The sequence below is a fragment of the Coffea eugenioides genome, unplaced genomic scaffold (assembly GCF_003713205.1).
Source record: "Coffea eugenioides isolate CCC68of unplaced genomic scaffold, Ceug_1.0 ScVebR1_1170;HRSCAF=1979, whole genome shotgun sequence".
NCBI lineage: Eukaryota > Viridiplantae > Streptophyta > Magnoliopsida > Gentianales > Rubiaceae > Coffea > Coffea eugenioides.
Window position 1 is genome coordinate 12,405 of NW_020861553.1, and position 72,089 is coordinate 84,493.

The following is a 72,089-nucleotide window of genomic DNA, read 5'->3' on the forward strand; positions in this document are numbered from 1 at the left end:
TTAATAAATTAAAATTAAGTTTCGGGTCATTTCGGGTCGACCCGTCAACCTGAAATTTTCGGGTTCGGGTCAGCATACCTGACTTGTCACGGGTTGGCGGGTCAGGTTCGGGTCAACAGATTTTCTGGCGGGTCGGGTCTGATTTGAACCCGAATTGCCACCCCTAGTTACAATGGGTTGGGTCGGGATCAAACTGTTAATAAAACAGGTAATAACATGACACGACATGACATGACAGCTTGTAATGGATTGAGTTGGGGTCGAGATCAGTGGCGGATTTAAGGTTGCCCTCAGTGTCTCCCTTAAATTTCTATACTACTCATAAAATTTTGGTATAATTTTAAGTGTGCTTCCGAAGTTTTCTTATGAAAGAAGTGAAAAAATTAATGTAATTCTATAAGTTGGTTCATAAACTAATATTATAAAAGAATATGTAAGTCACAAAATTTCATTTGAAATAAGCTAAAAAAAGTCTTTTTATTTCAACTTATTGGTGAATATTTTTTTGCTTAAAAAACTAGAAAAAAAAGTAGGTAAAAAATTTTAGTGTTGCTTTTGCCTCGCAATGGATCTTCTGTCCCATTTCTTGTACCACTCTCTGTCCCTTTTTTATTATATTGATATTTTTCCTTCATAAACATCATATTTTAGTTCTTTTTTGTTTTCTTAAGATCCAATAACTATTAAGTGAGTAAAAAAATAAATATAAAAAATAGAAAATTCATAAAAAAAATCTCATTTTTTTAATACATTTGAGTTTTTAAGTTCGTTAAATTTTGTATATTATTCAGTTAATAGTTATTGAATCTTAAAAAAACAAAAAAGAACTAAAATATAATGTTTATAAAGAAGAAATAGCAATATAATAAAAAGTGAGACAGAAAGTGACACAAGAAATGAAACACAAGATCTGTTGTGCTTTTACCTTCACTGAAAATTTTTCCTGACTCCGCCACTGGTTAACATTTTTTGATGCGAACACGATAACAACACAATATCAACATGATAAGTACATGATACAACCCACTACTACCCTCAATTTTAGAGGGTAATTGTGGTAGCAAGGTAGGAAATGAGCGAATTTAGGAGACAATAGTGAATGAATAGAGGAGAAGAAAGGACGTATAATTATTCTTGTTATTGTTTGTTAAGATAGTAAAAATTAATCTTTTCCCAACTGGACCCATTAGTTGTGGAGTTGGCAAGTCTTAATTGGTTATGAAAGGAGAGAATTTAGGAGATAATAATGAATGAATAGAGGAGAAGAAGGGACGTATGATTGTTCTTGTTATTGTTTGATAAGATAATAAAAATTAATCTTTTCCAACTAGACCCATGGTGGTCTAGTTGGCAAGTTTTAATTGGTTATGAGTGACTGATAGGACGATTCATAGGTTGCTCAATGACCATAGTAAAACTTACTTCCACGCTATCCCAACTCGCCATCATTCCCACCAAAACATAGCATAGCTCATTACCTTCCCTTACATACCATTTGTGGATCTTTTCTCCATTATCCACAATGCACTTCTACATGCATAAATGATATTGTCAAACTTAAAAATGATCTTGTATTTTTTTAATAAATAAAACACGAGTCATTGATCGAGATGTGGATTGTCGAAAATGGATAGGGAATCCATTAGAGAGAATCCAAATCCATGGTGTTGTCTAATCAAACTTTTGTCCTTTTTTTTTTTGTTTTTGAAATGTTTGGTACTATGAACCAAAACACTTAAGTCCTAAAATATAAAAAGCATTTTATTATTTTATCTTTAAAAGATTAAGAGCTTTTTTTTCTCCTAACCCAAAAATAGGAGTAAAGAAATGTGAATTACAAAAAGAAATGAGATTTTACATTTTCAGTAAAGTTAAAAATGAGGATAAAAGACAAAAAAAAATGAAAACGAATCTGTTGGGTGTGAAAATGAGCGAATGATTTGTGCAGGACGTATGGAGCGGTCCCAGTAATGAGGAGCCCCTTGTCCCAGTAATGAAGTGCATTGTAACAAATTCGACGCTGGCCGTTCGATTGGCTACGTGGAGTCGTACACAATCACAGTGCAATGACGACTTCACTCTTCAAGTTAATGAATACTACAAAGAAGATGAAGGAAGAATTGCAAAACTCAGCTCAGGTAAATAATGGGTTCATTTCATGTTATGGGTCTTGATTACCACCATGTTTGCTTGTTTGTGATCTTTACAGTTTTGTTTGAACATTCTTGTAAGATCTGTCATTCTACCTATGTCCAGAATTGATTGAGCAATAATATGCGCATTCTGAGCATGCATAGAAGACTTCTCTTCAGGTTTTTTTAGATCTGAGTTCTGACACACTCAGTCACACACATAAACACAAGCACTTAGTGTATATGCATGCTCTAGCTTCCAAGAAGTTAGATTATGGAAGAAAGGTTCTTAGGAGGTAGTAGTATTATTCTTGCAAAGCTTGTGGGTTTTTCTTTCTTTTCTTCTCTTTTTTTGGTAGGAGATAGTCTTGAACTCTGGTGTTTAAACTTGCAAAAAGGGCTTAGCTTTAGTATTGAAAAGTTTACCAGTTGGTAGTACCTCTTGAAAAGCTAGCTAGGGAATTGGCAGATTAATCGCGGTGACAAATAGTTTTTTAAGTTTTATTACCTGCTCCTTTGATGATAGTAATTGCACTCTGATACTCAAACAATGATGTTCTAACAATGAAAAACATAATAAAACATTTAAATAGAAGTGTTCAATTTGCAGCATCCTCAAAAGTCATAGGGCTTGTGATGTTGCCCGGCCTTATAAACAGAAACTATTGGCGTGAGATTTAACCAATGAAATTAACCTGTTGTAGTGCCATTTTAGTTGAACAAGAAATCTAAATGATTTTCACTAGCACCTGATCCTTACAAATGGATGACGGAGTGCCCGAGAGGTTGTGGTTATGATGGTGTGTAACAAGATGGAAATTCAGCAAGGTACAGATTGCTAAATTGTTTGACTAATATAAATTAATATTTTCTGCAAATATCCTCTAGAAATAAGCGATAGTTATTTGGAAGTCGTCAAGGTGTCTTAAACACTTTCATTTGCCAGACATACTGAGGACAGACTTCATGCTAGACTAAGTGCTTGCAGAAACTGGTAATAGAGTTCTTACTGGTATTCAAAAACTTTTACTTGTAATAGTAACATCTAACAACCGAATTTCCTGTTTGTTTGCTCTTCGAGCTCTACAAGATACAATTAATTTAGAGAAATGCATGCATTTTTTTTTTTCAGAAATCTCAAATTGGCATTTAATTTCATGTTGAAATTTGTCTTGACTTCCCTCCAGTTTCTCTGGGCTAGCTGGATTGATTTTATTAGAGAAGAAAGAAGGGAAAGAAGCAAAAAGAATACATGGCCTCCCTCATCCCTGACAGGGTAAAGAGGCTATGGGATGATTGGAATCTTCGTGCTGCAGTCCTTATTAGTCTTTTCTTCCAAATGGTGTTAATATCCTTAGCAACATCGCGGAAACGAACAGGAAACAGAATAGTGAATGCCATAATATGGTCTTTTTATCTGCTTGCCGATTGGCTTGCTGCTTTTGCTGTTGGACTTATCTCTAATGGCCAAAGTAATGGCAATCCTGATAAATTCAGAGTCAATGAAGATCTTGCGGCATTTTGGGCTCCATTTTTATTGTTACATCTTGGTGGCCCTGATAACATCACTGCTTTCTCCCTTGAAGATAATGAGTTGTGGATCCGGCATCTGCTTGGGCTTGTCATTCAGCTTGTTGCTGTTGCTTACGTCTTTGCCCAGTCCATCGATAATGTACTCTCAGTTCCAATAATACTCTTGTTTTTGGCTGGAGCTATTAAATATGCTGAGCGAACTCGTGCTCTATATTTAGGTTGCTTGGGTAATTTCAAGGCTTCTATGCTTCCAATGCCAGATGCTGGACCAAATTATGTTCAGCTTATGGAGGAGTACTCATCTAGGAAAGCTGCTGATGTTCCGGTTAGGATAAAAATAGAGAACGAACCTGAGAGAGGCTCTCAGACTTCTGGAATTCCAGATTGGACTACTGAAGAAGAAATAACTCACCTAGAAGTTGTGCAGAAGGGGTATGAATTTTTCACCACTTTTAGGGGGCTGATTGTTGACCATATGTTTAGCTTCCATGAACGTAATCAAAGCAGAAGCTTCTTCTCCCGAAGATCTACCCATGATGCTTTCAGAGTGATGGAGGTGGAGCTCAATTTCATGTATGATTCTCTCTACACTAAGATGGCTGTGGTACACGGTTACATAGGTTTTGTTTTCCGTTTCATCTGCTCTGTACTTATAGTGCTTTCTTTTGTGGAATTTGAATCACATCGTAGTCCTGAGATCAACCATTTTGATGTTACTGTTACCTACATTTTGCTTTATGGTGCTGTTGGCTTGGATCTTGTGGCTTTGATTAAGGTCATTTTCTCTGACTGGACTGTAGTTGTGCTTAAGAATGGCAGAGTTAAACGAATTGTATCTGCGGTCCGTGACAAGCTGTCATCTGATCGAAGGTGGTCTAATACAATCTCGCAGCATAACTTGATCAATTTTTGCCTGAATCAGCGGTGGAGATGGTTAGATATTGCAGCTGAAACCGTTGGACTCAAGGCATTTCTTGATGAAATGAAATACAAAAAGGACTTTGTCATTCAGGATAATTTGAAAGTATTTATCTTTGAAGAGCTCAAGGATAAAGCTCGTAAGGCAGAAACCAATAAAGATGCTAAAGAAATATACTCGGCAAGAGGTCAACGGGCTCTGTCAGGTTACATTCGCAGCAGATCTGACACCATCTCATCAAGTGTAGGTGAGGAAGTTGATTATGACGAAAGCCTGTTGCTGTGGCATATTGCCACTGAGCTTTGCTATTCCAAAAGTGATGATGCTGAAAATCCCAATCGTGAATTTTGCAAGCTTATATCTGATTATATGTTGTATCTCTTGGTTATGCGGCCTACAATGATGTCTGCAGTTGCTGGCATTGGACAGATTCGATTTCAGGACACGTGTGAAGAAGCTAAGAAGTTTTTCAGCAGGTGGAAGACAGAATCAAGGCCATCAATTTCAACAGCCTTGGATATCTGCTCGAAATTGAACATCTACGTCGCAGCCAAGAATACACCCCCTGCAACAGAGTCAAGTTCAGCAACTACCCGACAAAGAGATGCATGTCAAAAGCTACTTAATGTAGATACAGAGGTTAAACCCATTTATGTGAAGGGTGACAGAAGCAAATCAGTGTTGTTTGATGCCTGTATGCTCGCAAAGGAATTGAGAAACTTGGAGTATGATCAAAGGTGGGAGATAATGAGCAAAGTGTGGGTGGAACTGTTGTCCTATGCTGCCAGTCACTGCCGACCAAATGCTCATGCCCAGGAGCTCAGTAAAGGAGGTGAGCTGATTACTTTCGTTTGGATACTGATGGCTCATTTCGGATTAGGAGAACAATTTCGGATTGAGGCTGGGCATGCAAGAGCAAAATTGATCGTGGAAAAGTAGGGATTATAATCAAGTAAAGGCCAAATAAGAATTTTCTTCTTGACTGTGGAATCAGATAGAGTTCTTCAGCCAGGATTGCTTCCCTGGCTTGGTGAGTGATTGTTCTTGTGGCAGAAAATTTTCATTTCAGCATGATAAGTCAAGCTAATATTTCCTTATTCATCGAAAGCTGTTTTGTAGATTCATCTTGTTTGACATTATGGCACTAGTGAAACTCAGCAAGTATGAACATTTATGAAGCATGTATGCAGATGCGTTCCATTGCCTGTCACGGTCTACCATTCCCTTCCCTTTTGAAGGTATCAAAGAGTTTCATTGGGAGAAGACAAAAGTTGCAAGACCACTAAAAGTTAGAGGTCCATCTACACGGTAGGGACATTTTCAAAACACGACATGTGCAAAATATTTAAGAGTACGTAGTTTCTAAAAATGCATATACTTGGATTAGAGTTTTTAATGAACTGAGTTGTTGGTGAAAATCTTCATGTTCTACTCGTTTGAATTCAGAAAAAAGTTTGATACGTAATAAACAAATTGAATTTCAACACAGAATTAGGCTCATTTAATAATCCAGCTAAATATATTTCTGAACCTTTCGAATAGATTCCTAAACACATATAATTAAGTAACTACAAATATTTGCATCGTTTATATATATATATATATATATATATATATTACCAAATATGGGTGTATACACTTGTATTTCCCCTTAACAAAGTAATTATCCATAAATTAGTATTATTTATTTTCTAAACAAAACCAATATAATTATAATTATTCTAGATTATGCATCCATTTTAAAAAATTAGAATTAAATCATTTTCAACCTTGAATTTGAGCTCAATTCGACTCGTTAAAAGCTTTATAAGACAACTATAGCAGTTGTGCATGATTAATTACCAACTCAGCCCTCCTTGTCTGAGTCAACTATGAGAAACTAGCTCAGCGTGTTACAAGTCATATACCACTACCTACTTGGTGGGATGTGAGGTTAGGGGATCACACCCTGCCTCCCATCATGGGCCACAAAAAATGTGGCAAGCCACTTCAAGTGGCTTCTACACACTCGTCTGAGCTGGTAGGTGATTTAGTTCCCTCCGATTTTTGTTTGACCTCTTTAGGTCTTCCTCCTCCCCATAGCATAGAATAGATGTAGATTTATTGTAGCGGAAAAAAAAGAGTGTTACAAGTAATATATCTGTAAACATGTGGATGTGTTCTTGTCAAGTTTGTTGGGAAAAGAAAAATATAACAACAATGATTGTGTCACCTCATCAAATAAACATTTTGAATTTACGGTCTATTAATTGGATGGCATATCTTTATCCTCTTTTATAAAAATAAAATTTATTTAAAACACTATCTACAGTCACAGTCTAAAATACCCATAAGCTAAAGAATAGGATTTATCGTAGCATGATGTTTTAGATAAGGTGACGGGTATTGAATTTACCGAAAATAAAAGGGAAAATGGCCAGTGTCATGCTTCACATTCCACAAAAATATTCTTTTCATCCTTCACTTTTAAAATGAAGCAAATTTATTCTTGACATTTAAAATTTGAAACTATTACATCTCTGAATTTAACTTTTAATCTGAATCCAAACCGGATTACAAATTTTGAGGGTATAATTGCTAGATCACTTGGTGAACTCAACTTGATATTCACATGAATTTAATGAACCCAAAAAAGAAAAATAAAAAATTATAACATAAAAAATAAGGCTTAATTTTTCTTTCATTGCCATTGTGTACATTGATAGGTCTAGTTGTTAGCTATATCATTTCAATTTAAATTTAAACACTAAACTTTGTACGTATGATATACATCTAGATTTGAAAGGGCATATACTAATAGTGCATGAAAAGATTTACCCAAAAAAAAAACCTACTATTCCAAGACAAACAACGGCCTTTTTATGTTGTAATTTTTATTTTTTTTCTTTTTGGTTCAATAAATGTCATGTGATGTGATAGAGTTTACCAAGTGATCTATCAATTTTTATGTTGTAATTTTTATTTTTTTCTTTTTGGTTCAATAAATGTCATGTGAATGTGAAAGAGTTAACTGAATGATCTATCAATTCTACCTCCCGAAATTTATTACTGGGTTATTGGATGATTTGATTCAGATTAAAAATTGAGTTCAGGGTATAATAGTTTCAATTTTTAAATGTCAAGGATGAATTTGCTTCGTTTTAAAAGTAAGGAATGAAAAAAATATTTTTGCAAGATGTGAGGGATGAAACTGATCATCTTGCCAAAATAAAAAACTTGCATGAAGAAAATTTTGCTTTTGTGTGCAGTGATGAGTAGACTCATTTTCATAGGAATCAATTGATTTATTTCTTTGCAGTAACTATCAATAAGAGGAAAAGAGGGGGGAGGGGGGTTTGAGAACTTAAACTAAAGTACCTTAAATAAAATAAAGTAATAACAAAAATACAAAATCAAATAAAATTGGATTAATAATATACAAACCTCTAGTCAAAGGGAAAATGGCTAGTTTCATACTTCACATTTCATAAAAATATTCCTTTCGTCTCTCACTTTTAAAATTAAGTAAATTCATTCTTGACATTTAAAATTTGAAACTATTACATCCCCGAAATTAACTTTTAATTCAAATCCAAACCTGATTATAAATTTCGAGGCTATAATTGCTAAATCACTTGGTTAATTCAACTTGATATTCATATGAATTTAATGAACCCAAAAAAGAAAAATAAAAAATTATAACATAAAAAAGAATGCTTAATTTTTCTTACATTGCCATTGTATACATTGATAGGTCTAGTTGTTAGCTATATCATTTCAATTTAAATTTAAATACTAAACTTTGTACATATGATATACGTCTAGATTCACAAAGGGTATATACTAACGGTGCATAAAAAGATTTACCCAAAAAAAAAGCCCTACTATTCCAAGAGAAACAATGGCCTTTTTATGTTATAATTTTTTTTTCTTTTTGATTCAATAAATGTCATGTGAATGTGATAGAGTTAACCGAGTGATCTATTAATTCTATCTCCTGAAATTTATTATTGGGTTACGGGATGATTTGATTCAGATTGAAAGTTGAGTTCAGGAATTTAATAGTTTCATTTTTTAAATGTCAAAGATGAATTTGCTTTGTTTTAAAAGTAAGGAATGAAAAAAATATTTTTGCAAAATATGAGGGATGAAACCGATCATTTTGCCAAAACAAAAATACCTGTATGAATGCTTTTGTGTGCAGTGATGAGTAGACTCATTCTCATAGGAATTAATTGATTTATTTCTTTGTAGTAACTATCAATAAGAGGAAGGGTTGGGGGAGGTGTTTGAGAACTTAAACTAAAGTACCTTAAATAAAATAAAGTAATAACAAAATAAAAAAATCAAATAAAATTGGATTAATAATATACAAACCTCTAGTCAAAGGAAAAATCTTGGTTTTGGTTCATTCCACTGATTATCGATGTAAGGATACATTCATATATTTATCAATAAATTGGTTATGATAATCAATAAATTCTAACAATCTGCCTCTCCTTAGTTTTTCAATAACCAAAACAAATTTTTTGAATATTTTTCTTGTTAATAGACAAGCCTAAACAAGCTCTCAAGATTGAATGTATCGACAGCATTAATAACTTGAAAGTCCACCAATTCTAATCAATAAAGTCACAAGTTCAGCTCATTTAAATTAGATCATATATTTCCCTGACATATAAACAAATATCCCACTTGTCACAAATATCAAAACAATCAAGCAATTATAGATTCTACATTTTTATTGACAATAGACTATTTGAATAATTTAATATTGACCACCTATCTAATCACACAAAATGCTCCTCACGCAGGGTGTAGGAAGTTAATAAGTTATCTTCCAATCACTAAAAGCCTAACAAGACCCTACATCTAATCTGTTGGAAGGTTGTAAGAGATTAACAAGTTATTGAAAACCTTAGTCTTTTTAATCATGTAATTTTGATAATTAGAAAAAATAATAAAAATGAACTGATATGTTAATTGACTAGAAACGCGTGAGAAATGAAGGATGTTATTTATGCCTTGCACCAAAGAAATCAAACAAAGTAGGTGGCGGATGAAGAACGAAGTAGGTAGTATTTAATAGTCAAATGTCGTATGCACTACCTCAATTGTGTTTGGTATAAACTTGCAAATCGAGACAAGTTGAACATCGTTACAAAAATTTTTTTTTCAAAATTGTGATTGCAATCTTTGAAAAGGAAAGGCTTTTTGAAAGAAAAACTCAAGTGGAATTGAGATGAACTCAAGGTGGGCTCAAAGAGAACACTTGAAACTATAACACCGCAAGCGAGGAGGGGTGGAGGAGAATCGAAACTAACACTTCTATTCTCTAGCATTTCAACCACTAGACTAATTCTTCTAGGCAAATTTGGTTCGTTCAGTTCTATAACACTTCCCTTATTAGTCAAGACATTATAGTTGGTTGCATTTTTTTCTTTTTTTTTGGTTTGTGGCGATTAGTCAACCAATTCCATTACATTCAAATCAAGCTTAATTAATACTCCTCTGTCCCATTGAAAGTATCCTATTTTCCATTTTGAGATTTCTCAATATATTTATCCTATTGAAAAATTTTAAATACATTTTAGTCTCTTTTTCTAATATAATCCACCCCTCTAATTATATGCATGTTATCATTCAAATTCAAAATTTGAATTTATAGGGATAAAATTAAAATGAGAAGTACAAATATTACAATCAAATCACTATTTTTAAAAAATTAAATTTTTGAAACAAGACCAAATAATTTGGACGGAGGGAGTAATAATTACCAGATTGCTTCGGTTCACTTTGGCTTTTGGGTTACATCTTTCTCGCAGTTACCACCTTGGTTGTCAAAAATATATTGACTAAAGATGTCTTTTTTTTTTTTGTCAAATGGTAATATTTTATAAATATTAACACTTAATAATATAAGAGCTAATTACAAGAAGAAGCAACCGCCTCACTTCTTTCCGTGTCGTGTCAGTTAACCACACTGGAAAATTTTTAGCTTCCCGTTCAATGTTCTTGAGAGTGGCACACCGTGTCCTTGTCCTACTTCTGATACTACTGCACTATTTGACACTGATTCCTAAAAGTCATGGAGAGGTAATTGTTTGCAAACTTTTCAATATCAAGTGAGTTTTTCTTTAACAAGCAAGCTTACCCAGAAATGCAAGAGTTTTTGATGCAATTAGTATCTGTAAATGCAACCTGGGTATTCTTTTGACGCGTAATGGAGGTTGGGCAGAGTGGGATGACAGGTGCCGAACCTGTGCAATAATAATAAATAAAACCTAACTACCACCTAAAGCAGTCAATAATCAATTCGAGTACTGGAGCAGGGACTCTAGGTGTGCAATGGGTTACTTGATTCACCATGTTCCCGAAGAGTTTGCTTAATCCGATATACCTGAATTAAGTATTTAACTGAATTCACTAACTAGCAGATAGTGGTAAGCAGGGTCGTCTCCTCAGGGACTGGAGAGAAATTCGTTCCTTTTTGAATCGAGACAAATGGGGGTTTTCACGATTAAATGCTAAAAATAAAGTAACTGCAGAAAATAATTAATTTAAAGAAATGATTAAGAGAAACTCTAGCCAAGGGTACACTTCAGAAATGGTTCATGCACTGATCATCGAATCACAGATAATTCCAACATTTATTAATAGATTGGTTCTAGTTGTCTCGTACGCGCTAAACAACCAACCCTTCCTTAATTTATCGATAGCTAAGGTACGACCGTTAACTATTTCTCTAACCCAAAAACAACTCTAGGTACGACCGTAGGATTTAATTTCCAGATTGCGTTAATAATTAGAAAGGCCCAATCCGAACCAATAAACACGCTACGAGGGTTTATTTAAGCTAGATCATACATTCCCCTGACATAAACCCAATTATACCAGTTGCTACTGGGATAGAGGTAACGAACAATTACGGATTCAATTACCCCTATTTAGCAAAATAGTCTCTATGAATAATTAATTATTGCGCACTAATCAATCATACATAAGAACTATAACAATTAAGAGCAGGGAGTATATAAATACCAATAAACGGAGAAAATAATTAACAACGGCTTAGATCTCACAATAATCGATGAACCAATTCGTCAGTTGCCCCCTTGACTAGAATTGGAGAATTAGCCCTCCATTAATGAAGGGCAAGCGGCGCGTGGAGTTTGGGGAGGTTTGCAGAGCACTTTTCCTTCGCTTCGGTCAGCCCCAGAGGAAAACGCAAGGAAGCTTTTTTATTGCTGCCAATTTTCCTCTAAAGCATACGTCGGATGGTCCCCTAATTTTTGGTCAAAATCGAGTAAAGAGAGAGCCCACCAAGTCCACAATGGCGGCTGCACTTTGCTTTCTTTCTTTTTATCACCAAAGAGACATACGAGAGGTTTTGTTTTCAATTGCTTCTCTTGTCTTCCAATTTCGGTCAACCCAATTCAATTGATAGATTAGAAAATAACAACTGCTCAAGTCAACATAATATGAAAAGCAATCCTAGCAAATGTCAACAATGGGGGTTTTCTTTCTCTCTACAGAGCTGCGCTCTCCCCTCCTTCCAGAGTCAAGAAAAACAAAACAAAGGAAAGAACAACCCCCTAACCTAAGCCGCGCGAGAGATAAATAATATCCCCAATAGCCGAAATTTATTCCTTGTCCAAAATTGCAGCCAGACTCCCTAGAAATATATTAAAATAAAATCTATTACAATTAGGTTTCTTCAGCGTCTCAAGCGGGCCCCACGTCCGATGAATCTTCTAAGAGTTGAATTTAAGCACTTTTCAGCAACCATTCCTGCAATTAGCGCCAAAACAAAATATCAGTAGAATCCACCCAATTAACGAAAATATTTAGTCAATTAATTATGCAATAATGCCCAAAATACCCACTAAAATGCAACCTATCAATCTCCCCCACACCTGAACTATGCTTGCCCTCAAGCATAATTAACTCAGAAGTACAATCAAGATGCTAAGCAAATCACAGCAGTTCACACCAAGAATGGCATTCCGAGTTCCCCAATAACCTTATCGAAATCAGAATATACCAAATCAACAATTCTCGCAGTTTAAAGTGCACTCATTCACTCCAAAGTGTATATGAAATGTATATAAGATGGCTCTCAAGACAACACAATAGAATGACACTACCATAAGCTTGCTCATATATCATATCTCCACCACTTACTCATGAATTTAAATGCAGCAATCAAGGGACTTGCAAGGTTGTAATGGGGTTAGGGTGAGAAGGTAGGATAAAAAGGAGTCAAGAGGGTGTAAAAGTATAAAGGAAATGCTCAGAAATTCATTACACGGATTCTTGTACATTTGAAGGCATTCTTGACCACCACACGAATGCAGTGAATTAGCACTTGCCACAACCTTTGCCTTTTCTCCTCTTTCATTCATCTACTCCCCCTCTCGTTTTTTTTCTTTTTTTCTTTTTTTTCTCTTTTTTTTTTATATACTCCCAACCAGCACCCTAAAAGTAAACTTTACTTGCTGGTTTCCTGCACTTTGTCTCCTTTTCACATCCCTTTTTTTTTTCTTTTCTCTTTCTCTCTCTTTTTTTTTATAAATGGGTGTAATGCCCTTCGAATAATACTCCAAAAGTCTGTATAATGAAATCAAAGCACTTCTTCACACGAGATTCAAAAAGAAAGTCTAAAAAGATTTCACGACTAAGAGCTGGGATCTCAAGCAAAGAATACGGGTTAAGGCTCAACTTGGCTCCCTAATGGTAGTAAATAATCCAAGGGCTGGTTTTGAGAAAGTCCAAAAAATGGCTCATTCCTAAGTGCCCTATCATTTCAATGCATTAAACTCATTTAAATGTGGTCTTGACATGCATAACCGAGCAAGTTCTAGAATGACAAACCATGTGCACTAACCACTCACAAACGAAAAATTAGGCTCAAAAATCGCACGAGTGGTCAAATTTATGTCAAGTTCAGCATATTTATCAAGCAATTCAGTATCACGGAAAATAGAACACCCCATGGCATGAACTTACTATGTACGCTCATATCCCAATTTGCATTCATCATCGTTTAAAGAAAGGAACTACTAAGGTTAGGAAGAGCATAATCAGACAACTAAAAACACAACCAAAGCATAGTTAACCCTCCCCCACACCTAAACATTACATTGCTCTCAATGTAAGCAAAGTAAGACCAAATCAGAGTTATTGGGGCAACGACACTTCCCTTAAAACGGAGGAGGGTAGAAATGAATCACGGTTGTGGAGGAAAAGGCGGGCGGAAGCCCACGTGATGGAGATACTGCGCTATATTCTGGGCCACCCCGCCCATTTGACGCTCCATCCGATCCATACGAGTGTCCATGTGCTGCATCTGGAACCGGAGGGCTGCAAGCTGGCTATCGACGGAGGAAGATGGTGGAGGTGCCGAAGAGGATGGTCCGGGGGCATCCGTGGACGGACCACCAGCCTCCGGAGCAGTGGATTTGGAAGCTTTGCGCTTCGGAGGAACGGAGATTGGTCCCGGAGGGGCAAACTGGAAAGCGCCATTCACCTGTCGCACAAGACCCATCTTCTCCAAACAAACCAAATCAAGGGGCTCCATAATACAAGCACGATGTAAGTTATGATTATTCAAGTCCAAAACCCCAAGATTTACAGCCAACTGAGTGATAAATGAGCCTAAGATTAATGGCTTATTCTTCTTACTTAGCACAGTTCGGAGGTGGAGGGCAAACCAACTACCCAAATTGACCCTAGTCCGAGTGACCATGCACCATACGAAAAAGAACTCGGGTTTGGTTAGAGTACCCGAGCTATCCTTCCTACCTGAAAAACTATAAGCAATGAATCTATGTAAATACCGGTAGGCGGCGCTCTTAAGATAAGAAGCCTTAGACTGGCTGGGGTCATAGACTTGGCGATCAACCGACAAACCGTTCCAATAATCAAGGTAATGAGAGAAAAATGGCTCTATATATTCGCACGCACTGTGCATATACTCCTCACTCTGGGAGTAAGGAATATCAATAAACCCAAGAGCCAAATTAAATTCAGTGATAGATTGGTTGAACTCTCTACCCATTAATCGAAACCTCACTACCCCAGGAGTGGTAACGGAGAATTCATCAGGAATATTAAATTCAAAAGTAGTATAGAATTCCCATGTGAGTTCAGTAAAAGCCGGTAGATTGATAGAAGCATAGCGGGCCCAACCTACATTAGTCAAGTGCTGCGTGACCTCATCCCTCAGGTTTAGCAAATCAAGTGTAGGGCCATGGATGTATTTACAAGGAATTATCTTCCTTGTGCAAGCCGAAACATACCGCTCCTTGTCGGCAGCCCGGGTGAAGGTCAAATTACCGCCAAAATGGGCCGGAAAGGAGATATGAACCTCCCTATTCCGTCCAAGGCGGGTACGGGGCCCTCCAGGCCCAGTCGATGGGGCAGGTCCCTCTAAGGGGACCGTAGGCTGAGGGGTGGAGGTGGATGGCTTGTTCTTGCCTTTAGTTTTTGGTTTGGTCATTTGGGCTAACGGGTAGGACAGAAGCAAGGCAAATGTGCACAAAAGAGGTCAATAGGCAGCCGAATCAGCAAAGAGTCCCAATCACAGCTTCCAATCGCAGACAAATGCACAATCAATAATAAAACTACCCCAAAAGCCAATGAATCCTGTGAACAGCCAAAATTTTCCCAAACACTACCAAATAACCCCAAAATCACTTAACTAGACAAACGTAGCAAATTTCCCCCAAATATTTCTGGTTGAGCACAAAATTTCACAAATAAACCATAATCAACCCAGATATATCACAGCACCTAAAATCAAACAAGAAATTAAAAATCAGGCCTCAGCTAAGAAAGTAAAAATCTGTCCTCTGCTAAACAAAAATTAAGAATCTGGCCTCAGCTAATTAGGGACAGTAAATCAAAGAGAGATATCACCGGAGAAAAAAATTTTCAGCTCATTTGACAGGTTGAGGAGGGACGCGCGTGGCCTGCGATGGTGGTCTTCGAGATCGCGCGCAATGACTGCTGGAGCCCGCGCGCTTGGCTGCTGGAGCTGCTGGGTCTGCCTAGCTGGGTTAGTGCGCGATGGCCGTGGCGGCGGACTGCTGGGCTGAGTCGCGCGCTGGAGGGGCTGAAGGCCGTTGGTCTGCGCGCGCGGGCTGTGGTCTGCGACTGCGGCTGCTGCTGGATGGATCTGGACCAGCGCAGGAGGGAAAGGCAGCGGCGGACTGGGCGGCGAGCTGGCGGAGTGCGGCTGGTCAGTGGAGGCAGGCAGCGAGGAGGGGCGGCGTGCGGTGCGACGGCGGACCAAGCAAAAGAAGGAAAAGAAGAAAAGAAAGAAAAGGAAGAAGAAAGAAGAAAGAAAGAAAAGGGAAGAAAAGAAGAAGTAGGGCTACGGAAGTTTTTTTTTTTTTTAAACGTGACCACCTGGCGTGGGCACGCTTAATTGCTATGAAGCCCGCAGATCCTGAACGAAAATTCCCTCCGTCAGGCGTGACCACCTGGCGTGGGCACGTCTAACTACTATGGAGGTCGCAGAACCTGAGCAAAAATTCATTTTCTTCAGGCGTGACCATCTGGCGTGGGCACGCCTAACCGCTAATTCCCTGCCACCAAACATCAAACCATTAATTGACACTAACACTTAACTAAAACTTCAAAAATGCATGAAAACTAAAACAAATAGTCTTGGGTTGCCTCCCAAGTAGCGCCTTTCTTTAATGTCTTTGGCTAGACATGGCCAGAACCCTCAAGCATGATAAAGTGGATCTTGGAGGTGTTCAACTTCTACTTCTTCAACATAGAAACCCTCGTAATAAGGTTTGAGACGATGGCCATTCACCACGAACTTTTTCTCCGTTTTTAAATTTTGGATCTCCACTGCACCATAATGGAACACATTAGAAACGACAAATGGACCAATCCAACGAGAACGCAACTTACCGGAAAAAAGTTTAAGCCTTGAGTGATACAAGAGGACTTTTTGCCCCACTACAAAAGTTTTCCTAGAAACCTGCTGATCATGAAAGATTTTACTCTTTTCCTTATAGATCGTGGCATTCTCATACGCTTCATTCCTTATTTCCTCTAACTCTTGTAGCTGCAATTTCCTTTGGACCCCTGCTTCATCTAATCCCATGTTACACTGCTTCACTGCCCAAAACGCCTTGTGTTCGAACTCCACGGGGAGATGGCAAGCCTTACCGAAAACAAGTCTATAAGGAGACATCCCAATTGGCGTCTTATACGCTGTTCTATACGCCCATAGTGCGTCTTCTAGCTTTAAACTCCAATCCTTCCTATCCGGACGCACCATCTTCTCCAAGATCGACTTGATTTCCCTGTTTGACACCTCGGCCTGACCGTTTGCCTGTGGGTGATACGGTGTGGATACCTTATGGAGTACACCGTATCTTCGAAACAAGGTAGTGATAGTCTTGTTGCAGAAATGTGTCCCTCTATCACTAACTACAGCTCTTGGCATTCCGAAACGGACGAAGATATTAGATTTTAAAAACTCTGCAACCACTCTAAAATCATTAGTACGGGTGGCTTTGGCTTCCACCCATTTAGAGACATAATCCACAGCAAGTAAAATGTATAGGAAACCAAAAGATGAGGGGAAAGGACCCATAAAATCTATCCCCCAAACATCAAAAATTTCAACAAGGAATATGGGGGTTTGAAGCATTTGGTCCCTACGAAAAATATTCCCCACCCTTTGACACCTATCACAGGATTTACAGAATAAATAAGCGTCTTTAAACAGGGTAGGCCAGTAAAAGCCACTCTCTAACACTTTCCGAGCTGTTCGCTTGGGCCCAAAATGCCCTCCACATGCAAACGAATGACAGAAATTTAAAATGGAGTGAAATTCACCTGCGCTTACACACCTCCTGAGCACTTGATCCGAACATTGTCTCCAAAGGTACGGGTCATCCCAAATGTAATATTTAGCATCACTTTTCAACTTGTCCCTCTTAGCCTTTGGCCACCCTGCAGGCAATTGATTAGTCACTAAGAAATTTACTAAATCGGCATACCAGGGTACAGACGCGTTCACAGCAAGTAGTTGTTCCTCTGGAAATGCCTCCTTCAATGGTGGCTCCTCCTTATGAGCAAGCAAGCGGCTCAAGTGATCAGCAACTAAATTTTCTGCCCCACTTTTATCTTTAATCTCCAAGTTGAACTCCTGAAGGAGCAGGATCCATCTGATGAGCCTTGGTTTAGCATCCTTCTACGTCATCAAGTATCTCAAGGCTGCATGATCAGAGAAAACTGTTATTTTTGCACCTAACAAATAAGGTCTAAATTTTTCTAATGCAAAAACCACAGCTAGCAATTCTTTTTCTGTTGTAGAGTAGTTGAGTTGAGCTCCATTTAACGCCTTCGATGCATAATAGATTGCATGTGCAGCTCTGCCAATCCGTTGCCCCAGCACCGCTCCTACTGCATAATCACTCGCGTCACACATTATCTCAAATGGGAGGCTCCAGTCTGGAGGTTGGATAACAGGTGGTGATGTCAATGACTCCCTCAACCTGTTAAATGCCACCTTGCACTCCTCAGTGAAGTCATATGCTACATCTTTTTGCAACAGTTTGAACAGGGGCGCTCCAATTTTGGAGAAATCTTTGATGAATCTCCTGTAGAACCCTGCATGACCCAAAAAGGAGCGCACCTCCCGCACACTTGCGGGGTACGGTAAAGCAGAAATAATATCGACTTTTGCCTTGTCTACCTCTATACCCCTGGACGACACTACATGCCCTAAAACAATACCATGATCCACCATGAAATGACATTTTTTCCAATTCAGAACCAAATTTGTCTCAATGCATCTTTTCAAAATTAAAGCCAAATTATCAAGGCATTCATCAAAGCTATCTCCATACACACTAAAATCATCCATAAACACCTCAATAATTTTTTCTACATACTAAGAGAATATACTTACCATACACCTCTGAAAAGTTGTTGGGGCGTTGCAGAGGCCGAAAGGCATCCTCCGATAGGCAAATGTACCAAAGGGGCAGGTGAAGGTAGTTTTCTCCTGATCCTCTGGTGCTATTGCGATCTGAAAATAACCAGAGAAACCATCAAGAAAACAATAATAGACACGGCCAGCTAACCTTTCTATCATCTGATCAATAAAAGGTAGAGGGAAGTGGTCCTTCTTTGTCACAGCATTCAGACGCCGGTAATCTATGCACTGGCGCCATCCCGTGGGTTTTCTCACCGGGACCATCTCCCCCTCTTGGTTCTCCTCAACAGTTACTCCCGCTTTTTCGGGACTACTTGCACTGGGCTCACCCAAGGACTATCTGAGATGGCGAAAATGATCCCCACTTCTAGGAGTTTAAGTATCTCCTTCTTGACCACTTCCATCATTAGTGGGTTCAATCTCCGTTGCGCCTGCCTCACTGGTTTTGCATCCTCCTCAAACCGGATCCGATGCATGCATAAAGAGGGGCTAATTCCCTTGATATCTGCTACGCTCCACCCAATTGCCTCCTTATGATCCCGAAGAAGACGAATTAGTCTGTCTTCTTGCCCTGGTGACAGGTGTGCAGATATGATGACTGGCAGTGTCTCATTGTCCCCGAGAAAAGCATACTTCAAATGCTTTGGGAGAGGCTTGAGCTCCAACTCAGGCGCCTGCACAATAGAAGGCAACAATTTTGCCTGAGTTTCTGGTACAAAAACAGAAGTAAGCTCATAAACCCCTAAATCCAACATTGCCTTCCTAATTGAGGCACCTCTTATCTTGCAGGGAATGGTGAACATACCTGGGTCTCCACATTTTGGTGGGAGTTTCCTTTGGAGCATGGCTGACACGTTTTCTCCTACCGCCACTCGTTCATCTCCCCTTAGCTTCCTCTTGTGGGTGCACAAGTCCTTCAAAAATTTGACATATTTTGGTATCTGCTTGATTGCATCCAGTAGGGGGATGTTAATCTCTACTTTCCTGAATACATCCAAAAGTTCCTTTTCCTTTTCTACTTTTCTTGTCTTCGCCAACCTGGAAGGGAAAGGAGGTAAGTTAGATGTAGTAGTGGGTGGAGAAGTGAATGTTACCTTAGGATCTTCTCGGATACGTCCTTCCTCTTCAATTTCCTTTTCTATCTCCTCCTCACTTTTGCTTTTTGAATTTTTCACTGTAGGCCCTTCCAGTTCCTTGCCACTCCTCAGCGTCATGGCACTTACATTCCTGAGATTTACCTCGGGTTGCGATGGCAGTTTCCCATAAACGTGAGACTCCAAGCGGTTGATGGCAGTTACCAGTTGACTTATTCGAACATCTTGGTCCTTCTTGTCAGCTTTGGTGTCCTGCTGGAGCTGCGCGGTATTCGCGGCCAAGGATCTGATCTCTTGTTGAACCTGTGTAGTAGTCGTGGCCAGGTTGGTAGTAGTCGTGGCCAGATTCTTGACAAGGTCCTCCAAGGAGATTCCTGTATTGGAGGATGAGGGTTGAGATTTTGGTTGCCAAGGCTGGTGGAATCCTGGTGGACGATTCGGGAATGAACCTTGTTGCCTGTTCCCATAACTGAGATTGGGATGGTCTCTCCAACCAGGGTTGTATGTGTTGGAATACGGGTCATACTGCCTGCGGGGCGCGGGCACGCCTCCGGCCATATTTACCTGTTCCGCCCCGTCCTCTTGCAGAATGGGGCACGATTCCGTGCAGTGGTCCATGCTAGTACAGATTCCACACACCTTTGCTCGCGGTGTGTCTCTCATGGCCAATTGCCTGACAGCAGATGTCAACTCTGACAGTTGCTGCTGGATGGATGACGTCTCTGACTCATTGACCCTACGGGTAGGATTGCTCTCACGGAAGCCGAACTGCTGAGAGTTTTCTGCCATGGCTTCAATAAGGTCCCACGCTTCCCTCGGTGTCTTGTTCGCCAGGGCTCCTCCACTCGCAGCGTCAATAATACTCCTGTCAGTTGACTGGAGTCCCTCATAGAAGTACTGGATCAACAGTTGTTCACTAATCTGATGCTGTGGGCATCTAGCGCACAACTTGTTGAACCTTTTCCAAAAATCGTACAATGACTCCCCGGAGTACTGCTTGATGCTGCAAATCTCCTTCCTCAAACTTGCAGCCCGGGATGCGGGGAAAAATTTCTCCAGGAATTTCTTCTTCAATTGTGCCCACGTGGTGATACTACCTGCAGGTAGGTAGTATAGCCAATCCTTCGCTGCATCCTTGAGAGAGAAAGGGAAGGCTCTCAGTCTTATTTGCTCCTCAGTGACCCCAGGAGGTTTCATGCTAGAGCAAACTATTTCGAATTTCTTGACATGTTTGTGGGGTTCCTCGCCAGAGAGACCATGGAACGAAGGCAGGAGCTGAATCAACCCCGATTTCAGCTCGAAAGAGGTATTTTCAGCCAGAGTTGGGAACGTGATGCACAAGGGCTGATGAGTCAGGTCTGGGGTAGCCAGCTCCCTTAATGTCTGGGTGTTGGCCATGCTAAATTCGTTTTCTACTGACTCGTTTGCAGAAAATAAGTGCCATTCTTTTCGTCTCTTGGTCTCTTGCCTTCGCCTACGCGCTGCCTTCTCAACTTCAGGATCGTATACCAAGTCACCTGTGCGAGAAGAACGGGGCATAAATTAGCAAAAATACCAAGAAAAAGAAAAATAAAATAAAACAAAATAAAAATTGAATTCAAAAAGAAACAAATAATTCAAACGCCAGTCCCCGGCAACGGCGCCAAAAATTGACAGGTGTCGAACCTGTGCAATAATAATAAATAAAACCTAACTACCACCTAAAGCAGTCAATAATCAATTCGAGTACTGGAGCAGGGACTCTAGGTGTGCAGGGTCGTCTCCTCAGGGACTGGAGAGAAATTCGTTCCTTTTTGAATCGAGACAAATGGGGGTTTTCACGATTAAATGCTAAAAATAAAGTAACTGCAGAAAATAATTAATTTAAAGAAATGATTAAAAGAAACTCTAGCCAAGGGTACACTTCAGAAATGGTTCATGCACTGATCATCGAATCACAGATAATTCCAACATTTATTAATAGATTGGTTCTAGTTGTCTCGCACGCGCTAAACAACCAACCCTTCCTTAATTTATCGATAGCTAAGGTACGACCGTTAACTATTTCTCTAACCCAAAAACAACCCTAGGTACGACCGTAGGATTTAATTTCCAGATTGCGTTAATAATTAGAAAGGCCCAATCCTAACCAATAAACACGCTACGAGGGTTTATTTAAGCTAGATCATACATTCCCCTGACATAAATCCAATTATACCAGTTGCTACTGGGATAGAGGTAACGAACAATTACGGATTCAATTACCCCTATTTAGTAAAATAGTCTCTATGAATAATTAATTATTGCGCACTAATCAATCATACATAAGAACTATAAGAACTATAACAATTAAGAGCAGGGAGTATATAAATACCAATAAACGGAGAAAATAATTAACAACGGCTTAGATCTCACAATAATCGATGAACCAATTCGTCAGTTGCCCCCTTGACTAGAATTGGAGAATTAGCCCTCCATTAATGAAGGGCAAGCAGCGCGTGGAGTTTGGGGAGGTTTGCAGAGCACTTTTCCTTCGCTTCGGTCAGCCCCAGAGGAAAACGCAAGGAAGCTTTTTTATTGCTGCCAATTTTCCTCTAAAGCATACGTCGGATGGTCCCCCAATTTTTGGTCAAAATCGAGTAAAGAGAGAGCCCACCAAGTCCACAATGGCGGCTGCACTTTGCTTTCTTTCTTTTTATCACCAAAGAGACATACGAGAGGTTTTGTTTTCAATTGCTTCTCTTGTCTTCCAATTTTGGTCAACCCAATTCAATTGATAGATTAGAAAATAACAACTGCTCAAGTCAACATAATATGAAAAGCAATCCTAGCAAATGTCAACAATGGGGGTTTTCTTTCTCTCTACAGAGCTGCGCTCTCCCCTCCTTCCAGAGTCAAGAAAAACAAAACAAAGGAAAGAACAACCCCCTAACCTAAGCCGCGCGAGAGATAAATAATATCCCCAATAGCCGAAATTTATTCCTTGTCCAAAATTGCAGCCAGACTCCCTAGAAATATATTAAAATAAAATCTATTACAATTAGGTTTCTTCAGCGTCTCAAGCGGGCCCCACGTCCGATGAATCTTCTAAGAGTTGAATTTAAGCACTTTTCAGCAACCATTCCTGCAATTAGCGCCAAAACAAAATATCAGTAGAATCCACCCAATTAACGAAAATATTTAGTCAATTAATTATGCAATAATGCCCAAAATACCCACTAAAATGCAACCTATCAATCTCCCCCACACCTGAACTATGCTTGCCCTCAAGCATAATTAACTCAGAAGTACAATCAAGATGCTAAGCAAATCACAGCAGTTCACACCAAGAATGGCATTCCGAGTTCCCCAATAACCTTATCGAAATCAGAATATACCAAATCAACAATTCTCGCAGTTTAAAGTGCACTCATTCACTCCAAAGTGTATATGAAATGTATATAAGATGGCTCTCAAGACAACACAATAGAATGACACTACCATAAGCTTGCTCATATATCATATCTCCACCACTTACTCATGAATTTAAATGCAGCAATCAAGGGACTTGCAAGGTTGTAATGGGGCTAGGGTGAGAAGGTAGGATAAAAAGGAGTCAAGAGGGTGTAAAAGTATAAAGGAAATGCTCAGAAATTCATTACACGGATTCTTGTACATTTGAAGGCATTCTTGACCACCACACGAATGCAGTGAATTAGCACTTGCCACAACCTTTGCCTTTTCTCCTCTTTCATTCATCTACTCCCCCTCTCGTTTTTTTTCTTTTTTTCTTTTTTTTCTCTTTTTTTTTTATATACTCCCAACCAGCACCCTAAAAGTAAACTTTACTTGCTGGTTTCCTGCACTTTGTCTCCTTTTCACATCCCTTTTTTTTTTCTTTTCTCTTTCTCTCTCTTTTTTTTTATAAATGGGTGTAATGCCCTTCGAATAATACTCCAAAAGTCTGTATAATGAAATCAAAGCACTTCTTCACACGAGATTCAAAAAGAAAGTCTAAAAAGATTTCACGACTAAGAGCTGGGATCTCAAGCAAAGAATACGGGTTAAGGCTCAACTTGGCTCCCTAATGGTAGTAAATAATCCAAGGGCTGGTTTTGAGAAAGTCCAAAAAATGGCTCATTCCTAAGTGCCCTATCATTTCAATGCATTAAACTCATTTAAATGTGGTCTTGACATGCATAACCGAGCAAGTTCTAGAATGACAAACCATGTGCACTAACCACTCACAAACGAAAAATTAGGCTCAAAAATCGCACGAGTGGTCAAATTTATGTCAAGTTCAGCATATTTATCAAGCAATTCAGTATCACGGAAAATAGAACACCCCATGGCATGAACTTACTATGTACGCTCATATCCCAATTTGCATTCATCATCGTTTAAAGAAAGGAACTACTAAGGTTAGGAAGAGCATAATCAGACAACTAAAAACACAACCAAAGCATAGTTAACCCTCCCCCACACCTAAACATTACATTGCTCTCAATGTAAGCAAAGTAAGACCAAATCAGAGTTATTGGGGCAACGACACTTCCCTTAAAACGGAGGAGGGTAGAAATGAATCACGGTTGTGGAGGAAAAGGCGGGCGGAAGCCCACGTGATGGAGATACTGCGCTATATTCTGGGCCACCCCGCCCATTTGACGCTCCATCCGATCCATACGAGTGTCCATGTGCTGCATCTGGAACCGGAGGGCTGCAAGCTGGCTATCGACGGAGGAAGATGGTGGAGGTGCCGAAGAGGATGGTCCGGGGGCATCCGTGGACGGACCACCAGCCTCCGGAGCAGTGGATTTGGAAGCTTTGCGCTTCGGAGGAACGGAGATTGGTCCCGGAGGGGCAAACTGGAAAGCGCCATTCACCTGTCGCACAAGACCCATCTTCTCCAAACAAACCAAATCAAGGGGCTCCATAATACAAGCACGATGTAAGTTATGATTATTCAAGTCCAAAACCCCAAGATTTACAGCCAACTGAGTGATAAATGAGCCTAAGATTAATGGCTTATTCTTCTTACTTAGCACAGTTCGGAGGTGGAGGGCAAACCAACTACCCAAATTGACCCTAGTCCGAGTGACCATGCACCATACGAAAAAGAACTCGGGTTTGGTTAGAGTACCCGAGCTATCCTTCCTACCTGAAAAACTATAAGCAATGAATCTATGTAAATACCGGTAGGCGGCGCTCTTAAGATAAGAAGCCTTAGACTGGCTGGGGTCATAGACTTGGCGATCAACCGACAAACCGTTCCAATAATCAAGGTAATGAGAGAAAAATGGCTCTATATATTCGCACGCACTGTGCATATACTCCTCACTCTGGGAGTAAGGAATATCAATAAACCCAAGAGCCAAATTAAATTCAGTGATAGATTGGTTGAACTCTCTACCCATTAATCGAAACCTCACTACCCCAGGAGTGGTAACGGAGAATTCATCAGGAATATTAAATTCAAAAGTAGTATAGAATTCCCATGTGAGTTCAGTAAAAGCCGGTAGATTGATAGAAGCATAGCGGGCCCAACCTACATTAGTCAAGTGCTGCGTGACCTCATCCCTCAGGTTTAGCAAATCAAGTGTAGGGCCATGGATGTATTTACAAGGAATTATCTTCCTTGTGCAAGCCGAAACATACCGCTCCTTGTCGGCAGCCCGGGTGAAGGTCAAATTACCGCCAAAATGGGCCGGAAAGGAGATATGAACCTCCCTATTCCGTCCAAGGCGGGTACGGGGCCCTCCAGGCCCAGTCGATGGGGCAGGTCCCTCTAAGGGGACCGTAGGCTGAGGGGTGGAGGTGGATGGCTTGTTCTTGCCTTTAGTTTTTGGTTTGGTCATTTGGGCTAACGGGTAGGACAGAAGCAAGGCAAATGTGCACAAAAGAGGTCAATAGGCAGCCGAATCAGCAAAGAGTCCCAATCACAGCTTCCAATCGCAGACAAATGCACAATCAACAATAAAACTACCCCAAAAGCCAATGAATCCTGTGAACAGCCAAAATTTTCCCAAACACTACCAAATAACCCCAAAATCACTTAACTAGACAAACGTAGCAAATTTCCCCCAAATATTTCTGGTTGAGCACAAAATTTCACAAATAAACCATAATCAACCCAGATATATCACAGCACCTAAAATCAAACAAGAAATTAAAAATCTGGCCTCAGCTAAGAAAGTAAAAATCTGTCCTCTGCTAAACAAAAATTAAGAATCTGGCCTCAGCTAATTAGGGACAGTAAATGAAAGAGAGATATCACCGGAGAAAAAATTTTTCAACTCATTTGACAGGTTGAGGAGGGACGCGCGTGGCCTGCGATGGTGGTCTTAGAGATCGCGCGCAATGACTGCTGGAGCCCGAGCGTTTGGCTGCTGGAGCTGCTGGGTCTGCCTAGCTGGGTTGGTGCGCGATGGCCGTGGCGGCGGACTGCTGGGCTGAGTCGCGCGCCTGGAGGTTGCTGCTGTGCGGTGGGGAGTGGCGCGCGGGCTGGTAGACTGTGCGGGGGATGCGCGGCTGGTGCTCGCGCTGAGCTCGTGGGCGGCGCACGGACTGCGCGCAAAAGCTGCGCGCCTGGCTGCTGGAGCTCGCGCGCGTGTGGGCTGGAGTCGCGCGCGCTGGAGGGGCTGAAGGCCGTTGGTCTGCGCGCGCGGGCTGTGGTCCGCGACTGCGGCTGCTGCTGGATGGATCTGGACCAGCGCAGGAGGGAAAGGCAGCGGCGGACTGGGCGGCGAGCTAGCGGAGTGCGGCTGGTCAGTGGCGGCAGCGCGATGGGCGGCGGCAGGCAGCGAGGAGCGGCGGCGTGCGGTGCGACGGCGGACCAAGCAAAAGAAGGAAAAGAAGAAAAGAAAGAAAAGGAAGAAGAAAGAAGAAAGAAAGAAAAGGGAAGAAAAGAAGAAGTAGGGCTACGAAAGTTTGTTTTGTTTTTTTTTTAAACGTGACCACCTGGCGTGGGCACGCTTAATTGCTATGAAGCCCGCAGATCCTGAACGAAAATTCCCTCCGTCAGGCGTGACCACCTGGCGTGATCACGTCTAACTACTATGGAGGTCGCAGAACCTGAGCGAAAATTCCTTTTTCTTCAGGCGTGACCATCTGGCGTGGGCACGCCTAACCGCTAATTCCCTGCCACCAAACATCAAACCATTAATTGACACTAACACTTAACTAAAACTTCAAAAATGCATGAAAACTAAAACAAATAGTCTTGGGTTGCCTCCCAAGTAGCGCCTTTCTTTAATGTCTTTGGCTAGACATGGCCAGAACCCTCAAGCATGATAAAGTGGATCTTGGAGGTGTTCAACTTCTACTTTTTCAACATAGAAACCCTCGTAATAAGGTTTGAGACGATGGCCATTCACCACGAACTTTTTCTCCGTTTTTAAATTTTGGATCTCCACTGCACCATAATGGAACACATTAGAAACGACAAATGGACCAATCCAACGAGAACGCAACTTACCGGAAAAAAGTTTAAGCCTTGAGTGATACAAGAGGACTTTTTGCCCCACTACAAAAGTTTTCCTAGAAACCTGCTGATCATGAAAGATTTTACTCTTTTCCTTATAGATCGTGGCATTCTCATACGCTTCATTCCTTATTTCCTCTAACTCTTGTAGTTGCAATTTCCTTTGGACCCCTGCTTCATCTAATCCCATGTTACACTGCTTCACTGCCCAAAACGCCTTGTGTTCGAACTCCACGGGGAGATGGCAAGCCTTACCGAAAACAAGTCTATAAGGAGACATCCCAATTGGCGTCTTATACGCTGTTCTATACGCCCATAGTGCGTCTTCTAGCTTTAAACTCCAATCCTTCCTATCCGGACGCACCATCTTCTCCAAGATCGACTTGATTTCCCTGTTTGACACCTCGGCCTGACCGTTTGCCTGTGGGTGATACGGTGTGGATACCTTATGGAGTGCATCGTATCTTCGAAACAAGGTAGTGATAGTCTTGTTGCAGAAATGTGTCCCTCTATCACTAACTACAGCTCTTGGCATTCCGAAACGGACGAAGATATTAGATTTTAAAAACTCTGCAACCACTCTAAAATCATTAGTACGGGTGGCTTTGGCTTCCACCCATTTAGAGACATAATCCACAGCAAGTAAAATGTATAGGAAACCAAAAGATGAGGGGAAAGGACCCATAAAATCTATCCCCCAAACATCAAAAATTTCAACAAGGAATATGGGGGTTTGAAGCATTTGGTCCCTACGAAAAATATTCCCCACCCTTTGACACCTATCACAGGATTTACAGAATAAATAAGCGTCTTTAAACAGGGTAGGCCAGTAAAAGCCACTCTCTAACACTTTCCGAGCTGTTCGCTTGGGCCCAAAATGCCCTCCACATGCAAACGAATGACAGAAATTTAAAATGGAGTGAAATTCACCTGCGCTTACACACCTCCTGAGCACTTGATCCGAACATTGTCTCCAAAGGTACGGGTCATCCCAAATGTAATATTTAGCATCACTTTTCAACTTGTCCCTCTTAGCCTTTGGCCACCCTGCAGGCAATTGATTAATCACTAAGAAATTTACTAAATCGGCATACCAGGGTACAGACGCGTTCACAGCAAGTAGTTGTTCCTCTGGAAATGCCTCCCTCAATGGTGGCTCCTCCTTATGAGCAAGCAAGCGGCTCAAGTGATCAGCAACTAAATTTTCTGCCCCACTTTTATCTTTAATCTCCAAGTTGAACTCCTGAAGGAGCAGGATCCATCTGATGAGCCTTGGTTTAGCATCCTTCTTCGTCATCAAGTATCTCAAGGCTGCATGATCAGAGAAAACTGTTATTTTTGCACCTAACAAATAAGGTCTAAATTTTTCTAATGCAAAAACCACAGCTAGCAATTCTTTTTCTGTTGTAGAGTAGTTGAGTTGAGCTCCATTTAACGCCTTCGATGCATAATAGATTGCATGTGCAGCTCTGCCAATCCGTTGCCCCAGCACCGCTCCCACTGCATAATCACTCGCGTCACACATTATCTCAAATGGGAGGCTCCAGTCTGGAGGTTGGATAACAGGTGGTGATGTCAATGACTCCCTCAACCTGTCAAATGCCACCTTGCACTCCTCAGTGAAGTCATATGCTACATCTTTTTGCAACAGTTTGAACAGGGGCGCTCCAATTTTGGAGAAATCTTTGATGAATCTCCTGTAGAACCCTGCATGACCCAAAAAGGAGCGCACCTCCCGCACACTTGCGGGGTACGGTAAAGCAGAAATAATATCGACTTTTGCCTTGTCTACCTCTATACCCCTGGACGACACTACATGCCCTAAAACAATACCATGATCCACCATGAAATGTCATTTTTTCCAATTCAGAACCAAATTTGTCTCAATGCATATTTTCAAAATTAAAGCCAAATTATCAAGGCATTCATCAAAACTATCTCCATACACACTAAAATCATCCATAAACACCTCAATAATTTTTTCTACATACTCAGAGAATATACTTACCATACACCTCTGAAAAGTTGTTGGGGCGTTGCAGAGGTCGAAAGGCATCCTCTGATAGGCAAATGTACCAAAGGGGCAGGTGAAGGTAGTTTTCTCCTGATCCTCTGGTGCTATTGCGATCTGAAAATAACTAGAGAAACCATCAAGAAAACAATAATAGACACGGCCAGCTAACCTTTCTATCATCTGATCAATAAAAGGTAGAGGGAAGTGGTCCTTCTTTGTCACAGCATTCAGACGCCGGTAATCTATGCACTGGCGCCATCCCGTGGATTTTCTCACCGGGACCATCTCCCCCTCTTAGTTCTCCTCAACAGTTACTCCCGCATTTTTCGGGACTACTTGCACTGGGCTCACCCAAGGACTATCTGAGATGGCGAAAATGATCCCCACTTCTAGGAGTTTAAGTATCTCCTTCTTGACCACTTCCATAATTAGTGGGTTCAATCTCCGTTGCGCCTGCCTCACTGGTTTTGCATCCTCCTCAAGCCGGATCCGATGCATGCATAAAGAGGGGCTAATTCCCTTGATATCTGCTACGCTCCACCCAATTGCCTCCTTATGATCCCGAAGAAGACGAATTAGTCTGTCTTCTTGCCCTGGTGACAGGTGTGCAGATATGATGACTGGCAGTGTCTCATTGTCCCCGAGAAAAGCATACTTCAAATGCTTTGGGAGAGGCTTGAGCTCCAACTCAGGCGCCTGCACAATAGAAGGCAACAATTTTGCCTGAGTTTCTGGTACAAAAACAGAAGTAAGCTCATACCTTGGAGAAATTGGTGGGAGCGAATGCAGTGCTCCAACAGCCCGGTATAACTCATCACTCAATTCTACATCAGGAGTTGCTCCCAACTCAAGATGTTTGGCTAATGCCACTGCCAGTGCATCAACCCCATCCAATTCAAATATTTCCTGTACAAGGGGCTCAACAGCACTTAAAGCATAAACAGAGTTAGTCTCATCTGGGTACTTCATCGCTTCAAAAATATTAAAATTTACAATTTTCTCATCAAACTCCATCGACAAAGTACCCTCATTTACATCTATTTTTGTCCTAGCAGTGCTTAAAAATGGCCTACCTAACAAAATAGGAGACGGATTTAGTGCCCTCTCATCCCCCATGTCTAGGACATAGAAATCTGCAGGAAAAACTAACTCGTTGACCTGCACCAAAACATTTTCAACTAACCCTTCTGGGTAACCATTGGTGCGGTCTGCAAGTTGGATTATAATGCCTGTGCCTTTTAATGGATCAAGATTAAGGGACGTATAAATTGTTTTAGGCATTACATTGATTGACGCCCCTAAATCCAACATTGCCTTCCTAATTGAGGCACCTCCTATCTTGCAGGGAATGGTGAACATACTTGGGTCTTCACATTTTGGTGGGAGTTTCCTTTGGAGCATGGCTGACACGTTTTCTCCTACCGCCACTCGTTCATCTCCCCTTAGCTTCCTCTTGTGGGTGCACAAGTCCTTCAAAAATTTGACATATTTTGGTATCTGCTTGATTGCATCCAGTAGGGGGATGTTAATCTCTACTTTCCTGAATACATCCAAAAGTTCCTTTTCCTTTTCTACTTTTCTTGTCTTCGCCAACCTGGAAGGGAAAGGAGGTAAGTTAGATGTAGTAGTGGGTGGAGAAGTGAATGTTACCTTAGGATCTTCTCGGATACGTCCTTCCTCTTCAATTTCCTTTTCTATCTCCTCCTCACTTTTGCTTTTTGAATTTTTCACTGTAGGCCCTTCCAGTTCCTTGCCACTCCTCAGCGTCATGGCACTTACATTCCTGAGATTTACCTCGGGTTGCGATGGCAGTTTCCCATAAACGTGAGACTCCAAGCGGTTGATGGCAGTTACCAGTTGACTTATTCGAACATCTTGGTCCTTCTTGTCAGCTTTGGTGTCCTGCTGGAGCTGCGCGGTATTCGCGGCCAAGGATCTGATCTCTTGTTGAACCTGTGTAGTAGTCGTGGCCAGGTTGGTAGTAGTCGTGGCCAGATTCTTGACAAGGTCCTCCAAGGAGATTCCTGTATTGGAGGATGAGGGTTGAGATTTTGGTTGCCAAGGCTGGTGGAATCCTGGTGGACGATTCGGGAATGAACCTTGTTGCCTGTTCCCATAACTGAGATTGGGATGGTCTCTCCAACCAGGGTTGTATGTGTTGGAATACGGGTCATACTGCCTGCGGGGCGCGGGCACGCCTCCGGCCATATTTACCTGTTCCGCCCCGTCCTCTTGCAGAATGGGGCACGATTCCGTGCAGTGGTCCATGCTAGTACAGATTCCACACACCTTTGCTCGCGGTGTGTCTCTCATGGCCAATTGCCTGACAGCAGATGTCAACTCTGACAGTTGCTGCTGGATGGATGACGTCTCTGACTCATTGACCCTACGGGTAGGATTGCTCTCACGGAAGCCGAACTGCTGAGAGTTTTCTGCCATGGCTTCAATAAGGTCCCACGCTTCCCTCGGTGTCTTGTTCGCCAGGGCTCCTCCACTCGCAGCGTCAATAATACTCCTGTCAGTTGACTGGAGTCCCTCATAGAAGTACTGGATCAACAGTTGTTCACTAATCTGATGCTGTGGGCATCTAGCGCACAACTTGTTGAACCTTTTCCAAAAATCGTACAATGACTCCCCGGAGTACTGCTTGATGCTGCAAATCTCCTTCCTCAAACTTGCAGCCCGGGATGCGGGGAAAAATTTCTCCAGGAATTTCTTCTTCAATTGTGCCCACGTGGTGATACTACCTGCAGGTAGGTAGTATAGCCAATCCTTCGCTGCATCCTTGAGAGAGAAAGGGAAGGCTCTCAGTCTTATTTGCTCCTCAGTGACCCCAGGAGGTTTCATGCTAGAGCAAACTATTTCGAATTTCTTGACATGTTTGTGGGGTTCCTCGCCAGAGAGACCATGGAACGAAGGCAGGAGCTGAATCAACGAAGAAAGAAAGAAAAGGGAAGAAAAGAAGAAGTAGGGCTACGGAAGTTTGTTTTTTTTATTTTTTAAACGTGACCACCTGGCGTGGGCACACTTAATTGCTATGAAGCCCGCAGATCCTGAACGAAAATTCCCTCCGTCAGGCGTGACCACCTGGCGTGATCACGTCTAACTACTATGGAGGTCGCAGAACCTGAGCGAAAATTCCTTTTTCTTCAGGCGTGACCATCTGGCGTGGGCACGCCTAACCGCTAATTCCCTGCCACCAAACATCAAACCATTAATTGACACTAACACTTAACTAAAACTTCAAAAATGCATGAAAACTAAAACAAATAGTCTTGGGTTGCCTCCCAAGTAGCGCCTTTCTTTAATGTCTTTGGCTAGACATGGCCAGAACCCTCAAGCATGATAAAGTGGATCTTGGAGGTGTTCAACTTCTACTTTTTCAACATAGAAACCCTCGTAATAAGGTTTGAGACGATGGCCATTCACCACGAACTTTTTCTCCGTTTTTAAATTTTGGATCTCCACTGCACCATAATGGAACACATTAGAAACGACAAATGGACCAATCCAACGAGAACGCAACTTACCGGAAAAAAGTTTAAGCCTTGAGTGATACAAGAGGACTTTTTGCCCCACTACAAAAGTTTTCCTAGAAACCTGCTGATCATGAAAGATTTTACTCTTTTCCTTATAGATCGTGGCATTCTCATACGCTTCATTCCTTATTTCCTCTAACTCTTGTAGTTGCAATTTCCTTTGGACCCCTGCTTCATCTAATCCCATGTTACACTGCTTCACTGCCCAAAACGCCTTGTGTTCGAACTCCACGGGGAGATGGCAAGCCTTACCGAAAACAAGTCTATAAGGAGACATCCCAATTGGCGTCTTATACGCTGTTCTATACGCCCATAGTGCGTCTTCTAGCTTTAAACTCCAATCCTTCCTATCCGGACGCACCATCTTCTCCAAGATCGACTTGATTTCCCTGTTTGACACCTCGGCCTGACCGTTTGCCTGTGGGTGATACGGTGTGGATACCTTATGGAGTGCATCGTATCTTCGAAACAAGGTAGTGATAGTCTTGTTGCAGAAATGTGTCCCTCTATCACTAACTACAGCTCTTGGCATTCCGAAACGGACGAAGATATTAGATTTTAAAAACTCTGCAACCACTCTAAAATCATTAGTACGGGTGGCTTTGGCTTCCACCCATTTAGAGACATAATCCACAGCAAGTAAAATGTATAGGAAACCAAAAGATGAGGGGAAAGGACCCATAAAATCTATCCCCCAAACATCAAAAATTTCAACAAGGAATATGGGGGTTTGAAGCATTTGGTCCCTACGAAAAATATTCCCCACCCTTTGACACCTATCACAGGATTTACAGAATAAATAAGCGTCTTTAAACAGGGTAGGCCAGTAAAAGCCACTCTCTAACACTTTCCGAGCTGTTCGCTTGGGCCCAAAATGCCCTCCACATGCAAACGAATGACAGAAATTTAAAATGGAGTGAAATTCACCTGCGCTTACACACCTCCTGAGCACTTGATCCGAACATTGTCTCCAAAGGTACGGGTCATCCCAAATGTAATATTTAGCATCACTTTTCAACTTGTCCCTCTTAGCCTTTGGCCACCCTGCAGGCAATTGATTAATCACTAAGAAATTTACTAAATCGGCATACCAGGGTACAGACGCGTTCACAGCAAGTAGTTGTTCCTCTGGAAATGCCTCCCTCAATGGTGGCTCCTCCTTATGAGCAAGCAAGCGGCTCAAGTGATCAGCAACTAAATTTTCTGCCCCACTTTTATCTTTAATCTCCAAGTTGAACTCCTGAAGGAGCAGGATCCATCTGATGAGCCTTGGTTTAGCATCCTTCTTCGTCATCAAGTATCTCAAGGCTGCATGATCAGAGAAAACTGTTATTTTTGCACCTAACAAATAAGGTCTAAATTTTTCTAATGCAAAAACCACAGCTAGCAATTCTTTTTCTGTTGTAGAGTAGTTGAGTTGAGCTCCATTTAACGCCTTCGATGCATAATAGATTGCATGTGCAGCTCTGCCAATCCGTTGCCCCAGCACCGCTCCCACTGCATAATCACTCGCGTCACACATTATCTCAAATGGGAGGCTCCAGTCTGGAGGTTGGATAACAGGTGGTGATGTCAATGACTCCCTCAACCTGTCAAATGCCACCTTGCACTCCTCAGTGAAGTCATATGCTACATCTTTTTGCAACAGTTTGAACAGGGGCGCTCCAATTTTGGAGAAATCTTTGATGAATCTCCTGTAGAACCCTGCATGACCCAAAAAGGAGCGCACCTCCCGCACACTTGCGGGGTACGGTAAAGCAGAAATAATATCGACTTTTGCCTTGTCTACCTCTATACCCCTGGACGACACTACATGCCCTAAAACAATACCATGATCCACCATGAAATGTCATTTTTTCCAATTCAGAACCAAATTTGTCTCAATGCATATTTTCAAAATTAAAGCCAAATTATCAAGGCATTCATCAAAACTATCTCCATACACACTAAAATCATCCATAAACACCTCAATAATTTTTTCTACATACTCAGAGAATATACTTACCATACACCTCTGAAAAGTTGTTGGGGCGTTGCAGAGGTCGAAAGGCATCCTCTGATAGGCAAATGTACCAAAGGGGCAGGTGAAGGTAGTTTTCTCCTGATCCTCTGGTGCTATTGCGATCTGAAAATAACCAGAGAAACCATCAAGAAAACAATAATAGACACGGCCAGCTAACCTTTCTATCATCTGATCAATAAAAGGTAGAGGGAAGTGGTCCTTCTTTGTCACAGCATTCAGACGCCGGTAATCTATGCACTGGCGCCATCCCGTGGATTTTCTCACCGGGACCATCTCCCCCTCTTAGTTCTCCTCAACAGTTACTCCCGCATTTTTCGGGACTACTTGCACTGGGCTCACCCAAGGACTATCTGAGATGGCGAAAATGATCCCCACTTCTAGGAGTTTAAGTATCTCCTTCTTGACCACTTCCATAATTAGTGGGTTCAATCTCCGTTGCGCCTGCCTCACTGGTTTTGCATCCTCCTCAAGCCGGATCCGATGCATGCATAAAGAGGGGCTAATTCCCTTGATATCTGCTACGCTCCACCCAATTGCCTCCTTATGATCCCGAAGAAGACGAATTAGTCTGTCTTCTTGCCCTGGTGACAGGTGTGCAGATATGATGACTGGCAGTGTCTCATTGTCCCCGAGAAAAGCATACTTCAAATGCTTTGGGAGAGGCTTGAGCTCCAACTCAGGCGCCTGCACAATAGAAGGCAACAATTTTGCCTGAGTTTCTGGTACAAAAACAGAAGTAAGCTCATACCTTGGAGAAATTGGTGGGAGCGAATGCAGTGCTCCAACAGCCCGGTATAACTCATCACTCAATTCTACATCAGGAGTTGCTCCCAACTCAAGATGTTTGGCTAATGCCACTGCCAGTGCATCAACCCCATCCAATTCAAATATTTCCTGTACAAGGGGCTCAACAGCACTTAAAGCATAAACAGAGTTAGTCTCATCTGGGTACTTCATCGCTTCAAAAATATTAAAATTTACAATTTTCTCATCAAACTCCATCGACAAAGTACCCTCATTTACATCTATTTTTGTCCTAGCAGTGCTTAAAAATGGCCTACCTAACAAAATAGGAGACGGATTTAGTGCCCTCTCATCCCCCATGTCTAGGACATAGAAATCTGCAGGAAAAACTAACTCGTTGACCTGCACCAAAACATTTTCAACTAACCCTTCTGGGTAACCATTGGTGCGGTCTGCAAGTTGGATTATAATGCCTGTGCCTTTTAATGGATCAAGATTAAGGGACGTATAAATTGTTTTAGGCATTACATTGATTGACGCCCCTAAATCCAACATTGCCTTCCTAATTGAGGCACCTCCTATCTTGCAGGGAATGGTGAACATACTTGGGTCTTCACATTTTGGTGGGAGTTTCCTTTGGAGCATGGCTGACACGTTTTCTCCTACCGCCACTCGTTCATCTCCCCTTAGCTTCCTCTTGTGGGTGCACAAGTCCTTCAAAAATTTGACATATTTTGGTATCTGCTTGATTGCATCCAGTAGGGGGATGTTAATCTCTACTTTCCTGAATACATCCAAAAGTTCCTTTTCCTTTTCTACTTTTCTTGTCTTCGCCAACCTGGAAGGGAAAGGAGGTAAGTTAGATGTAGTAGTGGGTGGAGAAGTGAATGTTACCTTAGGATCTTCTCGGATACGTCCTTCCTCTTCAATTTCCTTTTCTATCTCCTCCTCACTTTTGCTTTTTGAATTTTTCACTGTAGGCCCTTCCAGTTCCTTGCCACTCCTCAGCGTCATGGCACTTACATTCCTGAGATTTACCTCGGGTTGCGATGGCAGTTTCCCATAAACGTGAGACTCCAAGCGGTTGATGGCAGTTACCAGTTGACTTATTCGAACATCTTGGTCCTTCTTGTCAGCTTTGGTGTCCTGCTGGAGCTGCGCGGTATTCGCGGCCAAGGATCTGATCTCTTGTTGAACCTGTGTAGTAGTCGTGGCCAGGTTGGTAGTAGTCGTGGCCAGATTCTTGACAAGGTCCTCCAAGGAGATTCCTGTATTGGAGGATGAGGGTTGAGATTTTGGTTGCCAAGGCTGGTGGAATCCTGGTGGACGATTCGGGAATGAACCTTGTTGCCTGTTCCCATAACTGAGATTGGGATGGTCTCTCCAACCAGGGTTGTATGTGTTGGAATACGGGTCATACTGCCTGCGGGGCGCGGGCACGCCTCCGGCCATATTTACCTGTTCCGCCCCGTCCTCTTGCAGAATGGGGCACGATTCCGTGCAGTGGTCCATGCTAGTACAGATTCCACACACCTTTGCTCGCGGTGTGTCTCTCATGGCCAATTGCCTGACAGCAGATGTCAACTCTGACAGTTGCTGCTGGATGGATGACGTCTCTGACTCATTGACCCTACGGGTAGGATTGCTCTCACGGAAGCCGAACTGCTGAGAGTTTTCTGCCATGGCTTCAATAAGGTCCCACGCTTCCCTCGGTGTCTTGTTCGCCAGGGCTCCTCCACTCGCAGCGTCAATAATACTCCTGTCAGTTGACTGGAGTCCCTCATAGAAGTACTGGATCAACAGTTGTTCACTAATCTGATGCTGTGGGCATCTAGCGCACAACTTGTTGAACCTTTTCCAAAAATCGTACAATGACTCCCCGGAGTACTGCTTGATGCTGCAAATCTCCTTCCTCAAACTTGCAGCCCGGGATGCGGGGAAAAATTTCTCCAGGAATTTCTTCTTCAATTGTGCCCACGTGGTGATACTACCTGCAGGTAGGTAGTATAGCCAATCCTTCGCTGCATCCTTGAGAGAGAAAGGGAAGGCTCTCAGTCTTATTTGCTCCTCAGTGACCCCAGGAGGTTTCATGCTAGAGCAAACTATTTCGAATTTCTTGACATGTTTGTGGGGTTCCTCGCCAGAGAGACCATGGAACGAAGGCAGGAGCTGAATCAACCCCGATTTCAGCTCGAAAGAGGTATTTTCAGCCAGAGTTGGGAACGTGATGCACAAGGGCTGATGAGTCAGGTCTGGGGTAGCCAGCTCCCTTAATGTCTGGGTGTTGGCCATGCTAAATTCGTTTTCTACTGACTCGTTTGCAGAAAATAAGTGCCATTCTTTTCGTCTCTTGGTCTCTTGCCTTCGCCTACGCGCTGCCTTCTCAACTTCAGGATCGTATACCAAGTCACCTGTGCGAGAAGAACGGGGCATAAATTAGCAAAAATACCAAGAAAAAGAAAAATAAAATAAAACAAAATAAAAATTGAATTCAAAAAGAAACAAATAATTCAAACGCCAGTCCCCGGCAACGGCGCCAAAAATTGACAGGTGTCGAACCTGTGCAATAATAATAAATAAAACCTAACTACCACCTAAAGCAGTCAATAATCAATTCGAGTACTGGAGCAGGGACTCTAGGTGTGCAATGGGTTACTTGATTCACCCTGTTCCCGAAGAGTTTGCTTAATCCGATATACCTGAATTAAGTATTTAACTGAATTCACTAACTAGCAGATAGTGGTAAGCAGGGTCGTCTCCTCAGGGACTGGAGAGAAATTCGTTCCTTTTTGAATCGAGACAAATGGGGGTTTTCACGATTAAATGCTAAAAATAAAGTAACTGCAGAAAATAATTAATTTAAAGAAATGATTAAAAGAAACTCTAGCCAAGGGTACACTTCAGAAATGGTTCATGCACTGATCATCGAATCACAGATAATTCCAACATTTATTAATAGATTGGTTCTAGTTGTCTCGCACGCGCTAAACAACCAACCCTTCCTTAATTTATCGATAGCTAAGGTACGACCGTTAACTATTTCTCTAACCCAAAAACAACCCTAGGTACGACCGTAGGATTTAATTTCCAGATTGCGTTAATAATTAGAAAGGCCCAATCCTAACCAATAAACACGCTACGAGGGTTTATTTAAGCTAGATCATACATTCCCCTGACATAAATCCAATTATACCAGTTGCTACTGGGATAGAGGTAACGAACAATTACGGATTCAATTACCCCTATTTAGCAAAATAGTCTCTATGAATAATTAATTATTGCGCACTAATCAATCATACATAAGAACTATAAGAACTATAACAATTAAGAGCAGGGAGTATATAAATACCAATAAACGGAGAAAATAATTAACAACGGCTTAGATCTCACAATAATCGATGAACCAATTCGTCAGTTGCCCCCTTGACTAGAATTGGAGAATTAGCCCTCCATTAATGAAGGGCAAGCAGCGCGTGGAGTTTGGGGAGGTTTGCAGAGCACTTTTCCTTCGCTTCGGTCAGCCCCAGAGGAAAACGCAAGGAAGCTTTTTTATTGCTGCCAATTTTCCTCTAAAGCATACGTCGGATGGTCCCCCAATTTTTGGTCAAAATCGAGTAAAGAGAGAGCCCACCAAGTCCACAATGGCGGCTGCACTTTGCTTTCTTTCTTTTTATCACCAAAGAGACATACGAGAGGTTTTGTTTTCAATTGCTTCTCTTGTCTTCCAATTTTGGTCAACCCAATTCAATTGATAGATTAGAAAATAACAACTGCTCAAGTCAACATAATATGAAAAGCAATCCTAGCAAATGTCAACAATGGGGGTTTTCTTTCTCTCTACAGAGCTGCGCTCTCCCCTCCTTCCAGAGTCAAGAAAAACAAAACAAAGGAAAGAACAACCCCCTAACCTAAGCCGCGCGAGAGATAAATAATATCCCCAATAGCCGAAATTTATTCCTTGTCCAAAATTGCAGCCAGACTCCCTAGAAATATATTAAAATAAAATCTATTACAATTAGGTTTCTTCAGCGTCTCAAGCGGGCCCCACGTCCGATGAATCTTCTAAGAGTTGAATTTAAGCACTTTTCAGCAACCATTCCTGCAATTAGCGCCAAAACAAAATATCAGTAGAATCCACCCAATTAACGAAAATATTTAGTCAATTAATTATGCAATAATGCCCAAAATACCCACTAAAATGCAACCTATCAATCTCCCCCACACCTGAACTATGCTTGCCCTCAAGCATAATTAACTCAGAAGTACAATCAAGATGCTAAGCAAATCACAGCAGTTCACACCAAGAATGGCATTCCGAGTTCCCCAATAACCTTATCGAAATCAGAATATACCAAATCAACAATTCTCGCAGTTTAAAGTGCACTCATTCACTCCAAAGTGTATATGAAATGTATATAAGATGGCTCTCAAGACAACACAATAGAATGACACTACCATAAGCTTGCTCATATATCATATCTCCACCACTTACTCATGAATTTAAATGCAGCAATCAAGGGACTTGCAAGGTTGTAATGGGGCTAGGGTGAGAAGGTAGGATAAAAAGGAGTCAAGAGGGTGTAAAAGTATAAAGGAAATGCTCAGAAATTCATTACACGGATTCTTGTACATTTGAAGGCATTCTTGACCACCACACGAATGCAGTGAATTAGCACTTGCCACAACCTTTGCCTTTTCTCCTCTTTCATTCATCTACTCCCCCTCTCGTTTTTTTTCTTTTTTTCTTTTTTTTCTCTTTTTTTTTTATATACTCCCAACCAGCACCCTAAAAGTAAACTTTACTTGCTGGTTTCCTGCACTTTGTCTCCTTTTCACATCCCTTTTTTTTTTCTTTTCTCTTTCTCTCTCTTTTTTTTTATAAATGGGTGTAATGCCCTTCGAATAATACTCCAAAAGTCTGTATAATGAAATCAAAGCACTTCTTCACACGAGATTCAAAAAGAAAGTCTAAAAAGATTTCACGACTAAGAGCTGGGATCTCAAGCAAAGAATACGGGTTAAGGCTCAACTTGGCTCCCTAATGGTAGTAAATAATCCAAGGGCTGGTTTTGAGAAAGTCCAAAAAATGGCTCATTCCTAAGTGCCCTATCATTTCAATGCATTAAACTCATTTAAATGTGGTCTTGACATGCATAACCGAGCAAGTTCTAGAATGACAAACCATGTGCACTAACCACTCACAAACGAAAAATTAGGCTCAAAAATCGCACGAGTGGTCAAATTTATGTCAAGTTCAGCATATTTATCAAGCAATTCAGTATCACGGAAAATAGAACACCCCATGGCATGAACTTACTATGTACGCTCATATCCCAATTTGCATTCATCATCGTTTAAAGAAAGGAACTACTAAGGTTAGGAAGAGCATAATCAGACAACTAAAAACACAACCAAAGCATAGTTAACCCTCCCCCACACCTAAACATTACATTGCTCTCAATGTAAGCAAAGTAAGACCAAATCAGAGTTATTGGGGCAACGACACTTCCCTTAAAACGGAGGAGGGTAGAAATGAATCACGGTTGTGGAGGAAAAGGCGGGCGGAAGCCCACGTGATGGAGATACTGCGCTATATTCTGGGTCACCCCGCCCATTTGACGCTCCATCCGATCCATACGAGGGTCCATGTGCTGCATCTGGAACCGGAGTGCTGCAAGCTGGCTATCGACGGAGGAAGATGGTGGAGGTACCGAAGAGGATGGTCCGGGGGCATCCGTGGACGGACCACCAGCCTCCGGAGCAGTGGATTTGGAAGCTTTGCGCTTCGGAGGAACGGAGATTGGTCCCGGAGGGGCAAACTGGAAAGCGCCATTCACCTGTCGCACAAGACCCATCTTCTCCAAACAAACCAAATCAAGGGGCTCCATAATACAAGCACGATGTAAGTTATGATTATTCAAGTCCAAAACCCCAAGATTTACAGCCAACTGAGTGATAAATGAGCCTAAGATTAATGGCTTATTCTTCTTACTTAGCACAGTTCGGAGGTGGAGGGCAAACCAACTACCCAAATTGACCCTAGTCCGAGTGACCATGCACCATACGAAAAAGAACTCGGGTTTGGTTAGAGTACCCGAGCTATCCTTCCTACCTGAAAAACTATAAGCAATGAATCTATGTAAATACCGGTAGGCGGCGCTCTTAAGATAAGAAGCCTTAGACTGGCTGGGGTCATAGACTTGGCGATCAACCGACAAACCGTTCCAATAATCAAGGTAATGAGAGAAAAATGGCTCTATATATTCGCACGCACTGTGCATATACTCCTCACTCTGGGAGTAAGGAATATCAATAAACCCAAGAGCCAAATTAAATTCAGTGATAGATTGGTTGAACTCTCTACCCATTAATCGAAACCTCACTACCCCAGGAGTGGTAACGGAGAATTCATCAGGAATATTAAATTCAAAAGTAGTATAGAATTCCCATGTGAGTTCAGTAAAAGCCGGTAGATTGATAGAAGCATAGCGGGCCCAACCTACATTAGTCAAGTGCTGCGTGACCTCATCCCTCAGGTTTAGCAAATCAAGTGTAGGGCCATGGATGTATTTACAAGGAATTATCTTCCTTGTGCAAGCCGAAACATACCGCTCCTTGTCGGCAGCCCGGGTGAAGGTCAAATTACCGCCAAAATGGGCCGGAAAGGAGATATGAACCTCCCTATTCCGTCCAAGGCGGGTACGGGGCCCTCCAGGCCCAGTCGATGGGGCAGGTCCCTCTAAGGGGACCGTAGGCTGAGGGGTGGAGGTGGATGGCTTGTTCTTGCCTTTAGTTTTTGGTTTGGTCATTTGGGCTAACGGGTAGGACAGAAGCAAGGCAAATGTGCACAAAAGAGGTCAATAGGCAGCCGAATCAGCAAAGAGTCCCAATCACAGCTTCCAATCGCAGACAAATGCACAATCAACAATAAAACTACCCCAAAAGCCAATGAATCCTGTGAACAGCCAAAATTTTCCCAAACACTACCAAATAACCCCAAAATCACTTAACTAGACAAACGTAGCAAATTTCCCCCAAATATTTCTGGTTGAGCACAAAATTTCACAAATAAACCATAATCAACCCAGATATATCACAGCACCTAAAATCAAACAAGAAATTAAAAATCTGGCCTCAGCTAAGAAAGTAAAAATCTGTCCTCTGCTAAACAAAAATTAAGAATCTGGCCTCAGCTAATTAGGGACAGTAAATGAAAGAGAGATATCACCGGAGAAAAAATTTTTCAACTCATTTGACAGGTTGAGGAGGGACGCGCGTGGCCTGCGATGGTGGTCTTAGAGATCGCGCGCAATGACTGCTGGAGCCCGAGCGTTTGGCTGCTGGAGCTGCTGGGTCTGCCTAGCTGGGTTGGTGCGCGATGGCCGTGGCGGCGGACTGCTGGGCTGAGTCGCGCGCCTGGAGGTTGCTGCTGTGCGGTGGGGAGTGGCGCGCGGGCTGGTAGACTGTGCGGGGGATGCGCGGCTGGTGCTCGCGCTGAGCTCGTGGGCGGCGCACGGACTGCGCGCAAAAGCTGCGCGCCTGGCTGCTGGAGCTCGCGCGCGTGTGGGCTGGAGTCGCGCGCGCTGGAGGGGCTGAAGGCCGTTGGTCTGCGCGCGCGGGCTGTGGTCCGCGACTGCGGCTGCTGCTGGATGGATCTGGACCAGCGCAGGAGGGAAAGGCAGCGGCGGACTGGGCGGCGAGCTAGCGGAGTGCGGCTGGTCAGTGGCGGCAGCGCGATGGGCGGCGGCAGGCAGCGAGGAGCGGCGGCGTGCGGTGCGACGGCGGACCAAGCAAAAGAAGGAAAAGAAGAAAAGAAAGAAAAGGAAGAAGAAAGAAGAAAGAAAGAAAAGGGAAGAAAAGAAGAAGTAGGGCTACGGAAGTTTGTTTTTTTTATTTTTTAAACGTGACCACCTGGCGTGGGCACACTTAATTGCTATGAAGCCCGCAGATCCTGAACGAAAATTCCCTCCGTCAGGCGTGACCACCTGGCGTGATCACGTCTAACTACTATGGAGGTCGCAGAACCTGAGCGAAAATTCCTTTTTCTTCAGGCGTGACCATCTGGCGTGGGCACGCCTAACCGCTAATTCCCTGCCACCAAACATCAAACCATTAATTGACACTAACACTTAACTAAAACTTCAAAAATGCATGAAAACTAAAACAAATAGTCTTGGGTTGCCTCCCAAGTAGCGCCTTTCTTTAATGTCTTTGGCTAGACATGGCCAGAACCCTCAAGCATGATAAAGTGGATCTTGGAGGTGTTCAACTTCTACTTCTTCAACATAGAAACCCTCGTAATAAGGTTTGAGACGATGGCCATTCACCACGAACTTTTTCTCCGTTTTTAAATTTTGGATCTCCACTGCACCATAATGGAACACATTAGAAACGACAAATGGACCAATCCAACGAGAACGCAACTTACCGGAAAAAAGTTTAAGCCTTGAGTGATACAAGAGGACTTTTTGCCCCACTACAAAAGTTTTCCTAGAAACCTGCTGATCATGAAAGATTTTACTCTTTTCCTTATAGATCGTGGCATTCTCATACGCTTCATTCCTTATTTCCTCTAACTCTTGTAGTTGCAATTTCCTTTGGACCCCTGCTTCATCTAATCCCATGTTACACTGCTTCACTGCCCAAAACGCCTTGTGTTCGAACTCCACGGGGAGATGGCAAGCCTTACCGAAAACAAGTCTATAAGGAGACATCCCAATTGGCGTCTTATACGCTGTTCTATACGCCCATAGTGCGTCTTCTAGCTTTAAACTCCAATCCTTCCTATCCGGACGCACCATCTTCTCCAAGATCGACTTGATTTCCCTGTTTGACACCTCGGCCTGACCGTTTGCCTGTGGGTGATACGGTGTGGATACCTTATGGAGTGCATCGTATCTTCGAAACAAGGTAGTGATAGTCTTGTTGCAGAAATGTGTCCCTCTATCACTAACTACAGCTCTTGGCATTCCGAAACGGACGAAGATATTAGATTTTAAAAACTCTGCAACCACTCTAAAATCATTAGTACGGGTGGCTTTGGCTTCCACCCATTTAGAGACATAATCCACAGCAAGTAAAATGTATAGGAAACCAAAAGATGAGGGGAAAGGACCCATAAAATCTATCCCCCAAACATCAAAAATTTCAACAAGGAATATGGGGGTTTGAAGCATTTGGTCCCTACGAAAAATATTCCCCACCCTTTGACACCTATCACAGGATTTACAGAATAAATAAGCGTCTTTAAACAGGGTAGGCCAGTAAAAGCCACTCTCTAACACTTTCCGAGCTGTTCGCTTGGGCCCAAAATGCCCTCCACATGCAAACGAATGACAGAAATTTAAAATGGAGTGAAATTCACCTGCGCTTACACACCTCCTGAGCACTTGATCCGAACATTGTCTCCAAAGGTACGGGTCATCCCAAATGTAATATTTAGCATCACTTTTCAACTTGTCCCTCTTAGCCTTTGGCCACCCTGCAGGCAATTGATTAATCACTAAGAAATTTACTAAATCGGCATACCAGGGTACAGACGCGTTCACAGCAAGTAGTTGTTCCTCTGGAAATGCCTCCCTCAATGGTGGCTCCTCCTTATGAGCAAGCAAGCGGCTCAAGTGATCAGCAACTAAATTTTCTGCCCCACTTTTATCTTTAATCTCCAAGTTGAACTCCTGAAGGAGCAGGATCCATCTGATGAGCCTTGGTTTAGCATCCTTCTTCGTCATCAAGTATCTCAAGGCTGCATGATCAGAGAAAACTGTTATTTTTGCACCTAACAAATAAGGTCTAAATTTTTCTAATGCAAAAACCACAGCTAGCAATTCTTTTTCTGTTGTAGAGTAGTTGAGTTGAGCTCCATTTAACGCCTTCGATGCATAATAGATTGCATGTGCAGCTCTGCCAATCCGTTGCCCCAGCACCGCTCCCACTGCATAATCACTCGCGTCACACATTATCTCAAATGGGAGGCTCCAGTCTGGAGGTTGGATAACAGGTGGTGATGTCAATGACTCCCTCAACCTGTCAAATGCCACCTTGCACTCCTCAGTGAAGTCATATGCTACATCTTTTTGCAACAGTTTGAACAGGGGCGCTCCAATTTTGGAGAAATCTTTGATGAATCTCCTGTAGAACCCTGCATGACCCAAAAAGGAGCGCACCTCCCGCACACTTGCGGGGTACGGTAAAGCAGAAATAATATCGACTTTTGCCTTGTCTACCTCTATACCCCTGGACGACACTACATGCCCTAAAACAATACCATGATCCACCATGAAATGTCATTTTTTCCAATTCAGAACCAAATTTGTCTCAATGCATATTTTCAAAATTAAAGCCAAATTATCAAGGCATTCATCAAAACTATCTCCATACACACTAAAATCATCCATAAACACCTCAATAATTTTTTCTACATACTCAGAGAATATACTTACCATACACCTCTGAAAAGTTGTTGGGGCGTTGCAGAGGTCGAAAGGCATCCTCTGATAGGCAAATGTACCAAAGGGGCAGGTGAAGGTAGTTTTCTCCTGATCCTCTGGTGCTATTGCGATCTGAAAATAACCAGAGAAACCATCAAGAAAACAATAATAGACACGGCCAGCTAACCTTTCTATCATCTGATCAATAAAAGGTAGAGGGAAGTGGTCCTTCTTTGTCACAGCATTCAGACGCCGGTAATCTATGCACTGGCGCCATCCCGTGGATTTTCTCACCGGGACCATCTCCCCCTCTTAGTTCTCCTCAACAGTTACTCCCGCATTTTTCGGGACTACTTGCACTGGGCTCACCCAAGGACTATCTGAGATGGCGAAAATGATCCCCACTTCTAGGAGTTTAAGTATCTCCTTCTTGACCACTTCCATAATTAGTGGGTTCAATCTCCGTTGCGCCTGCCTCACTGGTTTTGCATCCTCCTCAAGCCGGATCCGATGCATGCATAAAGAGGGGCTAATTCCCTTGATATCTGCTACGCTCCACCCAATTGCCTCCTTATGATCCCGAAGAAGACGAATTAGTCTGTCTTCTTGCCCTGGTGACAGGTGTGCAGATATGATGACTGGCAGTGTCTCATTGTCCCCGAGAAAAGCATACTTCAAATGCTTTGGGAGAGGCTTGAGCTCCAACTCAGGCGCCTGCACAATAGAAGGCAACAATTTTGCCTGAGTTTCTGGTACAAAAACAGAAGTAAGCTCATACCTTGGAGAAATTGGTGGGAGCGAATGCAGTGCTCCAACAGCCCGGTATAACTCATCACTCAATTCTACATCAGGAGTTGCTCCCAACTCAAGATGTTTGGCTAATGCCACTGCCAGTGCATCAACCCCATCCAATTCAAATATTTCCTGTACAAGGGGCTCAACAGCACTTAAAGCATAAACAGAGTTAGTCTCATCTGGGTACTTCATCGCTTCAAAAATATTAAAATTTACAATTTTCTCATCAAACTCCATCGACAAAGTACCCTCATTTACATCTATTTTTGTCCTAGCAGTGCTTAAAAATGGCCTACCTAACAAAATAGGAGACGGATTTAGTGCCCTCTCATCCCCCATGTCTAGGACATAGAAATCTGCAGGAAAAACTAACTCGTTGACCTGCACCAAAACATTTTCAACTAACCCTTCTGGGTAACCATTGGTGCGGTCTGCAAGTTGGATTATAATGCCTGTGCCTTTTAATGGATCAAGATTAAGGGACGTATAAATTGTTTTAGGCATTACATTGATTGACGCCCCTAAATCCAACATTGCCTTCCTAATTGAGGCACCTCCTATCTTGCAGGGAATGGTGAACATACTTGGGTCTTCACATTTTGGTGGGAGTTTCCTTTGGAGCATGGCTGACACGTTTTCTCCTACCGCCACTCGTTCATCTCCCCTTAGCTTCCTCTTGTGGGTGCACAAGTCCTTCAAAAATTTGACATATTTTGGTATCTGCTTGATTGCATCCAGTAGGGGGATGTTAATCTCTACTTTCCTGAATACATCCAAAAGTTCCTTTTCCTTTTCTACTTTTCTTGTCTTCGCCAACCTGGAAGGGAAAGGAGGTAAGTTAGATGTAGTAGTGGGTGGAGAAGTGAATGTTACCTTAGGATCTTCTCGGATACGTCCTTCCTCTTCAATTTCCTTTTCTATCTCCTCCTCACTTTTGCTTTTTGAATTTTTCACTGTAGGCCCTTCCAGTTCCTTGCCACTCCTCAGCGTCATGGCACTTACATTCCTGAGATTTACCTCGGGTTGCGATGGCAGTTTCCCATAAACGTGAGACTCCAAGCGGTTGATGGCAGTTACCAGTTGACTTATTCGAACATCTTGGTCCTTCTTGTCAGCTTTGGTGTCCTGCTGGAGCTGCGCGGTATTCGCGGCCAAGGATCTGATCTCTTGTTGAACCTGTGTAGTAGTCGTGGCCAGGTTGGTAGTAGTCGTGGCCAGATTCTTGACAAGGTCCTCCAAGGAGATTCCTGTATTGGAGGATGAGGGTTGAGATTTTGGTTGCCAAGGCTGGTGGAATCCTGGTGGACGATTCGGGAATGAACCTTGTTGCCTGTTCCCATAACTGAGATTGGGATGGTCTCTCCAACCAGGGTTGTATGTGTTGGAATACGGGTCATACTGCCTGCGGGGCGCGGGCACGCCTCCGGCCATATTTACCTGTTCCGCCCCGTCCTCTTGCAGAATGGGGCACGATTCCGTGCAGTGGTCCATGCTAGTACAGATTCCACACACCTTTGCTCGCGGTGTGTCTCTCATGGCCAATTGCCTGACAGCAGATGTCAACTCTGACAGTTGCTGCTGGATGGATGACGTCTCTGACTCATTGACCCTACGGGTAGGATTGCTCTCACGGAAGCCGAACTGCTGAGAGTTTTCTGCCATGGCTTCAATAAGGTCCCACGCTTCCCTCGGTGTCTTGTTCGCCAGGGCTCCTCCACTCGCAGCGTCAATAATACTCCTGTCAGTTGACTGGAGTCCCTCATAGAAGTACTGGATCAACAGTTGTTCACTAATCTGATGCTGTGGGCATCTAGCGCACAACTTGTTGAACCTTTTCCAAAAATCGTACAATGACTCCCCGGAGTACTGCTTGATGCTGCAAATCTCCTTCCTCAAACTTGCAGCCCGGGATGCGGGGAAAAATTTCTCCAGGAATTTCTTCTTCAATTGTGCCCACGTGGTGATACTACCTGCAGGTAGGTAGTATAGCCAATCCTTCGCTGCATCCTTGAGAGAGAAAGGGAAGGCTCTCAGTCTTATTTGCTCCTCAGTGACCCCAGGAGGTTTCATGCTAGAGCAAACTATTTCGAATTTCTTGACATGTTTGTGGGGTTCCTCGCCAGAGAGACCATGGAACGAAGGCAGGAGCTGAATCAACCCCGATTTCAGCTCGAAAGAGGTATTTTCAGCCAGAGTTGGGAACGTGATGCACAAGGGCTGATGAGTCAGGTCTGGGGTAGCCAGCTCCCTTAATGTCTGGGTGTTGGCCATGCTAAATTCGTTTTCTACTGACTCGTTTGCAGAAAATAAGTGCCATTCTTTTCGTCTCTTGGTCTCTTGCCTTCGCCTACGCGCTGCCTTCTCAACTTCAGGATCGTATACCAAGTCACCTGTGCGAGAAGAACGGGGCATAAATTAGCAAAAATACCAAGAAAAAGAAAAATAAAATAAAACAAAATAAAAACTGAATTCAAAAAGAAACAAATAATTCAAACGCCAGTCCCCGGCAACGGCGCCAAAAATTGACAGGTGTCGAACCTGTGCAATAATAATAAATAAAACCTAACTACCACCTAAAGCAGTCAATAATCAATTCGAGTACTGGAGCAGGGACTCTAGGTGTGCAATGGGTTACTTGATTCACCCTGTTCCCGAAGAGTTTGCTTAATCCGATATATCTGAATTAAGTATTTAACTGAATTCACTAACTAGCAGATAGTGGTAAGCAGGGTCGTCTCCTCAGGGACTGGAGAGAAATTCGTTCCTTTTTGAATCGAGACAAATGGGGGTTTTCACGATTAAATGCTAAAAATAAAGTAACTGCAGAAAATAATTAATTTAAAGAAATGATTAAAAGAAACTCTAGCCAAGGGTACACTTCAGAAATGGTTCATGCACTGATCATCGAATCACAGATAATTCCAACATTTATTAATAGATTGGTTCTAGTTGTCTCGCACGCGCTAAACAACCAACCCTTCCTTAATTTATCGATAGCTAAGGTACGACCGTTAACTATTTCTCTAACCCAAAAACAACCCTAGGTACGACCGTAGGATTTAATTTCCAGATTGCGTTAATAATTAGAAAGGCCCAATCCTAACCAATAAACACGCTACGAGGGTTTATTTAAGCTAGATCATACATTCCCCTGACATAAATCCAATTATACCAGTTGCTACTGGGATAGAGGTAACGAACAATTACGGATTCAATTACCCCTATTTAGTAAAATAGTCTCTATGAATAATTAATTATTGCGCACTAATCAATCATACATAAGAACTATAAGAACTATAACAATTAAGAGCAGGGAGTATATAAATACCAATAAACGGAGAAAATAATTAACAACGGCTTAGATCTCACAATAATCGATGAACCAATTCGTCAGTTGCCCCCTTGACTAGAATTGGAGAATTAGCCCTCCATTAATGAAGGGCAAGCGGCGCGTGGAGTTTGGGGAGGTTTGCAGAGCACTTTTCCTTCGCTTCGGTCAGCCCCAGAGGAAAACGCAAGGAAGCTTTTTTATTGCTGCCAATTTTCCTCTAAAGCATACGTCGGATGGTCCCCTAATTTTTGGTCAAAATCGAGTAAAGAGAGAGCCCACCAAGTCCACAATGGCGGCTGCACTTTGCTTTCTTTCTTTTTATCACCAAAGAGACATACGAGAGGTTTTGTTTTCAATTGCTTCTCTTGTCTTCCAATTTCGGTCAACCCAATTCAATTGATAGATTAGAAAATAACAACTGCTCAAGTCAACATAATATGAAAAGCAATCCTAGAAAATGTCAACAATGGGGGTTTTCTTTCTGTCTACAGAGCTGCGCTCTCCCCTCCTTCCAGAGTCAAGAAAAACAAAACAAAGGAAAGAACAACCCCCTAATCTAAGCCGCGCGAGAGATAAATAATATCCCCAATAGCCGAAATTTATTCCTTGTCCAAAATTGCAGCCAGACTCCCTAGAAATATATTAAAATAAAATCTATTACAATTAGGTTTCTTCAGCGTCTCAAGCGGGCCCCACGTCCGATGAATCTTCTAAGAGTTGAATTTAAGCACTTTTCAGCAACCATTCCTGCAATTAGCGCCAAAACAAAATATCAGTAGAATCCACCCAATTAACGAAAATATTTAGTTAATTAATTATGCAATAATGCCCAAAATACCCACTAAAATGCAACCTATCTGGGACAATATCCACTCCGAGGAACATGTTTTAAAGAAATAAATGTGATCCAAAAAAAAAAAAAGAATCAAAAGCAGACTATCTACTTTTATTATTTTTCTTTCTCAGACATAAAAGTGAAGAGAAATAATATTGGATACAAAATTTATTTCAAATAATATTTCACTTGCATCATAAACATATTTTTCAACCCATTTTTTTATATTTCCAACCACCTTTTTATCTCACATACATCACATCATAAAAAGTGCTACTGTAATTATTCCAAATAATATTTCAAATAATACCCTATATCTTGAATCAAAAGCAGCCTATTGTACTTTTATGATGCATTCAACCCTGCTGAGTATGGCCCAGGAAAAAGCCAAAGGGTATTTCCAATCTACATGAACTCGTTATCTGGATTAAACGAAAAAAAAAAAAAGAAAAAAGAAACAGTGCTGTCGCACCATGTGCAAGCCTCTTTTTTTTTTTTTTTTTTACGTGACATTTATTGAACTAAAAAAGGAAAAAAATTAAAAAAAATTATAAATGCTGCTCTTTATCTTGGAATAGTAGGGTTTTGTTATAAAACTAATAAAATGAAGATACTATAATAGGAATTGAAGAAGTATTAGAGAAAGGAGTAGAGAAAGGGAGAATGATTTCATTGTATTTCAACAAGATACAAAAATCATCCCAAAGGGTCTCAATGTACCTCTATATATAGGTACTACAAGATTAAAGGTACATAAATCTTATTAAACATCCATTACTACAATAATATGAAAAACCTATGAAACGGTTTCTCCACTACATGAATGGATTTATGAATTGTAACTTCTATACATAAGTAGCCATAAAATCATGAATTAATCCCCTTGGGAATTCAAAGGGACATCCACATTTTTGTTATTTCATAACACTCCCCCTTGGATGTCCATTACACAAAGAATATGCCTCGTTAAAACCTTACTAGGGAAAAATCCAGTGGGACCAAAAACCCTACTGAAGGAAAAAGAGTACACTATTCTTGTGTAATAATTTCTCCCCCTGATGCAAACGTCATTTGAGATCTTTTAATCGTTGCATTCCAATACTCTTCACCAATTTCTCAAATGTCGCAGTTGGTAATGCCTTGGTAAATAAATCGGCCAGATTATTATCTGATCGGATTTGTTGCACATCAATTTCACTATTCTTTTGCAAATCATGAGTAAAAAAGAATTTTGGTGAAATATGTTTCGTCCTATCTCCTTTAATATATCCTCCTTTCAATTGAGCTATACAAGCTGCATTATCTTCATATAATATAGTTGGAGGATTTTCTTTTCCGGAGGATAACCCACAATTCTTCCGAATATAGTGGGTCATTGATCTTAACCAAACACATTTTCGACTGGCTTCATGAATTGCTATTATTTCAGCATGATTCGATGAAGTGGCGGCTAGTGATTGCTTTGTAGATCGCCAAGAAATGGCTGTGCCTCCATATGTAAATAAATAACCAGTCTGAGACCTTGCTTTATGCGGGTCGGATAAATACCCAGCATCAGCATAACCAACCAATTCAGGTTTGGATTTATTTGAATAAAATAAACCAAAATCTATTGTTCCTTGGAGATAGCGAAAAATATGTTTAATACCATTCCAATGTCGTCTTGTGGGCGAGGAACTAAATCTTGCTAATAAATTTACTGCAAATGATATATCAGGTCTTGTACAATTAGCAAGATACATTAGTGCACCGATTGCACTGACATATGGTACTTCAGGACCAAGTATCTCTTCATTTTCCTCTCGTGGTCTAAAAGGATTCTTATTAGGATCTAATGATCTGACAACCATTGGGGTACTCATGTATGTGCTTTGTCCATATAAAATCGCTCTAATACCTTCCGGGTATAAGCAGTTTGATGGACAAAAATTTCACCTTTCAAATGCTCAATTTGTAAACCAAGGCAGAATTTTGTCTTTCCAAAATCTTTGATCTCAAATTCTTTCTTTAAATATTCAACACTATTTTGAATCTCTTCAGGAGTTCCAATTAAATTTAGATCATCAACATATACCGCAATTATCACAAAATTCGATCCATTTTTCTTAATAAAAACACATGGACATATTGGATCATTGGTATAACCTTCTTTTGTCAGACATTCATTGAGACGGTTATACCACATACGACCAGATTGTTTGAGCCCATACAGAGACCTTTGTAATTTAATAGAATAAATATTTTTAGGATTTGATTTGCATGCTTCAGGCATGTTGAATCGTTCGGGAATTCTCATATAAATATCATTTTCAAGATTCCCATATAAATATGCAGTAACGACATCCATTAGACGCATATCTAATTTTTCATGTACTGCAAAACTCACAAGATATCTAAATGTGATAGCATCCACTACAGGTGAATACGTTTCATCATAATCAAATCTAGGCCTTTGTGAAAATCCTTGGGCTACAAGTCTTGCTTTATATGTCACAATTTCATTTTTCTCATTTTTTTTTCTCACAAATACCCATTTATATCCTACTGGCTTTACACCTTCAGGTGTTTGGACTACAGGTCCAAAAACTTTTCTTTTAGCCAGTGAGTCCAATTCAGATTGGATCGCATCTTTCCATTTTGGCCAATCATTTCTACCTCGACATTCATCAACCGATCTAGGCTCATGATCCTCGTCCTCTGCCATAATATCAAGTGCTATATTATATGCGAAAATATTATCAATAATTATTTCTTTTCGGTTCCAACTTTTTCTTGAAGTGACAAAATTTATTGAATTTTCTATAATTTCATTCTCTTCAAGAATTGGCTCTTTAGGAGCGACCTCTTCAGGAGGTTGAATTTTGTCACTAATTGTTGATTCATCTATTTTTCTTTTCTTTCGAGGATTTTTATCTTTGGAACCAAGAGGTCTCCCACGCTTCAGGCGTGCTTTAGACTCATTAGCACTTGTGATTTGTCCTTCAGGGACATCAATTTTAATCGGAGCATTTTCAGCAGGAATATGTGATTTAGTAACTCTTTTGGAGTCATTAAATGCATCCGGTAATTGATTTGCAATTTTTTGCAAATGTATAATCCTTTGAACTTCTAATTCACATTCTTTAGTACGAGAATCAAGGAAATTCAATGATATTTTCCCAGTGATTTCCTTTTTCGGTTGATTTTTATCTCCCCCTAATGTCAGAAAATGTGATTCGTCAAAATGACAATCTGCAAATCTCGCAGTAAATAAATCACCTGTTAATGGTTCCATATACTTAATGATTGAAGGTGATTCATATCCGACATATATCTCCAATCTTCTTTGTGGGCCCAATTTACGACGTTGGGGCGGTGCAATTGGAACATACACCGCACAACCAAATATTCGTAAATGAGAAATATTTGGCTCATAACCAAAAGTTAATTGTAGGGGAGAATAAGTGTGATAACTTGTCGGCCTAATTCTCACAAGTGTTGCTGCATGTAAAATAGCATGTCCCCAAGCAGATGAAGGAAGCTTAGACCTCATCAACAATGGTCTAGCAATTAATTGTAGCCGTTTAATAAGTGATTCGGCTAGACCATTTTGTGTGTGAACATAGGCTACAGGATGTTCAACAGTTATTCCAATGGACATACAATAATCGTCAAAAGCATGTGACGAATATTCACCAGCATTATCTAGACGAATTTTCTTTATTGGAAAATCTGGAAATTGTGCTCGCAATTTAATTATTTGAGCAAGCAATCTCGCAAATGCCAAGTTGCGAGTAGATAATAAACATACATGTGACCATCTAGTTGATGCATCAATTAGCACCATAAAATATCGAAATGGTCCACATGGTGGATCTACAGGCCCACATATATCACCATGAATTCGTTCTAAAAATGCAGGGGATTCAGTCCCAACTTTAACTTGTGATGGTCTAATAATTAATTTCCCTTGAGAACAAGCAACACAAGAGAATTCATTGGCTTTTAATACTTTTTTATTTTTCAATGAGTGGCCATGTGAATTCTCAATTATTCGTCTCATCATTATAGATCCAGGATATCCGAGACAATCATGCCAAATCATAAAATCATCGGGATGAGTAGACTTCTGGTCTACTAGGTGATGAATTTCAATTGCACTAATTTGTGCATAATATAACCCAGAAGAAAAGAAGGTAATTTTTCTACTTTGCATTTTTTCCCATAAATGATACTTGTGATTAATAAAAATTCACCATTTGTCTCAGTCATTGTCTCGATATGATATCCATTTTCGCGGATATCTTTAAAACTCAATAAGTTTCTTCGAGACTTTGGAGAGAATAGTGTATTATTTACAATAATTTTAGTCCCTTCAGGGAGAAATATAGTGGCTCTTCCGGAGCTTTCAATCAATTTTGCACTACCACTAATAGTATTAACATTTGTCTCTCCCATTTTCAAACAAGAAAAATATTTTTTATTTTTCAATATGGTGTGCGTAGTAGCACTATCAATGAGACAAATATCATCATCACTAATATTTAATCCCAAATATTTGACATCCATTTCTTCTTCAGGAAGAAAATTTCAAACAAAAATAAATATTAATAAAGATGCGAAAATAAATATTCAATGGAAAGGAAATTACATGAAAGATATAAAGCATCATAAAAATATCTAAATAATCATGGGATATTTGTTGACATCTTCAGGATGTTCAAAAAAATCAGCAACATCGAGGTGTGTCATGTCAGCATCATCACCATCATCATAGTCATTCTTTTGATCAATGAAATTTGTCTCAACACCTTTGTCTTTCTTTTTCAATGATGCTTGATAGAGGTCAACAAGATGTTCGGCCGTTCGACAGGTACGAGACCAATGACCTTCCATACCACACCGATAGCATTTTTCTTCATAAACTTTCTTTTCTCCATTTTTCTGATCGTAGTTATTTTCCCTCTTTTGGGAAACATTTTGTTGCTTGCCCCGGTTAAAATTTTCACGGGGCACAAATTTACTACGATCACGTCCACGGCCACGACCACGTCCGCGGCCTCCTCCACGGCCACCTCTACGGCCACGTCCACGACCTCGACCAGAATTTTGAAATTGGGTCGCATTCGCTTCAGGGAATGGACTTGCACCAGTTGGTCGGGACTCATGATTTTTCAGCAACAATTCATTGTTTTGTTCAGCCAAGAGAAGACATGCAATAAGTTCAAAATATTTTTTAAACCCCTTCTCTCGATATTGCTGCTGCAGGAGCATGTTAGAGACATGAAAAGTAGAAAATATTTTTTCTAACATATCTTCATCAGTGACTTTTTCGCCACATAATGATAATTGAGAAGTGATTCTGAACATGACTGAATTATATTCGTTGACAGATTTAAAATCTTGCAGCCGTAAGTGAAGCCAATCATATCGGGCTTTTGGAAGAACGACCAACTTCAGGTGGTCGAATCTTTCTTTCAAATCTCGCCAAAGGACAAGATGATCTTTAACAGTAAGATATTCTAATTTTAATCCTTCATCTAAATGATGATGAAGAAAAATCATAGATTTGGCACGGTCTTGGTTTGAGGATTCATTTTTTTCCACAATAGTATTACCAAGACCCATTGCCTCAAGATGGATTTCAACATCCAATACCCATGATAAATAATTTTTTCCAGAAATATCAAGAGGTGCAAACTCTTGTTTTGTAAGATTAGCCATAAGGAATTGAAATAAGATTTTGACTTAGAAATTTACCTCAAAAGTCACTTGAAGAAATACGGGCAGAATTTCGGCAAAATCTTGTGCTTCACTTTTGCTCAAAGTAGCGCCTCCGTTTTCACATTTTGCTCAAAAGAAGAGCTTTCGTGCTGATAACGTGTTATAAAACTAATAAAATGAAGATACTACAATAGGAATTGAAGAAGTATTAGAGAAAGGAGTAGAGAAAGGGAGAATGATTTCATTGTATTTCAACAAGATACAAAAATCATCCCAAAGGGTCTCAATGTACCTCTATATATAGTTACTACAAGATTAAAGGTACATAAATCTTATTAAACATCCATTACTACAATAATATGAAAAAACCTATGAAACGGTTTCTCCACTACATGAATGGATTTATGAATTGTAACTTCTATACATAAGTAGCCATAAAATCATGAATTAATCCCCTTGGGAATACAAAGGGACATCCACATTTTTGTTATTTCATAACAGGTTTATATTTTAAATAAATCTTTTCATGCATCGTTAGTATATACACTTACAAATCTAAATGTATACCATGCATAAAAAGTTTGGTATTTAATACAGTACTGTTTCTTTTTTTTTTTAATTATCATTTTATATTTTAGTCCTCCGATTGGAATGTAAAATAATAATAATAATGTGTCACCACGCATGGGCGATATTGTTTAGAAAAAATAAAAAAAAAGGATTTTGCCAGATGTATTGTGATGCTAGATTAAGCAAGCCAACCCACAAAGCCCCACTTTTGTGATGCTTTTTCTTTTTCAGTATTATTTCGAGAAATTTGCCTCTCAAATAATCCTCTTTCAAAGGTAGAGTATCTACCATATGCGCTTATTCACAAGCTGAATCATCAACTCTCAAAGGTAGAAAATCAGCAAGTATGCATTACAAGTATGCCAGCATCTCAGAAATTACAACCGGAACTATTATATCATAAGATCAAGTGCCATCAGAAACAAAGTAATTTGAGCCATTAACATCAGTTTTTCTTCTTCTTTTCTTTTTGTGTTAGCACGAGAAATTATGTGCACAGCAGAAGCAATTTTAGCACATATAAAAATACGTGAGAAGAGGGAAAGAAATAAACTCACAATCAAACCTCAATAATTTTATTAAACCAAATCTCAAAAACAACAAAAGACAAGCTGGAGACCTTTCACTCTTGTGCTCATGGCTCTCACAATTCTCACCAGGCTCTAACAATTTCTTGGAGCCGTCCCCACTTCTTAAATTCTCATTCATGGGTCAAATTCTCATTCAGCCGACAGCCAGGCCTGCCGTCGAGAGTGCGCCGCCGCCTGCTTTTGTCGCATCTGATATAGACGAGCCTCCTCTCCTCGCATCTCCTCCTCCTTCCGTTGCATCTCCTCCTCCTCCTTTTGGATTTGTTCTGGAATTATCTTTGCTAAAGTCCTGGCAACTAAGGGAAGGCCAGCACAATTTTTGCTGATTATATCCTCCATCTTTAACAGAGTGCTGTTATTCATATTCACATCAACTCTTCGATTTTCACGGACAGCTTCAGAAAACACTGACCAACCAATCTTTTGGTCCAACAGACTATCAATTGGCATCAAGTTCTTCTCACCTATCATTTCTGTTGCAACACTCTTTCGCCTGGTTGTGACAATGATTCTCCCACCACTATCTTTGGGCAATGCATGAGATATGCAGTCCCCGAATGATGCATCATCGCCTTTTGGCAGCTCAGAGCATAAATCCCCATACCAACCATTAACACGCCAGGCCTCATCCAACACAATAAGATACCTCTTGCCCGTCAGTCGACGGTAAAGCTTCTCAGTGAGATTGGGAATATCGCCAACATTAGCAGTCGGCATTTCCGAGACATCACCACCAGCCTGCTCCACCATTTTCCTTAAAATCTTCACTCTCAAGTCCCCGCTCACCGGCGCATCATAGAGGGTCCCAGACAAAGAAACCCAAATCCTTGGCCAGAACATATTTCTCAAATTCCGAAAAACCTTCCGGGCGAGGGTGGTTTTCCCTGATCCCTCATACCCCACAATTCCAAACCCCTTCAGTATAGTATTAGCATCACCTTCATATCCCTCAAGTATCAATTTCTCGACTGTTTCCGCTGCTGGATCCAATCCTACAAACCTCAAAATCACAAAATAAAAAACAATGAAAAATCGAAGCCGAAGATGAACCGTACCGGCCACGTCAGAATCCGGCCGGATTCCTGGCCGGATACTGGCCAGTGAGCAAACCAGTTTTTTTTTCCAATTCTCCAAGCAATCCGGCCGGCAATCCGGCCAAGATTCCGGCCGGATTGTCTGGCCGGATCCAATTTTTTCACAGGGCAATCCGGCCCTCAATCCGGCCAGTTTCTGGCCGGATTCCTGGCCGGATTCGGCCCTGTTCATTCCCGCCAAATTTTTTTCCTTTTCCGTTTGAAAATCGTATTGATTCGAAATCCAACCAAACATCAACCAAACATATATGTACATTGAAATTCAACATTTACAACCAAATGGCCATGCCAAAACTATTCATCATGCATACACATGTTCGGTTTGCCAATCAAAAGATGAACCCAATACATATTAGGGTTTCATGCAAAGAGCTATTCAAAATATACATGTACATGAGCTCAATTTGGCAACCAACAAGTATGATCTTCCAAAAGTGATCATTTTCCTGTAAGGAAAACAAATGGAACGGAGTGAGCTAACGCCCAGTGAGTTACTACCACATAAGCAGCTAAGATCACATAAGCATAACCGTTCATTTCAAGTATGCAAATAAGAAGCAAAACAAATCGGTAAAAGGATACGGACGGCTCTCAAGAGCCCATTTCCACGCTTGTATTCTTGATCCATCCTCATTGACCCTCCGTCAATACTTAAGAGTAACCAACCGTAGACCTCACTTAACTTCCACTCCTTCCACCCAACATACCCCAACCGGGCCCGCACTCCAATCAGTAGCTTTTGGTAATACTCGAGTTTACCGGAATCAAGAGTCTCATTACTACAGGATTCCCCAGTACAGTCCCCGTGGCATGTCAATTTTCACGACCAAGTCCTCGCCGGTTCAATTCAATTGACTACCAACGGGGTTGAGTTCAGTAATACAGTAGGGCCGTTGGATACTCGTCCAACCGACACCCAAGCAGTTTCCCATGAATGGAGTTCAATATCTCATATAGCAAGTGCAGTATTACAGTGAAACGGTAAACAGTCATTAACAGGATAAAAGGGATGAGGGCGGTCAAGTACACCCTCACCTTCATCATTTCCAAAAGCCAAATAAGCCTTCAAGGCCTCACAATCACATATAGCAAAGCCACATTTTAAACATTCAAGTGAGTAGTATACTCACCAATCAAGTAGGTGATGTTTCATGCACCGTCGTTAAAAGGACGTCGTGAACCACCGTCACGTCCTAAAACACGCAAACAAGTACAATGAGACTCGATAACGAGTCATATAGCAATGCCAATCACAACCCCAATAGGGTTTCATAAGCATATACAAGCATCATAGGTAACCAGAAAATCAGGAAATGGCATAAGCTTTAATCCAGATAAAAACAATGTTTGACCTCATTTTGCGGTAATGGTACCAATTTCACTACGATTATCGGATGAGGGTGTAAGACCCACCGTTTCGAAGCTAAGAAACAGGGGTACAACAATGTAGAAGGTCACTCAGTCCAATTCCTAGCACAACTAGGTCAAATATGCAAGAGACGAAACCAAAACCACCATAACAGGTTTACAAATTACACTATGCTGTAATTAGTCCAACTCAGTCTATACAAGTCCAAATTCATTGATTCCAAAGGCATATGGTAGTTAGGACACCAAGCTACATTTCATCAGAAGACCTTAACAACCAAATCCCAAGCAATTCCAGCCAAAACAACCAATTTCAGACGCAGTTCTTACATTCGGATGGATCCAGAGCAGCAATAGTAATTTCGACTTATCTCATTCTACACTACTCCGATTGACTTGAAATTTTGTAGGCACCTCTAAAACATCAATACCTAAAACTTTCATGTTTTAAGCCAAGGCCAATTCGGCCTCTAACCATGAGATACAAAACCGGACAGAATTGGGGATATAAAACCCTAACTTTCTCAAATTCCTTCCAAATCCAAAATTGCTTGCAATAACCAATCATTTACACCTACTAAAGTCATGAAACATCATTTCCCATCATCAAAGATAGCCACAACATCATGATCAAATTAAACCAGAAAAATCACCAATAAATTGAAAACTTCACCAAGTCATCCAAAAGCAAGAAATAAACCACAAATTTCAGCACTTTAACTACCACTAAGCACAACTTAAGCTTCATTAAGTGTAGGAGGAAGTTCATTCACCACTCACCTAGTAAACAAGAGAGGGAGAGTTGTTGGACACCTTAGCTTCTTTAAACACTTCACCAAACAAACCACTAACACCTAGTGAAGGGGTTTTATGGAGTAGAAACAAGTTTAGATGATTGCTTTGGAGGATTTGCACTAGATGGATGCCAAACTTTGAAGAGTTTTCTTCCTTCCTTTGCTCAAGGTGGCCGGCCACAATGGAGGTAAGAAATGGTGATTTTTTTGTGGTAATTTTGAGATATTTAATCAAATGGGTCAAATAAGTCAAAAAGGTGAATAGTTGTCTACAAGTGAAACCAATCTCAACATGACAAGTGTCACCTCATTAATGCATTCCTATCCTTCCTTTTTCCTCTCACATCAATCACATCACATCCTATACTTATCTCTTAACACCCGATAAATTTCAACCAGTATCCGAAACTCAACCTAATTGGCCGAATTTTTCCGAACTTTTCGCACTAGTGGGTCCCACATCCAATATATATTCTTAATTTTTCAAAAACTTTCCAATGCTAGAAAAATCATTTAAGAACTATAATTACTCATAAAATTCACCAGGAAAATTTTCCTAAGCCAGAAAATGCAGAAAACATGCCATTAAAGGAAAAAACCCTAGGAAAAATTATTAGGAAATTTACGGGTTCTCACAATTTATCACTCATTGTTTAATTTTGACATCTTGTTATTATTCTGGTACACGGTGTATTTTAGTTGATACACATTACGGCGAACTCTTGATTTAATATCATTTACATGTTGTTGTTTTATGTGTATAAACTGATATTATGTTGTACGCATTTATACATACCATGTTCCACTGGTTATTTTGTATTGACATCATGTTATTATTCTGGTACACGGTGTATTTTATCTTATACACACTACAAAAAGACCTTTGCAAATCCGTTGCATAGTTACTTTTCTTCGAGCTTTTAACCCAATACTTATTTGGCTTTGAAAACCTAGCACAACATCACCATCCTGAAAATGATAGCAATGCAGCTTAAGTTCTCATTTTCATTCTCTTTCGATATCTTCACTTATAATTCTGGGCTCAGGTCACGACGGTTTTAGATAGAGTTTAAGTTGATTTAATCTACTACTCGAACAATTTAAAATTTAATGAATAAGACAACAACGGCAAAGGCAAAAGAAACTTTTCGAGCTTCTGGAAACCTTAAATTCAGCTTGCCCATCAATAGGCGAAAAAGCCAAATATTTTAGCATATCATGATTGCCAAAAGAAAAAAAACTTACAATTGGCTTGAACAGAATATAATGCAAAACTTGAACAGATTTTTTTTGACAATTTCTCATCTTTTCCTTTCCTTCTTCTAATATTGCGGGTTCTTTTGACTGATTACTAGATTTTCAAGAATTTCACAATTAAATAAATAAATTAAAATCAAAATTAAACCATAACAACTTAGGCAGAAAAGAATTGACATTAAAAATTAAAAAATTCAATTAACATAATTGAGAGGGGTAAAGAAAAACCCTAGTGAAAACGGAGACATTACAGGAGACATTACGGAGAAATTATTAGTTTGTTACAAGATAAAAATAAAAAATCAGGAAGAAGACATTACGAACCTGTAATTTCTAGTTAACAACGAAATTATTATTGATTACGAACGAGTAACGATGAAAATACTAGTTCGTAATCTAGTAACAATGAAATTACAGAGACATTACGAACCTCCTCAAAAGGTTTGTAAGTAGGAAGAAGACCCAAAAAATAAGTACTAAACTAACTAAGCTTGCAACCTAAAGAAGAAAAATAAAAAATATAACTTTTTTACAAGCATAATTTCAACAATTTTGTCCTGCCCAGCTGAGCTACCCAGCTCGAAATAAACAAAGCTCCAAAATTTCGTCAATCCATCCCACGAAAACTAATGTGAAACTTTAAGATTCACTAAAATAAGAAATTAACTCGAAAATTCCAGAAAATTTTGACCCCAATGAATTAAAAAAATGTCAAAAAATGAAGAGTATCAATGTTGCGGATAAACATTACAAGTGCAACATAGGAGCAGAGAGTGTAAAAGATCCTATCTTGCTTTGGATTATGCAGTTTCTCCTCCTCCAAAAAATACCGTGGGTCTTTTTTAGGAGGAATTCAAGCAGTTGTTTTAGAAATTAGCAGACAACGGGGAGTGAAATGGGAGTGATTTTGTGGAGTGATTCTGTGGAGTGAAATGGCAGTTCTTCCGTGGAGTGATTTTTTGCATTACCTGACAACGGGGAAAGGGTTTTGGAAATGAGGAAAGTGAAATGGGGATTTTTGATAAAAAGGAACTTTTCATTAATAATTTGGGCGGGATAAATTTGACGCCGTTTGACAATGATGCTCCATCCGTTTCCAAAATTTTTATTTTTTTATTTGACACTTAATAAAATGACGCCGTCTTATTTAGCTGATATAATTTGGCGACATGGCTTCGTTTTGTCCGTTGATGATGGCCCATTACATCTTAGCCATGAAAAGTTTCGACAACCGCTCCGGCCCTTTGTCCGTAAGTTCATTATTGCTTCAGACTTGTCAGCATAGACTCACTCAGTCATCCTTTGTTTAGTCGAAGTCTTTTACACTTTTCGTACACTACTTAGTTGTTTTTTCGTACAAGTCTGTCTGCTCATGAAAAGAGGCAAAAGTTTGGGTAGATCAGATTTATGACTCCACTCATAAATGATAAATCGAGTGGCACAAAATTTGTCACACACTACCTTTTTATTGCCGTAAAAGAGAGCAAAAAAAAAAAGGTTACCAAACACCAAATGAGTGAAATTTTATTCCAATGCCAGCCCAAACAGTAAATGCAAGCAGTAATTTGTCAAGGTTAGACTAAAAACACAAAAGTAAAAAATAGCCTAAAAACACAAAAAAAAAAAAGAAGAGAAAACGCGTCTGCTGCCATGGATGACCGTGGAAATGGTTGTAAGTTCCTTTTCAATCCACCCAGACTGAATTATTGAAATGGCCCAGTGACTTCATTATTGGTTCAGACTTCTGAGCATAGCCTCAGTCAATCTGAGATAATAATGCAAGTACTGGCCACCACAAGATAGAAAAACACTTGTGAAAAGAAAGCAGAAAAAGGTACCAAACAACGGACCCAATTAGTAATTCTTTTTCAATGCGAACCCAATTAGTAAATGCAAGCTATAATTTTTCAGAGTTAGATGCTGAGAAATTAAATTCCATCTGCCTTTTAGAGTAAGTTAGTTAGAAAACCTGGTAAGCTATTGTCTTAAATCATCATCGATATTGAATTTATTGTTTTGTAAAGATGATAATTAAGTGTTGAATTCTAAAATTTCTTTTAAGGCTATTGTGAAATTTAGGGAAATTAATTCTGAGTCAAAAAAAAAATTGTTTAAGAACAGCAAAACAATTTTATTTTCTTTCTTTGGGGAAAAAACACGTTTGGATTCTTTGGAAGGCAAGAAACGGTCAGAAAAGAAAATTTTCTGGTCAGAAACTTTTTAATTTCTGTCGGTTGGAAGAAACTGTGGGAAAGTTAACAAAAGAATTGGATGGATTTCGTTTCCCTGATTCCCTCCCAAAGCCAAAATGTCGTCCGACGAAAATTGGGTTGAAATGGTAGGAAAAGGCGAAGGCTTAAGTATACTTTTACAATATGACAGTTTTACCCTTAAAAAGTTCCTAAGGAAAAAAATTATTTTCGATGGCTCTCTATAAAACCCCACTCAATAAAAAATTCATCTCACTCTTCCTTATCTTCACAACAACGGCTGACACTGTTAGAGAGAAAACAGTGCTATAATATTCTTTCCTATCTTTTTTCTCCGCGACCAGGTAATCTTCTCTTTCATTGATAGTTTCTTCATGTTATAGGTACACTGACTTGGGGTATATGATGGAATTCCTTTTTGTCTTATGAATTTCCATAATTGCTAATGAATGAAATCTAAAATTTCAGATGTATTAGTTGTTTACAAGATACAAATTTTAACTTGTAATAGTTAATAAGTAATAAATACAAAAAGTTCATGAGAATTATGAAAAGTATTGTCAATGAATGACAATAAAATTATGAAAAATCAAGAAACAATTATAGAAGAGTATATTTTTATGCTATTTGGTATTGATAATAGGATGGAAAACATGACGGCATAGTTGTAGATGCCTAAAAATGGTTAAATATGATAAGAAACAAATTTTAATAGTCCTTTATAAAAATGGTGAAATTAAAAGAAACTATATTAAGTTTTGGAGTTAAAGATGCAATTTGTCGAGTACTTCCTTTTCGCTCTATTCATGATTACGGCCTAAGAAACTGGACAGCCAATTATTTAGCCAAATTTATTTGCTTACATCACCATTATAATTTTTAATATATCTTTTTATATTTTCAACCACCTTTTTATCTCACATACGTCACATCACAAAAAGTATTACAGTAATTATTTCAAATAAAATTGCAAATAATATACTATCCAAACAGATCCTAAGGAAATCGGAAGTCCTTCCATGATTACGGCTTAGGCGTGCTGAAGTAATCCTTTCAAAATAATTTTCCATATCAAAGCTTACTAATCATAAAAATAGCAACTACAAGACAACTCCCACAAAACCAGGTAGTTTAGATTTCAAATCAAGATTACCCATCCAATTTCCGATGCCTTCCTCTAGATTTAGAGCCATAATTAAAAAAAAAATTACACAAACAAATGATTGGATTAACAAACACCGGATGTAGTACTGAGTTGATTTTATATTTTAGTTGTGCAGATAGCTTGATAGGAGAGTATTTGGGATAATATTTTTAAAAAATATTATTGTAACATTTGTTTATGATGTAACGTATATGAGTTATGGGATAAAAAGATAATTAAAAAAATTAAAATATAATTAAAAAATATTTTTATTATACAATCAAATAATTTTTTATAAATAAAGAGCTATCCAAATAGTGTCTGAGACTCTGACTTGTACGTAAATGGCAACTTTTTGTTAAAGTAAAGAATTCATTTCCTTTCCTGTCGTGTCTATCACGTGATATGTTTGTCGGAACCTTTTCTTCCTTTTCATTTTCCTTTTATTGCAGCAAATTCTAAAATGAGTTTTCAAAAGCTGAAAGTACGAATAAATAAAAAAGATTAAAAACCACCACCAACTACTCGTAGACTTTTGGTTTCACCGACTGCTACATTCAACTCGTTCTCACCTTCAAACTTGCAAATTGCCCGGTTCCATTCCACACTCTCAAAACTATCAAATGCTCTCTTTCTCCCAGATATCGACCTGACCTGATGGCGGATGCACTACTTGGTCCCATTGTAGAAGTTCTAGTGGAGAAGGCAATAAATTTGGCTTCTGAACAAATTGGCCGGTTTGTTGCATTCAAGAAAGACTTGGAGAAACTGAAGGATACGTTGACTCTGATCCAGGCTCTCCTTCATGATGCAGAGGAAAAGACAGGTGACTGAATTCGTGAAGAGTTGGCTGGAGAAGCTTGAACGTGTGGCTTTCGATGCTGGTAATCTGTTGGATGACATCAACTATGAGATGATCCGGCGCAAAGTTGAGATTCAAAACCAAATGAAGAGGAAGGTATGCTTCTTCTTCTCACTCTCCAATCCCATTGCATTTCGTTGCAAAATGGCCAACAAAATTCAGAAAATCAGTATGGATTTGAAAAGAATCAATCAAGAAGCATTGGGCTTTGGCCTCCGGCCACAGACTGGAGCTACAGATGCGCCTCGTGTTCTTCCAAAGAACAGAGAGACTGCCGCTGCTACTGTTGATGTGTGTTTCGTTGGAAGAGATAATGATGTCTCAGAAATAGTCAAAAAGTTGGCTGCCCCAAATAATGATGAAACTATCTCCGTTCTTCCTATAGTAGGGATGGGCGGGATTGGGAAGACTGCATTGGCTCGAAATGTTTATAATGATCCAAAGATTAAAGAACATTTTGAGGAGAGAATGTGGGTATGCGTGTCGGATGATTTCAATGACAATAGGCTTTTTAGGCTGATGCTAGAATCATTGAAAGCACCAATGACCGGAGTTGAGGGTAAGGACGCCAAAGTCAATCGGCTCAAGGAATTATTGGACGGTAAAAGGTATCTACTGGTCTTGGATGATGTTTGGAGTAAGGATTCCAGACTATGGAATGACTTTCTTAAGTCTTTGAAGGGAACTAGCCAAGTCATGGGGAGCTGGATTCTTGTGACCACTCGTGAAAAAGAAGTGGCAACCATCACGAGAATTTCTTCTCCTCAAGATTATTCCTTGAAACAATTATCAGATGATCAATGCTGGCTCATTCTCAAAGAAAATGCATTGGGTGCTAGGAAAGTGCCAAATAGACTGCAAGAAGATATAGGTTTGAAGATTGTAGAAAAATGCCAAGGCTTACCATTAGCTGCAAGCGTTCTCGGGGGCATGCTGCGCAACAAGGAAATAGGTGAATGGCAGAAATTAGAGAGGGGGCTTCAAAGAGGTGAAAATAATGGCATTGATGAAATTTTGAAGTTGAGCTTTGATCATCTGCCATATCCATCTCTTAAAAAATGTCTTGCATACTGTTCAATTTTTCCCAAGGATTTTGAAATGGAAAGGAATCAACTGATCCAACTTTGGGCAGCAGAAGGATTTCTTTATTCAAATCCAAGAAACAATATGTGTATGGAGGAAGTTGGTAACAAGTATTTTACCATTTTGTTGGATAGTAACTTGTTTCAAGATGCAGAGGAGGATAAGTATGGGAATGTTGTGAATTGCAAAATGCATGATCTTGTGCATGATATGGTGCAATCCATTCCCAGTTCTAAAACTTTGAGGTTGACAGAGTCTGGAAGTGATGATCAGGGGACGTTTCCCATTCAGTATCTTGCACTGGAGAGAAGTGAAAAAGAAATGCCATTTCCTCCCTCCGAAAGGTTCAAGTGTATTACAACATTATTTTTGTTGGAAGATGTATCACTTAATGATAGAGAGATATCATTTTTTATGTTGCGAGTTTTGAGTTTAAGGTCATCAAGTGTCGAGGAGCTTCCTAAATCAATTGGGAAGCTAACTCATTTGCGGTACCTTGATTTATCCAGACCTTCAATCAAAATAATGCCAGACTCTCTTTGTCGACTTTATCATTTGCAGACATTAAGAGTTGAAGGTTGCAAATCATTGACAAAGTTTCCAGAAAATTTCACGAATTTGGTGAATTTGAGGCACTTTGAAGTGCGAAATTGCACAAACTGCAAAGAGTTACCAACTCTTGGGCACATGTCCTCCCTCAGATCTCTTCACTTGGAAAGTCTTGATGGCATAACAAGCATAGGACCTTCTTTTTATGGAGAATCAACCATACATAGTGGAAGCAGCAGTCAAAGTCCCCTAAAATTGTTTCCAGCACTTGAACATTTCATTCTAAGGGACACGCACAGTTTGACTGAATGGACGGAAGCAGAAGTTCATGATAGAGAATTGATGGTATTTCCTGTCCTTGAGATGATAGAGATTGAAGATTGCCCCGAACTAGCAACTTTTCCAAGTCATTTTCCAAGTCTCAAGAAATTGCACATCGATTTGACTAAGAATGGGTCAGCAGTAATGGAATATATCCGCAGCGGAGTTAGCACTCTCACTAGTCTTAGCCTTTTGTATGTGACTGGGTTCACTGAGCTACCAAATATGTTATTTCAAAACAATCTAAATCTTGCACATCTCCGGTTAAGAAGTTGTCGTGATTTGACCCATTTCTTGGATTTTCCGTCTGATGTTCCTCAAACTTTAGAAGGTCCAAATTCCCAAACAGTGCTTGAGTTGAGCCAACCACACACTTGTATTGACAATAGTTCTACTCAACGTTTGGTTGGTCTTGAGTCCCTTGAGAAATTACTTGTTCGATTTTGCAATTCACTCAAGTCGATTTCAATCCCCAAGGGAGACAAGTACCTCACTGCCTTGCGAGAATTAGAAATTTCCGATTGCAATAGGTTAACCCACTTGTCCATCCCCCAGCTATCTGAGTCAGAGTGGGATTCCACTTCTCCGCCCTCCCTCTCCGCTACTTCTCCTCCTCCTCTTCTACCTCTCGAGAAATTGAAAGTAAACGGCTGCTTCGATCTGATCTCCTTTCCAATTGATTTAACCCGAACACCTTCTCTCTCTTCCCTAGCCATATCAAGTTGTCCCAAAATAACGGACTTGCCCAAGGGGAAGCTTTGTTCTCTTACAAGCTTGAGAACCTTAGACATTGGACCATTCTCAGAAACCACAGAGTTGCATTCCTTCCTATACCTCTTTGACGCTCTCCCACCACCGCACCCCTACTTCCCCTCCCTTTCAGAATTAATTCTGCGTGGATGGTCTCATTGGGAATCTCTGCCCGAGCAACTTCAGCGCCTCTCTGCCGTAACAACTCTTTGTTTAAGTGGTTTTGGAGTGAAATCATTGCCCGATTGGTTTGGGAAGCTTTCGTCACTTGAACAACTTTGTCTCTTGGATTGTGAAAAGCTAGAGAATTTACCCTCTCACCAATCTATGAGAAGCCTCACCAGACTAAGAAAGCTGGACAGTCGCGGGTGCCCCCTTCTAAAGGAAAGATGTAAACCAGAGAGCAGCAGTAGCATACCGTAATTGTTTAGCAGCAAATCAGAGGCTAATCCCCATTTGAAGCTCATAAATAACGTCAGTTTTCCCAATTAAAGCTACTAGGTATTCCTCTGTCTTACTACTTCACAGTTTTTTCAATTAATTTTGCTTCTTCTATCTATCTATATTTCTTTTCCCTTAAAATCTTTTCTTTGTATTTACAGCGGAAATGTATTGATAATATTTGTTAATCAAATCTCATTTGTGCAGCCTAACTTCTACTCAATAATTGATGCGAACTATTTTTCCTTCGTCCTGTGCGCTTTTGCTTTCTAGGTAATCTTTTCATTTATGTTTGTGTGATCTTTTGTCCCTGAATTAGCACTTTCCAGATATTCCTTTGTGATCTACTACCATGTTTTACTTCCTCCAATATTTGTGTCTTTCAACATGTTAAAGGATTAACATTATTTGGAACTTTGTTAATGAGAGAAATTTTGTGAGGCCATTTCTGAAATTTATTGCAATATGGTCGGAAAACATAATTGTTGTATTAGCTATGGTTATCCAAAACCTTTCTCAGCTATCATAGCTTATGTTTGAAAATAGTAACTACAGGTCATTCTTACAGCTAATAATTTCGAAATTTTGCAGTTTATAGTGTGCAACATAAAGTTTGCAAATTCATTGCTATGAATAATGCTAACTTTTCAGCATCCACCAAAGTATGTTTGATCAAATTTGATCATCTTATTTTTCTTTCTACTTTGCTTATGCATTTAGTATGCCATATCAATCCTTTATCTCCATTTGTTTTTTACATTTGCATCGTCGATTATTTCAGTGAATTGTTAATTCAAATTTGGTCTATATGCAGTGGTGAAGGTTTCAGACTAGTTTAAGTCTTGCTTTTAGCTCAAACAAATTCCTAGATTGCGTTGGTGTCTTTTGAAATTCTATAAATGGTAAATTTTGTATGAGTGATCCTCTATGTCAAAAATATTTAACTACAGAAGCTACTTCAGCCTGCCATTAACTCCTTAGAGTCAATCTTGATGGTTACTCTTTTATTTTGGCATTTACTTATTCATCCTTGCATATTTCTAGTTTGAAATTTCGACACGAGTAATGTGCATGTGAGATTGTAAGGATTGACAATTGAAGTAGCCAACTAACACCACTATTACTTTGAAGTTTTAAGAATGTTTTACGTGAGAATGACTGTGGACAAGCTTGGCGACTCATGTAAGCATACATTCTTTTGGGTATCTTTCTAGTAAAAGATTTGTAACATAATGAAAAAGTGACATTTTCTACCAGTGTTTTCCATTCAGCTCAGGATTTTCACTTATAGCTGAAAGTAAGAGCTTTTTCCTCAAACTGTTTTTTTTTTTTAAAGAATGCATTTCATGAAGTAAACTGAATTCCCTATGCTTCCATGGAGATTCTAAACTTAGCATGATTTTCAACATGATCCTATGTGTTACTTTCTTCGAACAAATTGTAATAGTACTGGGAGATTGTTAGCCTTTAAAGTTATGAACTTGAAAAAGGTCAATATTTCAAGTGATAAGAATAACACTGGTTTGGGCTTTATATGGTTCTGGTAAATCATCTCTTCCAGCTCCCTTTCAGGATCTCAGGGAAGTTAACCTGTTAATTCGTGGAAGTAGTGTGGCTTTATTTCGTTTTCCATTTCTGCTGTAGCATCAAATGCTGCAGAAACCCATTGGGAAGAAATATCAAGAAACTGCTTTAAGGCATGACTTAAATATCAAGTAATATAATTTATTGACTTTATTTTTTGAGGTATCTTGCAAATTCAGTTTTTTCTGTTATCTAATGAATTCTTACAAAATGAACTCTCTGGTTTTCGAAATTGAAATTGCTTAGAAATTTTGGGAAGGGTTTTGGTACCATAAATGCTGGTGCAATCCTCTATCAGCCTTATCATTTTGTTTTTTACCTGTTTCTTGATATTTATGTTTTTGTGGACTTTTGATTTTGTTTCTCAAATCTAAGAGGACTATTTCTATTGAAACAGGTTGTCTTGAACAAAATCTAGAGTCCTGATACGTTGTTTAAATAGCTTGATCACTTAGATGAAGTTTGAATTTGGCTATATTGTGGGTGCAAAAGGGTTTCTGACCTTAGTAACCTGATGTTAATCTATTCATAACAAATTTGGCGCAACCAAAAACATTGAGATGCTGGGTTCCAAGGAACAAAAGTCAAGTTTAATGAATTAGAATAATTTAGCCAGCTACTTATCCTCTTATATTGATGTTAGTATTAACTACTCAAGATCTAAATCTACACTTCATTCCTTTAAAAAGTAAGCGCTCATTTATGTTGTAATCTTCTAAGAATTGAATGTTACTAATTTTTCTAACTTTGTTGGTGCCTGATGGTAGCTACTTTTTGGCTCAAAGAACACTCTGTGAACAGCAGAGTCATTGCACATATTGAGGAACCTCTTCTATATCTGGCCTAGTTCAAGACCTCCCAAGATTGAGGTCTTAACTAGCCTAGTTCAAAACCTCCTTCACAGTTGCACTACAAAAAGTAAGCAGAAAGCTTCCTTTGTTGGAGGGATTTATCTGGGCTCTCTCCCAAGAGGAAGATTCTTGCACTTTAATTC

The 72,089-nt window shown here is 40.4% G+C and overlaps 3 protein-coding genes and 1 pseudogene across 8 annotated transcripts in view; 2 read left to right on the top strand and 2 right to left on the bottom strand.

Moving 5' to 3' along the window:
* The first annotated feature begins 2,121 nt into the window (after positions 1-2,121).
* Positions 2,122-5,789, top strand: LOC113755070. 3 transcript variants are annotated; one of them, XM_027299142.1, is made up of 2 exons: positions 2,122-2,138; positions 3,320-5,789. In XM_027299142.1, exon 2 carries the CDS (start codon positions 3,385-3,387, stop codon positions 5,521-5,523), a length of 2,139 nt encoding a protein of 712 aa, XP_027154943.1. In that variant the 5' UTR covers positions 2,122-2,138; positions 3,320-3,384; the 3' UTR covers positions 5,524-5,789. The 3 variants fall into 3 exon arrangements, with proteins under 3 accessions (XP_027154943.1, XP_027154942.1, XP_027154944.1); XM_027299141.1 differs by lacking the exon at positions 2,122-2,138 and adding an exon at positions 2,280-2,960; XM_027299143.1 differs by lacking the exon at positions 2,122-2,138 and adding an exon at positions 2,286-2,312.
* Positions 5,790-16,297: 10,508 nt separating this feature from the next.
* On the bottom strand, positions 16,298-46,117 carry LOC113755065 (annotated as a pseudogene).
* Positions 46,118-55,434: 9,317 nt separating this feature from the next.
* On the bottom strand, positions 55,435-56,382 carry LOC113755067. The gene has a single exon (XM_027299132.1). It carries the CDS (start codon positions 56,380-56,382, stop codon positions 55,435-55,437), a length of 948 nt encoding a protein of 315 aa, XP_027154933.1.
* An 11,026-nt stretch (positions 56,383-67,408) lies between these two features.
* LOC113755069 (putative disease resistance protein RGA3) overlaps positions 67,409-72,089 on the top strand; it is a 5,608-nt gene continuing 927 nt past the window's right edge. Inside the window, exons 1-3 of one of the 4 annotated variants that reach the window (XM_027299139.1) lie at positions 67,409-69,571; positions 69,719-69,784; positions 71,493-72,089. The exon at positions 71,493-72,089 is cut by the window's right edge and continues 83 nt beyond it. In XM_027299139.1, the coding sequence (XP_027154940.1) occupies positions 67,466-69,493 (2,028 nt within the window). In that variant the 5' untranslated portion in view covers positions 67,409-67,465 and the 3' untranslated portion in view covers positions 69,494-69,571; positions 69,719-69,784; positions 71,493-72,089. Of the gene's footprint in view, positions 69,572-69,718; positions 69,785-70,102; positions 70,461-71,492 lie in introns of those variants that run through there. The other 3 variants (XM_027299140.1, XM_027299138.1, XM_027299137.1) reach the window with 3 other exon arrangements.

Bases quoted from the DNA above. Each gene is read 5' to 3' on its own strand.
- LOC113755070 (XM_027299142.1), top strand. From the start codon at position 3,385: ATGGCCTCCCTCATCCCTGACAGGGTAAAGAGGCTATGGGATGATTGG.
- LOC113755067 (XM_027299132.1), bottom strand. From the start codon at position 56,382: ATGGGTCTTGGTAATACTATTGTGGAAAAAAATGAATCCTCAAACCAA.